Source organism: Pelophylax lessonae, assembly GCF_965119305.1.
Source record: "Pelophylax lessonae genome assembly, chromosome: 3".
Lineage (NCBI taxonomy): Eukaryota > Metazoa > Chordata > Amphibia > Anura > Ranidae > Pelophylax > Pelophylax lessonae.
In genome coordinates, this window is record NC_138770.1 from 685,467,722 (window position 1) to 685,539,810 (window position 72,089).

Consider the following 72,089-nt stretch of genomic DNA (forward strand, 5'->3'; position numbering starts at 1 on the left):
ACAACCATACAAAATATATGTCACAAATCGCATCACCCGGACATCACATGTGATGTGCACAGGAATGCGGTGCGTTTTTGGTGCAAATCACATGCGGTGTTCAGCATGCACCAGTGTGACCCCAGGCTATATTCCATCAATGACACCTCCAAACACAACCCAGGCTTAAAAAAAGCAATGGAATCAAAAACATTTAAAAAAAATGCCAGTTAGCAGCGGTTTATGGCGTTTAGCAGCGTTTATTGACGTTAGAGCATTTTTACAGCTGAAAAACGTCTCTTAAAACCCACTAGTTTTTGCCTTTTTTTATTTACAGCCAGAAAACGCCCCTGCCAAAAACTGCTGATAAAAGCCTGTGTGTGCATGGAGACATAGGAGAACATGCCGGGGAGACATAGGAGAACATGCCGGGGAGACATAGGAGAACATGCTGGGGAGACATAGGAGAACACGCCGGGGACACATAGGAGAACACGCCGGGGAGACATAGGAGAACACGACGGGGAGACATAGGAGAACATGCTGGGGAGACATAGGAGAACATGCTGGGGAGACATAGGAGAACATGCTGGGGAGACATAGGAGAACATGCTGGGGAGACATAGGAGAACATGCTGGGGAGACATAGGAGAACATGCCGGGGAGACATAGGAGAACATGCCGGGGAGACATAGGAGAACATGCCGGGGAGACATAGGAGAACATGCCGGGGAGACATAGGAGAACATGCCGGGGAGACATAGGAGAACATGCCGGGGAGACATAGGAGAACATGCTGGGGGAGACATAGGAGAACATGCTGGGGAGACATAGGAGAACATGCCGGGGAGACATAGGAGAACACGCCAGGGAGACATAGGAGAACATGCTGGGGAGACATTGGAGAACATGCTGGGGAGACATAGGAGAACATGCTGGGGAGACATAGGAGAAGATGCCGGGGAGACATAGGAGAACATGCTGGGGAGACATAGGAGAAGATGCCGGGGAGACATAGGAGAACATGCTGGGGAGACATAGGAGAAGATGCCGGGGAGACATAGGAGAACATGCTGGGGAGACATAGGAGAACATGCTGGGGAGACATAGGAGAACATGCTGGGGAGACATAGGAGGACATGCCGGGGAGACATAGGAGAACATGCTGGGGAGACATAGGAGAACATGCTGGGGAGACATAGGAGAACATGCCGGGGAGACATAGGAGAACACGCCAGGGAGACATAGGAGAACATGCCGGGGAGACATAGGAGAACATGCTGGGGAGACATAGGAGAACACGCCAGGGAGACATAGGAGAACATGCTGGGGAGACATAGGAGAACACGCCAGGGAGACATAGGAGAACATGCCGGGGAGACATAGGAGAACATGCCGGGGAGACATAGGAGAACATGCCGGGGAGACATAGGAGAACACGCCAGGGAGACATAGGAGAACATGCCGGGGAGACATAGGAGAACATACTGGAGAGACATAGGAGAACATGCTGGGGAGACATAGGAGAACATGCCGGGGAGACATAGGAGAACATGCTGGGGAGACATAGGAGAACATGCTGGGGAGACATAGGAGAACATGCCGGGGAGACATAGGAGAACACGCCGGGGAGACATAGGAGAACATGCCGGGGAGACATAGGAGAACACGCCAGGGAGACATAGGAGAACATGCCGGGGAGACATAGGAGAACATACTGGAGAGACATAGGAGAACATGCTGGGGAGACATAGGAGAACATGCCGGGGAGACATAGGAGAACATGCTGGGGAGACATAGGAGAACACGCCGGGGAGACATAGGAGAACATGCTGGGGAGACATAGGAGAACACGCCGGGGAGACATAGGAGAACATGCTGGGGAGACATAGGAGAACATGCTGGGGAGACATAGGAGAACATGCTGGGGAGACATAGGAGAACATGCTGGGGAGACATAGGAGAACATGCTGGGGAGACATAGGAGAACATGCTGGGGAGACATAGGAGAACATGCCGGGGAGACATAGGAGAACATGCTGGGGAGACATAGGAGAACATGCTGGGGAGACATAGGAGAACATGCTGGGGGAGACATAGGAGAACATGCTGGGGAGACATAGGAGAACATGCCGGGGAGACATAGGAGAACACGCCAGGGAGACATAGGAGAACATGCTGGGGAGACATTGGAGAACATGCTGGGGAGACATAGGAGAACATGCTGGGGAGACATAGGAGAACATGCCGGGGAGACATAGGAGAACATGCTGGGGAGACATAGGAGAAGATGCCGGGGAGACATAGGAGAACATGCTGGGGAGACATAGGAGAAGATGCCGGGGAGACATAGGAGAACATGCTGGGGAGACATAGGAGAACATGCTGGGGAGACATAGGAGAACATGCTGGGGAGACATAGGAGGACATGCCGGGGAGACATAGGAGAACATGCTGGGGAGACATAGGAGAACATGCTGGGGAGACATAGGAGAACATGCCGGGGAGACATAGGAGAACACGCCAGGGAGACATAGGAGAACATGCCGGGGAGACATAGGAGAACATGCTGGGGAGACATAGGAGAACACGCCAGGGAGACATAGGAGAACATGCTGGGGAGACATAGGAGAACATGCCGGGGAGACATAGGAGAACATGCCGGGGAGACATAGGAGAACATGCCGGGGAGACATAGGAGAACACGCCAGGGAGACATAGGAGAACATGCCGGGGAGACATAGGAGAACATGCCGGGGAGACATAGGAGAACATGCCGGGGAGACATAGGAGAACATGCTGGAGAGACATAGGAGAACATGCTGGGGAGACATAGGAGAACATGCCGGGGAGACATAGGAGAACATGCTGGGGAGACATAGGAGAACACGCCGGGGAGACATAGGAGAACATGCTGGGGAGACATAGGAGAACACGCCGGGGAGACATAGGAGAACATGCTGGGGAGACATAGGAGAACATGCTGGGGAGACATAGGAAAACATGCCAGGGGGACATAGGAGAACATGCTGGGGAGACATAGGAGAACATGCTGGGGAGACATAGGAGAACACGCCGGGGAGACATAGGAGAACACGCCGGGGAGACATAGGAGAACATGCTGGGGAGACATAGGAGAACATGCCGGGGAGACATAGGAGAACACGCCGGGGAGACATAGGAGAACATGCCGGGGAGACATAGGAGAACACGCCAGGGAGACATAGGAGAACATGCCGGGGAGACATAGGAGAACATACTGGAGAGACATAGGAGAACATGCTGGGGAGACATAGGAGAACATGCCGGGGAGACATAGGAGAACATGCTGGGGAGACATAGGAGAACACGCCGGGGAGACATAGGAGAACATGCTGGGGAGACATAGGAGAACACGCCGGGGAGACATAGGAGAACATGCTGGGGAGACATAGGAGAACATGCTGGGGAGACATAGGAAAACATGCCAGGGGGACATAGGAGAACATGCTGGGGAGACATAGGAGAACATGCTGGGGAGACATAGGAGAACATGCTGGGGAGACATAGGAGAACATGCTGGGGAGACATAGGAGAACACGCCAGGAAGACATAGGAGAACATGCCGGGGAGACATAGGAGAACATACTGGAGAGACATAGGAGAACATGCTGGGGAGACATAGGAGAACATGCTGGGGAGACATAGAAGAACATGCTGGGGAGACATAGGAGAACACGCCAGGGAGACATAGGAGAACATGCCGGGGAGACATAGGAGAACATACTGGAGAGACATAGGAGAACATGCCGGGGAGACATAGGAGAACATACTGGAGAGACATAGGAGAACATGCCGGGGAGACATAGGAGAACAAGCTGGGGAGACATAGGAGAACACGCCGGGGAGACATAGGAGAACATGCTGGGGAGACATAGGAGAACATGCTGGGGAGACATAGGAGAACACGCCGGGGAGACATAGGAGAACATGCTGGGGAGACATAGGAGAACATGCTGGGGAGACATAGGAGAACATGCTGGGGAGACATAGGAGAACATGCCGGGGGGACATAGGAGAACATGCTGGGGAGACATAGGAGAACATGCTGGGGAGACATAGGAGAACATGCTGGGGAGACATAGGAGAACATGCCGGGGGGAGACATAGGAGAACATGCCGGGGGAGACATAGGAGAACATGCCGGGGGAGACATAGGAGAACATGCTGGGGAGACATAGGGGAACATGCCAGGGGGAGACATAGGAGAACATGCCGGGGGGAGACATAGGAGAACATGCTGGGGAGACATAGGGGAACATGCCAGGGGGACATAGGAGAACATGCTGGGGAGACATAGGAAAACATGCTGGGGAGACATTGGAGAACATGCTGGGGAGACATAGGAGAACATGCTGGGGAGACATAGGAGAACATGCCGGGGGGAGACATAGGAGAACATGCTGGGGAGACATAGGAGAACATGCCGGGGAGACATAGGGGAACATGCTGGGGAGACATAGGAAAACATGCCAGGGGGACATAGGAGAACATGCTGGGGAGACATAGGAGAACATGCTGGGGAGACATAGGAGAACATGCTGGGGAGACATAGGAGAACATGCCGGGGGGAGACATAGGAGAACATGCTGGGGAGACATAGGAGAACACGCCGGGGAGACATAGGAGAACATGCTGGGGAGACATAGGAGAACATGCTGGGGAGACATAGGAGAACATGCCGGGGGGGAGACATAGGAGAACATGCTGGGGAGACATAGGAGAACACGCCGGGGAGACATAGGAGAACATGCTGGGGAGACATAGGAGAACACGCCGGGGAGACATAGGAGAACATGCTGGGGAGACGTAGGAGAACATGCTGGGGAGACATAGGAGAACATGCTGGGGAGACATAGGAGAACATGATGGGGAGACATAGGAGAACATGCCGGGGAGACATAGGAGAACATGCCGGGGGGAGACATAGGGGAACATGCCGGGGGGAGACATAGGGGAACATGCTGGGGAGACATAGGAAAACATGCCAGGGGGACATAGGAGAACATGCTGGGGAGACATAGGAGAACGTGCTGGGGAGACATAGGAGAACATGCCGGGGGGAGACATAGGAGAACATGCTGGGGAGACATAGGAGAACACGCCGGGGAGACATAGGAGAACACGCCGGGGAGACATAGGAGAACATGCTGGGGAGACATAGGAGAACATGCTGGGGAGACATAGGAGAACATGATGGGGAGACATAGGAGAACATGCCGGGGAGACATAGGAGAACACGCCGGGGAGACATAGGAGAACACGCCGGGGAGACATAGGAGAACATGCCGGGGAGACATAGGAGAACATGCCGGGGAGACATAGGAAAACATGCCAGGGGGACATAGGAGAACATGCTGGGGAGACATAGGAGAACATGCTGGGGAGACATAGGAGAACATGCCGGGGAGACATAGGAGAACATGCTGGGGAGACATAGGAGAACATGCCGGGGAGACATAGGAGAACATGCTGGGGAGACATAGGAGAACATGCTGGGGAGACATAGGGGAACATGCTGGGGAGACATAGGAGAACATGCCGGGGAGACATAGGAGGACATGCAGGGGAGACATAGGAGAACATGCTGGGGAGACATAGGAGAACATGCTGGGGAGACATAGGAGAACATGCCGGGGAGACATAGGAGAACATGCTGGGGAGACATAGGAGAACATGCTGGGGAGACATAGGGGAACATGCTGGGGAGACATAAGAGAACATGCTAGGGAGACATAGGAGAACATGCTGAGGAGACATAGGAGAACATGCCGGGGAGACATAGGAGAACATGCCGGGGAGACATAGGAGAACATGCCGGGGAGACATAGGAGAACATGCTGGGGAGACATAGGAGAACATGCTGGGGAGACATAGGAGAACATGCTGGGGAGACATAGAAGAACATGCTGGGGAGACATAGGAAAACATGCTGAGGAGACATAAGAGAACATGCTAGGGAGACATAGGAGAACATGCTGGGGAGACATAGGAGAACATGCTGGGGAGACATAGAAGAACATGCTGGGGAGACATAGGAGAACATGCTGAGGAGACATAGGAGAACATGCTGGGGAGACATAGGAGAACATGCTGGGGAGACATAGGAGGACATGCTGGGGAGACATAGGAGAACATGCTGGGGAGACATAGGAGAACATGCAGGGGAGACATAGGAGAATATGCTAGGAAGACATAGGAAAACATGTTGGGGAGACATAGGAGAACATGCTGGGGGGACATAGGAGAACATGCTGGGGAGACATAGGAGAACATGCTGGGGAGACATAGGAGAACATGCTGGGGAGACATAGAAGAACATGCTGGGGAGACATAGGAAAACATGCTGAGGAGACATAGGAGAACATGCTGGGGAGACATAGGAGAACATGCTGGGGAGACATAGAAGAACATGCTGGGGAGACATAGGAAAACATGCTGAGGAGACATAGGAGAACATGCTGGGGAGACATAGGAGAACATGCTGGGGAGACATAGGAGAACATGCTGGGGAGACATAGGAGAACATGCTGGGGAGACATAGGAGAACATGCTGGGGAGACATAGGAGAACATGCCGGGGAGACATAGAAGAACATGCTGGGGAGACATAGGAGAACATGCTGGGGAGACATAGGAGAACATGCTGGGGAGACATAGGAGAACATGCCGGGGAGACATAGGAGAACATGCTGGGGAGACATAGGAGAACATGCTGGGGAGACATAGGAGGACATGCTGGGGAGACATAGGAGAACATGCTGGGGAGACATAGGAGAACATGCAGGGGAGACATAGGAGAATATGCTAGGAAGACATAGGAAAACATGTTGGGGAGACATAGGAGAACATGCTGGGGGGACATAGGAGAACATGCTGGGGAGACATAGAAGAACATGCTGGGGAGACATAGGAGAACATGCTGGGGAGACATAGGAGAACATGCTGGGGAGACATAGGAGAACATGCTGGGGAGACATAGGAGAACATGCTGGGGAGACATAGGAGAACATGCTGGGGAGACATAGGAGAACATGCTGGGGAGACATAGGAGAACATGCTGGGGAGACATAGGAGAACATGCTGGGGAGACATAGGAGAACATGCTGGGGAGACATAGGAGAACATGCTGGGGAGACATAGGAGAACATGCTGGGGAGACATAGGAGAACATGCTGGGGAGACATAGGAGAACATGCTGGGGAGACATAGGAGAACATGCTGGGGAGACAAAGGAGAACATGCTGGGGGGACATAGGAGAACATGCTGGGGGGACATAGGAGAACATGATGGGGAGACATAGGAGAACATGCTGGGGAGACATAGGAGAACATGCTGGGGAGACAAAGGAGAACATGCTGGGGGGACATAGGAGAACATGCTGGGGGGACATAGGAGAACATGCCGGGGAGACATAGGAGAACATGCTGGGGAGACATAGGAGAACATGCTAGGGGGACATAGGAGAACATGTTGGGGAGACATAGGAGAACATGCTGGGGAGACATAGGAGAACATGCTGGGGAGACATAGGAGAACATGCTGGGGAGACATAGGAGAACATGTTGGGGAGACATAGGAGAACATGCTGGGGGGACATAGGAGAACATGCTGGGGGGACATAGGAGAACATGCGGGGAGACATAGGAGAACATGCTGGGGAGACATAGGAGAACATGCCGGGGAGACATAGGAGAACATGCTGGGGGGACATAGGAGAACATGCTGGGGGGACATAGGAGAACATGCGGGGAGACATAGGAGAACATGCTAGGAAGACATAGGAGAACATGTTGGGGAGACATAGGAGAACATGTTGGGGAGACATAGGAGAACATGCTGGGGAGACATAGGAGAACATGCTGGGGAGATTATTGGCTGCAGAAAAAAATGGCTGACGCCAAAAACCGCCGCTGTAAAAATGCCCCGTGTGCATGAGGCCTAACTCTGATAAAAAAAAAAAAAACATTGAAAAATGCCAAGAAAATGTAATAAAACACAGCTTTTCTGGCTGCAGAAAAAAACGTCTGACGCCAAAGACAGTCTCTGTAAAAAACGTCCCGTGTAAATGTAAGCAATTTATGGTCTTTTTTTTCTTCCTATAGTAAAATAAAAAAAATAAAAAAATTAAAATGATATCAAAATTTGGTTGCAGTGTTGCGTGCTGGAGTAACTGTCAGTCAAACTAGCACGGCATGCCCGGTAATGAAATGCTATCGGCAGGTTGTTAAAGAAGATGACATCAAAATGTTACCCAAGTTTTCCTGGGGGGGCGGTAAGAACAACAAAGCACAGTTACGCCATAGACAGGCAAAAAACATCTGAAAGACCTTTTCTTTTTTTTTTTTTCCTTTACAACTCGGTGTTTATGTACAATGTTGCGTCATTTTCCCTTTGTGCATCGCAGTGTTTTGCTGTACGGGAACATCGGCACGGCGTGTCATAGATGTCCAGGAACCTTTCATGTGCCAGTCCGCATGTCACACCAGCAGAGAGAAACAAAAAAAAGAAGTGAGATTTAATCTAGAAAACCACTTCTGTCGTGTGTGTGGGCGCAGATAAGATTGGCAGATAACGGCTAATTCTGCAGAATTGTTGGAGAACTTTAGAAAGCGGAGAACTGGTAACATTGAAACTGAGTTCACAGCGTGCGCAAAGACGCTCATCGTGCAGAATTCTTCCCTGGAAGATCGCAGAACGCTGGATTCTATTTCTTCATTAAAGTGTCGCTATTATTATTATTATTATTATTATTATTATTATTCTACTATGTAACTATTATTATTATTGTTATTATTATTATACTATGTAACTATATGTCACTATTATTATTATTGTTATTATTATTATACTATGTAACTATATGTCACTATTATTACTATTGTTATTATTATACATTATTTATACCAGGGATATGCAAACTGTGCCCCTCCAGCTGTTGCAAAACTACAAGTCCCATCATGCCTCTGCCTCTGGGTGTCATGCTTGTGGCTGTCAGAGTCTTGCTTTGCCTCATGGGACTTGTAGTTCTGCAACATCTGGAGGGCCATAGTTTGCATATCCCTGATTTATACAGTATAGCGCCAACAGTTTGCGCAGCACTTTACTAAACCCACATCATAAAATCGATGAATAAATGGTGTATTCCATGCTGGTCATACTCACTCATCACTATGAGATTCCATTACTGTATTCTGCAAAAACCCTGGTTGATCCTGCTGCTCTCTATCTCCCCCTGCTGTCCCATGTCCTCACTACAGTTGGGGATTTTGCAGCTGTGGTGGCAGCTCTGCACATGTTCAGTTATCAGTGAGATTCCATGCTGAGAATCTCCTCCCTATCTTATCTGACCAGCCCGTGTGACTATAGAGTAGTGATTGACCGATATCGTTTTTTTATTGCCGATACCGATATTGTGGTCAATATCACAATTGGTGGTCAAAATGTTTTATTTATTTATTTTTATTTTTTGACAGGTACTGTTGTAGAGGTAAACCCCTCCTCTGCACTTAAAAGCATTAAAAACGCCAAGTTTAGCTGTTTTGAATGCTGTCATTTTTTTTTAATTTGCGGCCAAGTACCCGGAAGTGAGGTCATGACATCACTTCCGGGTTTTTACATGGAGACCCGATCAGAGCCGAATGCGGCTTTGATCGGCTCTTCACTTCGGCGGCCGATGGGACGGGAGACCTGGGCGAGCTGCGGAAGACAGCGGGGGGGGGGGGGGGACATCCCCTCCTGCTCCTTGTAGTGACAGCCGAGCGGCTTCTCAGCCCCATCGGTTGTCATTACAATACAGCCGACCGTCGGCTATGGACACCGGTACCGGGGTGATGCCTCTAGCTGCAGCCATCAGTCCGGTACAGCACTTTCCCAAAATATCGGCAACCTCTTTGCTGATAATCGGTCGATCCCTACTATAGAGTCACACATGTGGGCATATACACTGTTTTAAAGTACAGCCCACTCCCTCCCTCCTCCTCCTCCTCCTCCTCCTCCTCCTCCACGCCTACTCACCAGCAATGGGGGCGAGATTTTATATGTAGATTGATGGAGGCTTCACCTCCCTCTTATTCTATGACACAGGCTGAAGGGGCGGGACACAGCCTGTGACTGGCAGAAAACCACCCACATCATGGTATTTCCACTAAATGATAAAGATTTGATTTCAAATATATATGTGTATGACAATATATCTTGTTGACTGCCAGCAGTACATATACTACAGCAGGTCCGCTCTGTCCCAACTACATAACTGAACGTCGCGACCACGAGTGGGGTCGCCTCCGGCTGCGCGTGCACCCATTTGCCATGGGGGGAAGCTGACCTGCTGGTCCAGTGGCCGTGATTGCCGCCGGGCACCCGCAGAGACAGGACGGCGATCTGCTGTTGTAAACACGACAGACTGCTGTTCTGTCAGCAATGAACACAGGGATCCTCCTATTTAGGAACACAGGTCTCTGTGTTCATTCCATAAGCCCATCTCCCACACAGTTAGAAATCACCCCCTAGGGACACATTTAACCCTTTGATTGCCCCTGGGTTAACCCCTTCCCTGCCAGTGTCATTAGTACAGTGACAGTGCATATTTTTAGCACTGATTACTGTAGTAATGTCACTGGTCCCCCCAAAAGTGTAAAAAACGTCAGTTAGGTGTCTAATGTGTCCGCCGCAATGTCGCAGTCCCAATAAAAATTGCTGATCACCGCCATTAATAGTAAAAATAAATAAATATAAATTACATCAATCTTTCCCCTAGTTTGTAGCGGTTGATAACTTTTGCGCAAACCAATCAAAACACGCTTATTGGGATTTTTGTTTTACCAAAAATATGTAGCAGAATACAAATTGGCCTAAACTGATGAAAAAATTAGATTTTTAATTTTTTTTTTTTTTTTTAGGGAATGTTATATAGCACAAAGTGAAAAATATATATATATATATATATATATATATATATTTTTTTTTTCAGAATTGTTGCTCTTTTTTGTTTATAGCGCAAAAAATAAACAACGCACAGGTGATCAAATACCACCAAAAGAAAGCTCTGTTTGCGGGGGAAAAAGGACATCCATTTTATTTAGGTACAGCGCCGCACGACCGCGCAATTGTCCATTAAAATAACGCAGTGCCGGATTGCAAAAAAGGACTTGGTCATTAAGGGGGAAAACCTTCTGGTCCAGAAGGGGTTAAAACAGTTTATTGATATGAATTCTGTATTTTTCCAAAGGCTTCTTTTTTTTTTTTTTAACATGTGACCAGTAGCAGAGGACTAGACGCTCCTCCTGCTTATGTTTCCCTGCAGAGAGGCTGGGAGAGAGCCGGGTCATGTGACAGCTGGATATCCATTTGGAAAAATGTACTTAGAGGTTTTTTTTTTTAATTAAAATAATTACAGCGCCGTCATCCACATCCAGAAATAGAAGGGAGAATGTTCATTACACAGCGTGTGTTTAGTATCACTTTAGACTTCAATATACAAAGTACATACAAAATAGAAACATTGTTATCAGCAACTTTAACCCCTTCCTGCTTTCAGCTCTTCAAGACATCTTAAAACTGGAGGCATTTAAAGGGCTGTCACTGTGATCATGTGATCAGGAGCCCATCTTACTGGCTCCCAATTTTTATTATATGAATAGAAGCTGTCTGTAAAAAAGAGTTGCGATTGAGCGCGCTCGCAACACAAAGCAGATGTAACATCCCATCAGATGCAGTTACTGTATGGCAGCGCCATTGTATTCAGGCAAACTGCAGTAAATAAAGCCATCTCACAGCCTTTGCCAGGATTTGACGTGAAAGAAGACCTTAAGTCACTGCGCTGTGCAATAATGATACCTGTCCAATTTTTTTCCAGTGGATTCCAATGCAGCACAGCGCGCTAGAGTGAACTGAAACAAGGGGGCGCTATGCTCATTGCCTTGTCATTGCATTGGGACTGTGCCGGGCAACTCTGCCCAATGGTGCCCAGCAGGCCTGGTGTAATCAAACCCTAAAGCTTCTGGAGCTCTGATTGTCCGGAGTTGGGCTTTAATTTTTTTTTTTTTTTTTTTCAGGACTTGACATTTCCTTTGCAGAATCTGTTACAAATATCATTATTATTATTATTATTTGTTTAGTAGATCTCTGCTCTCATGTAAATCTAGCGCACCCCTGATGAGAAGAGATCTGTCACACACTGCTGCAGCCTCTCTCTGCTCAGAGGTCCTCTGCATATTTTATTTCAAAAATTATACATTGTAATATAATTGTAATGATGATGATAATAATAATAATAATAAAAACAATAAAAGTTCAAATAATGATGATAATAATAATAATTATTTTTAATATTAGTCTAGCACTCCCCTAATGAGAAAAGATGTCACACACACTGCTGCAGCCTCTCTCTGCTCAGAGGTCCTCTGCATATTTTATTTCAAATATTATACATTGTAATATAATTGTAATGATGATAATAATAATAATAAAAGTTAAGATAATGATGATAATAATAATAATTATTTTAAATATTAGTCTAGCACACCCCCTGATGAGAAGAGATCTGTCACACACACTGCTGCAGCCTCTCTCTGCTCAGAACCCCTCTGCAGATTTTGTTACTTATAAAATGCAGAATATTGTTATATTATGATTATTATTAGTACAGTAGATCTCTATTCTCCTGTAGGTCTGGCACACCCCCATCTCTCACACATTGCTGCAGCCTCTCTCTGCTCAGACCCCCTCTGCAGATTTTATTACATACTGTATGTTATTATTATAATTATTGTCATTAAATGTTCAGTAGATCTCATGTAGGTATAGCACACCCCAGATGATACTGTCATACACAGTGCCGCAGCCTCTCTTTCTCTGCCTGGATTTCCTCTGCGATATTACATATATTATATAGTGTGATATTATTATTATTATTATAAGTCTGTTACACCCAGGGCTTTTTTTCAGGAAGAACGCGGAGAAACGCATTTCCTCTACCTCCAGGACTGAATGTATGTAATGGCCAGGGGCGCTGGGGTGTGCTGCAGGGTCTGTTGATGCTGGCTGTTGAGGAATCTATTGTCAATGGAGGGGATCTATTTTTTCAGGGGGGGGGGGTGTCTGTTGTTGCTGGGGAGGTCTGTTGTTGCTGGCAGGGGATCTATTGTTGTTGGGGGTGGGTTTTATGTTGCTAGGGGTCATGGAGGGAATCTACTGTTCAGGGAGGGGTCTATTGTTTCCGGCTGCTGGAAGATTTGTTGTTGCTGCTGGGGGTCTATTGTTGCTGATAGAGGGGTGGTATTTTCTTGTAGGTGGTCCATTGTTGCTGTGGAGGATCTATTGTTGCTGGGGGGTCTATCAATGATGACTGCAAGGAGATCTGCTGTTGCTGCAGGTCATCTATTGTTGCTGGGGAGGTAGGTATTTTGTTTTAGGTGGTCCATTGTTGGGGGGGGGGGATCTATTGTTGTTGGCTGCAGGGATCTATTTTACTGCTTTTCTTGTGATTATTAACAAGTTCTATACAAAATGAGTAAGAACCACAAATGTTACTGTATTCTCTGAAAAGGGTGGTCTTGGGAGGTGGGTAGGGGGTGGAACCAAGGAACAGTTAAGGGGTGACAAGGGGTGACTTGGAAAGGGGGAGATCTGGCACCTATTGTCTGAGGAAAAAAGCTCTGGTTACACCCCAGATGATAACAGATCTGTCACATACACCGCTGCAGCCTCTCTCTCTGCCTGGAGCCCCTCTACAGATCTCATTACATATATTGTATAGAATATTATTATTATTATTATTATTATTATTATTATTATTATTATTATTATTATGTTTAGTAGCTCTAATGCAAGTTTGGCACACCCCTGATAATACTGTCATGCACACTACTCAGAGCCTGTCTGCAGATTTAGTTACATATATTTTACAGAATATTATTATTATTATTATTATTAATAATATTTATTATTATTATTATTATTATGTTTAGTAGCTCTAATTCAAGTTTGGCACACCCCTGATAATACTGTCATGCACACTACACTACTCAGAGCCTGTCTGCAGATTTAGTTACATATATTTTACAGAATATTATTATTATTATTAATATTAATATAATTATTATTATTATTAGTCCAGCACACCCCCATCATAACAGATCTGTCACACACAGTGATCCACCCTCTCTCTCTCTCTTTCTCTGCTCATTTCATTACATATATTATACAGATTATTGTTATATCATTATTAAAGCGGTAGTAAACTCCGCTTTGTAACTTGTACCCACTGGGAAGCCAATAATAAGGCTTAATTTTAGGCACGGTGAATATCTCCTAAACATGCACCGTTTAGGAAATATTCAGATGTGTAGCAGCCGGTGACATCATCAGTGCATGCGCACTGTGCTGTGATTGGACGGCACACTCGAGTATTCTGTTCATTAAGAGTGCTGTGCCATGACCGTGACTCCGGGTGCAAGCGCAGAGGTGACGTCATTGCGGCTTGGCCATTCAAATGGGCACAGCCCGCAAACCCAGAAGGAAGAGCGGGTGAAGATGGAAGTCCTGTTGGTGGTGACAGCACACCACTGGGTGTATACTGGCACAATTTGACATGGACCTGCAAGGGGACCTGTTTGTTTTTTGTACCGCTTTAATTAGGAAATAGATGGAGAAGAAATGGAAACAGTGACAGATTTTATCTTCCTAGACTCCAAGATAGACTCCAAGATCACGGCAGACGGTGACTGTAGGCCATGAAATTAAGAGAGACGCTTCTTGGGAGGAAAGCAATGGCAAACCTAGACAACACTATAAAAAGCAGAAACCTCACCCGACTGACAAAGTGCCATATAGTCAAAGCTATGCTATTCCCAGCAGTATCCTATGGCTGGGAAAGTTGGACCATATAGAAGGCTAAATGGCAAAGAATTGATGCTTTTGAACTATGGTGTTGGTGGGATAGGATGGGATAGGATGGATTAGGATTTGATTTGAAGAGATAGGATGGGATGGGATTTGAAGGGATAGGATGGGATATGACAGGATAGGGTGGAATGTGATGGGATGTGATATGATGGAATAGAATAGGATAGGATAGGATATGATGGAATAAGATAAAATAGAATGGGATAAGATGGGATAGGATAGGATTGGATGTGGTGGGATAGGATGGTATGGGATGGGATATGATGGGATAAGATAGGATATGATGGAATACGATGGAATAGAATGGGATAGGATGGGATAAGATTGGATAGGATGGTATAGGATGGGATATGATTGGATAGGACAGGATATGATAGGATAGGATGGCATATGATAAGATATGATGTTATAGGATGGGCTTTGATAGGAAAGGATCAGATAGGATGGCAAATGATGGGATAGAATGGGATAGAATGGGATATGATGGGATATGATGGAATAGATTGGGATAGGAAGGGATAGAATGGAATATGATGGGATAGAATGGGATATGATGGGATAGGATGGGATATGATGTGATGGGATTGCATAGGGTGGGATAGGATGGGATATGAGGGGATACAATAGGATATGATAGGATAGGATGGGATATGATGGGATAGGATGATATGATATGATAAGATATTATGGCATATGGTGGTATAGGATGGGATATGATAGGATAGGATGGGATGGGATATGATGGGATAGGATGGGATATGATAAATTAGAATGGGATATGATAGGATAGGATGGGATATGATGTGATGGGATGGGATATGATGTGATAGGATGTGATATGATGTGATAGGATGGGATATGATAAATTAGAATGGGATATGATAGGATAGAATGGGATAGGATGGGATATGATGGGATAGAATGTGATAGGATAGGATGGGATAGGATGGGATATGATAGGATAGGATAGGATGTGATAGGATAGGATGGGATAGGATGGGATATGATATGATAGGATGGGATATGATGGGATTGGATGGGATAGGATAGGATATGATGGGATTGGATGGGATAGGATGGGATAGGATAGGATATGATGGGATTGGATGGGATAGGATGGGATATAATAGGATATGAAGGGATAGGATAGAATAGAATGGGATATGATGGGATGGGATAGGATGGGATATGATAGGATGTTATACGATGGTATAGAATGGGATATGATGGGATATGATAGGGTAGAATAAGATATGATGGGATAGGATGGGATATGATGAGATAGAATGTGATAGGATAGGATGGGATATGATAGGATAGGATGGGATATGATAGGATAGGATAGGATAGGATAGGATAGGATAGGATAGGATGGGATATGATGGGATATGAAGGAATTTGATGGGATAGGATGGGATATGATAGGATAGGATAGGATGGGATATGATGGGATATGAAGGAATTTGATGGGATAGGATGGGATATGATAGGATAGGATAGGATGGGATATGATGGGATATGAAGGAATTTGATGGGATAGGATGGGATATGATAGGATAGGATATGATGGGATGGGATATGAAGGGATAGAATGGGATAGGATGGGATATGATAGGATAGGACAGGATATGATAGGATAGGATATGATGGGATGGGATATGAAGGGATTGGATGGGATAGGATGGGATATGATAGGATAGGATATGATGGGATGGGATATGAAGGGATTGGATGGGATAGGATGGGATATGATAGGATAGGATGGAATATGATAGGATAGGATATGATAGGATGGGATATGAAGGGATTGGATGGGATAGGATGGGATATGATAGGATAGGATGGAATATGATAGGATAGGATAGGATAGGATGGGATATGATAGGATAGGATGGGATATGAAGAGATTGGATGGGATGGGATATGATAGGATAGGATGGGATAGGATGGGATATGAAGGGATTGGATAGGATAGGATGGGATATGAAGGGATTGGATGGGATATGATGGGATAGGATGGTATATGATTGGATAGAATGGAATAGGATGGGATACAATGGGATAGGATGGGATATGATGGGATAGGATATGATTGGACAGAATGGAATAGGATAAGATAGGATGAGCCATGATGGGATAGGAAGGGATATGATAGGATAGAATAAGATACGATGTGGTATGATGGGATAGGATAGTTTGGGATAAGATGGGATGGGATATGTTGGGATAGGATAGGATAGGTGTTGATGGGATATAATGGGATATGATAGAATAGGATATAATGGGATATGATAGAATAGAATGTGATATAATAGGATAGGATGGGGTGGGATAGGATAGGATGGGATATGATGGGATATGATGTGATATGATGGGATTGGATAGGATGGGATAAGATGGGATGGGATATGTTGGGATAGGATAGGTGTTGATGGGATATAATGGGATATGATAGAATAGAATGTGATAGAATAGGATAGGATGGGGTGAGATATGATGGGATATAATGGGATAGGTTAGGATAGGATGGGAGTTGATAGGATATGATGGGATATAATGGGATATGATGGGATAGGATATAATGGGATATGATGGGATATTATGGGATATGATAGGATAGGATATAATGGGATAGGATAGGATATAATGTGATAGAATAGGATAGGATGGGGTGGGATATGATAGAATAGAATGTGATAGAATAGGATAGGATGGGATATGTTGAAATAGAATAGGGTAGAATGGGGTGGGATATTATGGGATATAATGGGATAGGATAGGATATAATGTGATAGAATAGGATAGGATGGGGTGGGATATTATGGGATATAATGGGATAGGATATAATGTGATAGGATAGGATGGGGTGGGATATGTTGGAATAGAATAGGATGGGGTGGGATATTATGGGATATAATGGGATAGGATAGGATATAATGTGATAGAATAGGATAGGATGGGGTGGGATATGTTGGAATAGAATAGGATAGAATGGGGTGGGATATGTTGGAATAGGATAGGATGGGGTGGAATATTATGGGATATAATGTGATAGAATAGGATAGGATGGGGTGGGATATGTTGGAATAGAATAGGATAGGATGGGATATGTTGGAATAGAATAGGATAGGATGGGGTGGGATATGTTGGAATAGAATAGGATAGGGTGGGATATTATGGGATGGGATAGGATAGGATATAATGTGATAGAATAGGATAGGATGGGGTGGGATATGTTGGAATAGAATAGGATAGGGTGGGATATTATGGGATATAATGGGATAGGATAGGAAATAATGTGATAGAATAGGATAGGATGGGGTGGGATATGTTGGAATAGAATAGGATAGGGTGGGATATTATGGGATATAATGGGATAGGATAGGATATACTGTGATAGAATAGGATAGGATGGGGTGGGATATTATGGGATATAATGGGATAGGATAGGATATAATGTGATAGAATAGGATAGGATGGGGTGGGATATTATGGGATATAATGGGATAGGATAGGATATAATGTGATAGAATAGGATAGGATAGGATATAATGTGAAAGAATAGGATAGGATGGGGTGGGATATGTTGGAATAGAATAGGATAGGATGGGGTGGGATATGTTGGAATAGAATAGGATAGGATGGGGTGGGATATGTTGGAATAGAATAGGATAGGATGGGGTGGGATATGTTGGAATAGAATAGGATGGGATGGGGTGGGATATTATGGGATAGGATAGGATAGGATGGGGTGGGATATGTTGGAATAGGATAGGATGGGGTGGGATATTATGGGATAGGATAGGATATAATGTGATAGAATAGGATAGGATGGGGTGGGATATGTTGGGATAGAATAGGATAGGACGGGGTGGGATATGTTGGAATAGAATAGGATAGGATGGGGTGGGATATATTGGAATAGGATAGGATATAATGTGATAGAATAGGATAGGATGGGTGGGATATTATGGGATATAATGGGATAGGATAGGATATAATGTGTGAAGAATAGGATAGGACGGGGTGATATAGCAATGTGTCGCGCACACAGCCTCAGCTTCTCTCTCTGCCCGGCGCCCCTCTACAGCCGCCCCATCCTCGGAGGGAATCCCGGCCCGCTGACGTCACCAGAACCAAGGAAACCCGCACACGTCATTGGACGCAGATGCCCATATAGGGAGACATGCGTCAACGGGCGAGACCACCTTCCAGGATGGAGGAGGGGTGCAGGTGATGTCCCCGTACAGCCCGGATCCGAACTCCCGCGGAGCCCAGAGAGCCCCTCCGAGCCGAACCCATCGCACCGCACACCGCACCGACACCCGGCATCAGCGGGGCCGGATCTGGGGGCCGAACCCTCCCATTGCCAGTGCGGGGGGAGGAGAGATGATGACGTCAGGAGCTGGGAGCTGAATAGAAAATCAGAGAGAGATCGATGTCATAGCATTCCACTGACTCATCGACCGAGAGAAGGAGCGAGAGATCTACAGAGCCAGAGGGGGGACCGAGCCACACCGAGAGCCATAGGGGGGACTGACTCATCACACTGGAGGTGAGCGCACCCATCCTATCCTCATCTCCACTATAATCTGATACATTGTATCCTCATCTCCACTATAATCTGATACATTGTATCCTCATCTCCACTATAATCTGATACATTGTATCCTCATCTCCACTATAATCTGATACATTGTATCCTCATCTCCACTATAATCTGATACATTGTATCCTCATCTCCACTATAATCTGATACATTGTATCCTCATCTCCACTATAATCTGATACATTGTATCCTCATCTCCACTATAATCTGATACATTGTAACATTATATCCTCATCTCCACTATAATCTGATACATTGTTACATTGTACCCTCATCTCCACTATACATTGTTACATTATATCCTCATCTCCACTATACATTGTTACATTATATCCTCATCTCCACTATACATTGTTACATTATATCCTCCTCTCCTCTATACATTATTACATAGTTACATTGTATCCCCATCCCCGGGATCTCTCATCTCCTGCACGGTGTTACATTGTATCTTCCCCGACTTTCCTGAGCTCCGATGAATAGTTAAACTATATTCCAACCCCATCCCCGGGACCCCTCATTTGATCTATACATTGTTACATTGTATCCTCATTCCCGGGACCGCCTCGTCTCCTGCAAGGTGTTACATTGTATCTTCCCCGACTTTCCTGAGCTCAGATTAATATTTAAACTATATTCCAACCCCATCCCCCGGGATTCCTCATCTCCTCTATACATTGTTACATTGTATCCTCATCCCCGGGATTCCTCATCTTCCCTGACTTGTTACATTGTATATCATCCTCACCCCCCTGCCGGCATCCCCGATCTCCTCTGAGTTGTTACATTGTATTCATCCCCGGGACTCCTCTGCACACCGGTGGTGACATTGTATCCTCATCCCCGGGATGTTACATTGTATGGATGTGTGACTTGTGACATTGTATCCTGAGTGGGGGCGGGACTGGTGACATTTGTATCCTCATCCCCGGGATTCCTCAGCTGACTTGTTACATTGTATTCCAGCCTCATCCCCGATCTCCTGTGACTGGTTACATTGTATCTCAGCCTCCTCCCCGGGATCCCCGATCTTCTTACATTCTGCGCCCCGAAATCTGCTGAGCTTCTGCACCGTCCTGGAGCGCCGAACCCCCGAACTCCGCCGCCTGGTCAAATTATCCTCATCCTCCGGACTCCATAATACATTCCACCAGACGGCCGGCACCGACACCCCGGACCCCCGGACTCCATAGTACATCTGTCCGGGCACATTCCACCAGACGGCCGGCACCGACATCCGGACCCCCGGACTCCATAGTACATCTGTCCGGGCACATTCCACCAGACGGCCGGCACCGACATCCGGACCCCCGGACTCCATAGTACATCTGTCCGGGCACATTCCACCAGACGGCCGGCACCGACACCCCGGACCCCCGGACTCCATAGTACATCTGTCCGGGCACATTCCACCAGACGGCCGGCACCGACATCCGGACCCCCGGACTCCATAGTACATCTGTCCGGGCACATTCCACCAGACGGCCGGCACCGACACCCCGGACCCCCGGACTACATTGTATCTTCATGCCCGGGATTCCTCCTAGCAGCTGATTGGTCACATTGGAGAGCAGCCACATCCTCATCCTCTGGACTCCTCTGGACACATTTTATCAGAGGATCTTCCATCACCCGGATCCCCGGACTGATTTCTGATTTGTTCCATTGTACCAGCCGGGAGCTGCGCTGCCTTCTCCCGACAACTGTGTCGGGACTGCCTTCAGTTCCCCGGTCTAATCCTTCAGCCCTCCTGTCGGTCACCGTAGTCTCAGTTTAGTCCTTGTAGTTCCCGGTCTGTCCCTCCTGTACCCTCCCGGCGGTGCCCGGCTGTGTTGGCACTGAGGATCGTCCCCTCCCCCGCGGATCATGTACCAGGACTACCCAGGGAGTTTCGACAGCTCCTCCCGCGGTAGCAGCAGCTCTCCTGCCGGCCCCCCAGAGGGATTCCCCGGAAACCCCTTAACTACCTCCGTGCAGCAGGTGAGGACTGGGGAGGGGGTTGGTGTCTGTGCTGTGTGTGGTAAGATCGGTGTGTGATGTGTTGGGGGGGGGGAGGGGGGGTCGTTAGGTTGATGTGGAATGCTCCTCTAAGAAGGTTCAAGCTGTAGAGGATCAGATGAAGAGGACCTCTCCTGTTTGAGGGGTAGTCAGTTGGCTTTATTTGTCCATCATCCTTTAACTTTGGGGTGATCGGTCCATTTTTTGTGGTTGGTAAGTAGGTAGGTCCTCTGGTGACCCCATAGAGTGGTGGTGTCCTTCAGGTTAAATGAACCCATAAGTGGTCAGTGAGATCTGATCATAGAATGGTACTTGTGTGGTTTTGTTGGCCTCATAGCCAGCCCCCATGTGCTAGGGCAGCCCTAAGTGTAGGATAGATTAGACCCCTTGTTGTAGGGCACCCCTCAGTGTTGGATAGATTAGACCCCTTATTGTAGGGCAGCCCTCAGTGTAGGATAGACCAGACCTCTTGTGGTAGGGCACCCCTCAGTATTGGATAGACCAGACCCCTTGTTGTAGGGCACCCCTCATTGTAGGATAGACCAGACCTCTTGTGGTAGGGCACCCCTCAGTGTAGAATAGATTAGGCCCCTTGTTGTAGGGCACCCCTCATTGTAGGGTAGACCAGACCTCTTGTGGTAGGGCACCCCTCAGTATTGGATAGACCAGACCCCTTGTTGTAGGGCACCCCTCATTGTAGGATAGACCAGACCTCTTGTGGTAGGGCACCCCTCATTGTAGGATAGACCAGACCTCTTGTGGTAGGGCACCCTCAGTGTAGGATAGACCAGACCTTTTGTGGTAGGGCACCCCTCAGTGTTGGATAGATTAGACCCCTTGTTGTAGGGCACCCCTCAATGTAGGATAGACCAGACCCCTTGTTGTAGGGACCTCTCATTGTAGGATAGACCAGACCTTTTGTGGAAGGGCACCCCTCAGTGTACGAAAGACCAGACCCCTTGTTGTAGGGCACCCCTCAGTGTTGGATAGATTAGACCCCTTGTTGCAGGGTACCCCATTGTAGGATAGACCAGACCTCTTGTGGTAGGGCACCCCTCAGTGTAGGATAGACCAGACCTCTTGTGGTAGGGCACCCCTCAGTGTTGGATAGATTAGACCCCTTGTTGTAGGGACTTCTCATTGTAGGATAGACCAGACCTTTTGTGGAAGGGCACCCCTCAGTGTACGAAAGACCAGACCCCTTGTTGTAGGGCGCCCCTCAGTACAGGATAGACCAGACCTCTTGTTGTAGGGCACCCCTCAGTGTAGGGTTAATCGGACCTCTTGTGGTAGGCACCCCTCAAAATAGGATAGATCAAACCTTTTGTGGTATCACTCCTCAAAAGAGGATAGACCAGATCTCTTGTTGTTGGGCACCCCTCAGTGTAGGATAGACCAGACCTCTTGTTGTAGGGCACCCTTCAGTGTAGGATAGACCAGACCTCTTGTTGTAGGGCACCCTTCAGTGTAGGATAGACCAGACCTCTTGTTGTAGGGCACCCTTCAGTGTAGGATAGACCAGACCTCTTGTTGCAGGGCACCCCTCAGTGTAGGATAGACCAGTGCTCTTGTTGTAGGGCACCCTTCAGTGTAGGATAGACCAGATCTATTGTGGTAGGGAAGCCCTCAGTACACAGTAGACCTGTCTGTATGTGGTTTGTGGACTTTTGGTGTAATGGGACCTATCTTCAGACCCCTCAGTGTAGCTCAGCAATTCGCAACCAGGGTTCCTCCAGAGGTTGTTAGGGGCTCCATTAACTGTGGCAGACAGACCTCCCATTTGCTGGTGCCTCCATAGTTCTGGGGACATTGTCACTTGGCAGGACCATCTACATGAACGCAATGATCTTTTTAACTGCCTGTAACGGGGCACTCTTTGTATTGACCAACGAAGTAAGGGGGGATTTTCCCCACTGACCACCCATTAATTGTTTTTTGCAATTGTTTCCTGAGACCTGAGCTGAAAAGGTTGAGAAGGAATGTCCCAGCCATACCCTTGCCAGGGTCCATTTTACGCTAGACCAGTCCTTTAGTATGAAGAGCAGTTCTGTATATAGGACTTGCTTCAGTACACAGATTGGTCTGTAGGACTGCAGCCTTCGGTCCTAAGCCTGACCTCCATGATGTTTGATATAATTCCAGCCCTCTACTCTATCCATGAGGTTTTAGTATAGACCTGACCAGTCCTCTTCTTGGCTGTGCACCCTCCTTGTCCTACACATGACCAGTCCTAAATGTACTTGGTCTCTCCTTTTTACTGCTTAAAAATAACTTTGAAAGAATGGGAGTTCTGCATAGAACAGAAACATGTCCTGACCTGTATCTGGATAGTATCCACCTAGTTTGGAAGTGGACAGATGTGTATGACATGACCCTCCAATCAATGTGTGGGAATGGAATGATGATTTCTCCCCCCCCCCCCCCACCCATTTATTTGAAGCAGGAGATTGCAGTAACTAAAGGACCTCCATGTACTCTACCCTTAGAGGCTCGGCTGCACTCTACACTTAGAGGACCGCCATGCATGCTACTCTTAGAGAACTGCCATACATGCTACTCTTAGAGAACTGCCATACATGCTACTCTTAGAGATCTGCCATACATGCCACTCTTAGAGAACTGCCATACATGCCACTCTTAGAGAACTGCCATACATGCTACTCTTAGAGATCTGCCATACATGCTACTCTTAGAGAACTGCCATACATACCACTCTTAGAGGACTGCCATACATGCTACTCTTCAAGAACTTCCATACATGCTACTCTTAGAGGTCTGCCATACATGCCACTCTTAGAGGACTGCCATACATGCTACTCTTCAAGAACTTCCATACATGCTACTCTTAGAGGTCTGCCATACATGCTACTCTTAGAGGACTGCCATACATGCTACTCTTAGAGGACTGCCATACATGCTACTCTTAGAGGACTGCCATACATGCTACTCTTAGAGATCTGCCATACATGCTACTCTTAGAGAACTGCCATACCTGCTACTCTTAGAGAACTGCCATACATGCTGCTCTTAGAGAACTGCCATACATGCTACATTTAGAGGACTGCCATACATGCTACTCTTAGAGCACCGCCATGCATACTACTCTTAGAGAACTGCCATACATGCTGCTTTTAGAGAACTGCCATGCATGCTGCTTTTAGAGGACTGCCATGCATGCTGCTTTTAGAGGACCGCCATACATGCTACTCTTCGAGATCTGCCATACATGCTACTTTTAGAGGACTGCCATACATGCTACTCTTAGAGGACTGCCATACATGCTGCTTTTAGAGGACTGCTATGTATGCCACTCTTAGAGAACCCCCATGCATGCTACTCTTAGAGGACCACTGTGTGTGTTACACTTAGAGGTCCACCATGCATGCTACTGTTAGAGGACCGCCATGCACGCTACCCTTAGAGGACCACCGTGTGTGTTACACTTCGAGGACTGCCATACACGCTAATCTTAGAGGACTGCCATGTATGCTACTCTTAGAGGGCCACCGTGTGTGCTACACTTGGAGGACCACCATATGTGCTACACTTTGAGGACATTCCAGACACATCATCTTCTGTACCATTTTTGAATTTGGTTCTTTGGCTGCTGAATCCCATGAATCAGGTCTCAAGCAGTCAGAAAGTGTCATTGGCTGAGCTGGGGGTATGAATCACCCATCTAATGTTCTGCACAGCGGAGCACATGGTGTGTGTAACTCTATGTGCACCAGAGGCCAGCAACACGGCTACTTCCTTTGTACCACCAATATGTTTTATTCTTTTTACGCTTCTTGGAGAAAGCTTCACTTTTCACGTGTGTGTATGTGGGGGGGGGGGGGGGGGGGGGGTTGTAGCTCTATGGTGACCAGGAACCCGCCAGGATATGAAACTTCTCTCTGGTTATAAATAGCTGTAGCGTGCCCATCTCTTCATGTGCTTTATCTGGTTTTTGTGTTCGGGAAAGCCGCTTGCTGCATGGTGCTTCATAACCACAAGTTGTCTTTTTCGGAGAATCGAGGAGACTTTTCTAGATCTTCCTGTCCACAGGCTGTGCAGTGTCAATGTAACACTCATCTGTGCAGCACTGAGGTTTTATGTAAGAACTGTGCACCACCCTGAAGTAGGTTTCAGGGTACCATACACCACCCTGCAGTAGGTTTCGGGGTACCATACACCACCCTGCAGTAGGTTTCGGGGTACCGTGCACCACCCTGCAGTAGGTTTCGGGGTACCGTGCACCACCCTGCAGTAGGTTTCGGGGTACCATGCACCGCCCTGCAGAGGGTTTTCGGGCTACCATGCACCACCCTGCAGTAGGTTTCAGGGTACCATGCACCACCCTGCAGTAGGTTTCGGGGTACCATACACCACCCTGCAGTAGGTTTCGGGGTACCATGCACCACCCTGCAGTAGGTTTCGGGGTACCGTGCACCACCCTGCAGTAGGTTTCGGGGTACCATGCACCACCCTGCAGTAGGTTTCGGGGTACCATGCACCACCCTGCAGTAGGTTTCGGGGTACCATGCACCACCCTGCAGTAGGTTTCGGGGTACCGTGCACCACCCTGCAGTAGGTTTCGGGGTACCATGCACCACCCTGCAGTAGGTTTCAGGGTGCGGGGACAGACATGGAGGTGCCTTAGGAAAAATCCAGGTCACGTGTTTTTCTTGTCCTCTGTGAGATTACCAACCCTCTGCACTTTGTTTTATTGATTAGAGTACAAACATTAAAGTTCATTGTACTACCACACCCTGCCCCTTCCCCCCTCCTCGTCCTACAGCCGGGTGAGATCTGATGCAAGGTGCCCAACCTGTGGCCCTTTGGCACATTGTGTGGCCCACAGGGCCCCTTCAGGCCGTAGTCTGTATTTTCATCACCTGGGTACTTACTCAAGCAATCGGAGGAAAAAAAAACCCATCCCTTTACTTTTTATGTGTTTTTTTTTTTTTGTTTGTTTTTTGATCTTCAGTTTTTTGAGAGAAATTTTAAATACAGCCACATGCGACTATAAAGGGGATTTGTGGGGAGCAGAAATGTGAAAGCATTCACTTATATAGAAACTGTAATAGCAGTCATCTCTAGCAGTCTGATGTAATATGTATGATTGTATCTTGCAGCATGTCTGCAGTCTCTGACTGTTTTCTGTACCATGTCTGCAGTCTCTGACCCTCTCCTGTAGTGTGTCTGCTGTCCCTGACCATCTCCTATAAACTGTCTGCAGTTTCTGACCCTCTCTCGCAGCATCGCTGCAGTCTCTGGCAATCTCCTGTAATAGTGTGTCTGCAGTCTCTGACTGTTTTCTGTGACATGTCTGCAGTCTGAGTCTGACCCCCTCCTGTAGACTGTCTGCAGTTTCTGATCCTCTCTCGCAGAATTGCTGCAGTCTCTTAACATCTCCTGTACTTTGTCTGCAGTCTCTGACTGTCTCCAGTAGACTGTCTTCAGTTTCTGACCCTCTCTCGCAGAATTGCTGCAGTCTCTGACCATCTTCTGTAGACTGCAGTCTTTGACTCTCTCCTGTAGACTGCCTGCAGTCTCTGACCATCTCCTGTAGACTGCAGTCTCTGACCCTCTCCTGCAGCATGTCGGCAGTCTCTGGCCCTCTGTTGTGGCATGTCTACAGTCTCTGACCCTCTCCTGTAGTATGTCTGCAGTCTCTGACCCTCTCCTGTAATATGTCTGCAGTCTCTGACCCTCTCCTGTAATATGTCTGCAGTCTCTGACCCTCTCCTGTAATATGTCTGCAGTCTCTGACCCGCTCCTGTAATATGTCTGCAGTCTCTGACCCTCTCCTGTATTATGTCTGCAGTCTCTGACCCTCTCCTGCAGTATGTCTGCAGTCTCTGACCCTCTCCTGTAGTGTGTCTGCAGTCTCTGACCCTCTCCTGTACCATGTCTGCAGTCTCTGACCGTCTCCTGTACTATGTCTGCAGTCTCTGACCATCTCCTGTACTATGTCTGCAGTCTCTGACCCTCTCCTGTAGTATGTCAGCCTTTTGGTGATGTCGGGGGCCACACTTAAGCCCTCCACCCCCCCCCCCCCTTTACAGTAAAAGTTGTTTTAGAGGGTACAGACATAAACACTCCACACTGCATTGAAAGGTGTTCTTTATCATTATTATTCTAGTATTTTATTTATAGGAATATTGGGGTACACAATCTGCACAGGTGGCCAGCATTGGAATGGATGGACCCCGATAAGATCCAGCAGTCCATTGTTTTGGGGTCCGCAGACTGTTGAATTTTTTGTTCAGTAAGCGTCTGTTGAAAACATTTTTAGTTCCTGAAACACATGGAAAGCGGAGAGTTTTGGGGCCCAGAAAAGTTAAAGAAAGAACTGTGAGCGTGGCGGTGGATTGGAGGTCGGGATGAGTGACAGGAGTGGAGTCAGTATGGAGGATTAGGAGCTCTTTGCACCCGGAGCCTCACACCTGGATTAAGGCCGGGCATTTTCCTTTGTCTCTGCAAACACTGCTGAGATTACAAGGATGGGGTGGAACTGTTTAGAGGGCATTGGGCTCACCAAAGTTCTACTCCACCCCGTCAGTCCCACTCTCATCCATTGTTAACCCCGTCTGTTCCTTCCCTGCAAACTCCAACCTTTCATTGGTACAATGTAACTGCTCTGATCTCAATCCTGTTCCTGCACCTCCTGCATATCCTCTGCCCTCCTTCTATTAGTAACATAGTTGCCCTCCTTCTATTAAATGTTTCCTTTATTTACAAAACAAAATCTTTCTCTTCTGGGTTTGTTGGGAAGACGAGATCGGTGAATATTTTTTACAGTTTGGAACTTACACAGGTTAAACTGGATGGACTGTTGTCTTTATTCAACCTTAACTACTATGTAATGATGTAACTATATATGTAACGATGTAACTATATATGTAACTATGTAACGATGTAACTATATATGTAACTATGGAAGAAAGAACAATGTTCACTTCTGAAATTCTGCGAGAGATGAGCGGCAAGCTTTATATTTAGGGAAGTAATGAACTGGTTTTCAATGTGTTTCCTCTTTTATGATGTGGTGTAGCTTACTTCTGGCCACATACAGTACTACAGAGGCGGCACAGGGCCTGCAAGGCTGGGTATGGTGTCACAGAGAGATATAGGAACATCATGTATACTGGTGTCAGAGAATTGTATAGAGCTCTGATAGTTGGCACAACAGTTTACATGGCAATAGAGGAATTCATAAATAAGGTGACACTGGGCATGGTGTCAGAGAGAGATATCGGAAAACCGTGCATCTGTATATTGGTGTCATAGAGGGGTACAGAGCACTGCCAACTGGCACAGTAGTTAACATGGCAATGGAGAAACTCATAAAGGTGGCACTGGGCCTGCAAGGCTGTGTATGGTGTCACAGAGAGATATAGGAACATCATAGGCTGTATACTGGTGTCAGAGAATTGTATAGAGCTCTGCTAGTTGGCACAATAGTTTACATGGCAATGGAGAAATTCATAAATAAGGTGACACAGGGCCTGCAAAGCTGGGCATGGTGTCACAGAGAGATATAGGGAAACAGTGCATCTGTATATTGATGTCATAGAGGGGTACAGAGCTCTGCCAACCGGCACAATAGTTTACATGGCAATGGTGAGATTTATAAAGCTGGCACCGTGCCTGCGAGGCTGGGTATGGTGTCACAGAGAGATATAGGGACACCCTGCACCATAGGCTGTATATTGATGTCATAGAGGGGTACAGAGCTCTGCCAACTGGCACAATAGTTTACCTGGCAGTGGTGAGATTTATAAAGGTGGCACAGGGCCTGCAGGGCTGGATATGGTGTTACAGAGAGATAATGGGTAAAACAATGCACCATAGGCTGTATATCAGTGTCAGAGAGGGGTACAGAGCTCTGCTAACTGGCACAATAGTTTACATGGCAATGGTGAGATTTATAAAGGTGGCACAGGGCCTGCAGGGCTGGATATGGTGTCACAGAGAGATATATAGAGCCATCCTGCACCATAGGCTGTATATTGGTGTCACAGATGAGTAGAGAATAGTTGACATGGGAAGGGAGAAATGTATAAAGGGGACACAGGCCTGCATCTAGGGGGTCGGGTCACAAAGAATTATAGTGACACAATGCACTATAGGTGGTATATTGAGTGAGGGGGGGGGGGGTATAGAATTGCTAACTGACAGAATAGTTTATATGGCAATAAGATGGAAAGAGGAGGCAAGGCTGGGTAGGTCAATACAGGGTCGCAAAGCACCAAAGGCTGTATATTGGTGGGGGGGGGGGATATCATTCCTAGCTGGTAGAATAGTTTCGTTTATGTGGCAATATAGAGAATGGGGCAGCAGTTGGTACCAACAGTTGCCCTGGAAATTTCTGCATTTCATGGACTATCACAAGGAAATATTTGGTTGCTTCGGGTACTATTGGTTATATATAGAGTTAGAGAAGGCTGCAGGGTGGCACAAGGCATCACATACCATAGAGAAGGCTGCAGGGTGGCACAAGGCACCACAGACCATAGAGAAGGCTGCAGGGTGGCACAAGGCACCACAGACCATAGAGAAGGCTGCAGGGTGGCACAAGGCACCACAGACCATAAAGAAGACTACAGGGTGGCACAAGGCACCACAGATCATAGAGAAGGCTGCAGGGTGGCACAAGGCACCACAGACCATAGAGAAGGCTACAGGGTGGCACAAGGCACCACAGACCATAGAGAAGGTTGCAGGGTGGCACAAGGCACCACAGACCATAGAGAAGGCTGCAGGGTGGCACAAGGCACCACAGTTTATAGAGAAGGCTGCAGGATGGCACAAGGCACCACAGACCATAGAGAAGGCTGCAGGATGGCACAAGGCACCACAGTTTATAGAGAAGGCTGCAGGATGGCACAAGGCACCACAGACCATAGAGAAGGCTGAAGGGTGGCACAGGGCCCCACAGACCATAGAGAAGGCTGAAGGGTGGCACAGGGCCCCACAGACCATACATATATGTCTTCTATGAATGGTATACAGGGGTGCAATCAGTGATAGGTGCAAACCTTAGGAAAGGCACATTGGACTTGACAGGTTTTCTTGTGATATAAAACCCATGGGGTACATCTGGTGCCTATAGGGTGGACAGGGCACTTAGGGGATGGAGCTAGAATACCTCTAGAATACCTCTAGAATGCCTCTAGAATAGCTGGTGCAAAGAGGGTTAGAATCAAATTACATTATTAAGTTACTGTCCACACCCAGGGGAGAGGGAATGCTGCCCAGGAATGAGATTACCGATACAAACACTTGGTTCTGCCAACTGATCCAATTATTGTAAGAAAGGGCAGTGGCCAGGATAGAACACATGCTGCCTTACACAAGGTGGCACATGTGCTCCTCACAAAGCTCTCTACTGGCCCCTACTGGATACCAGTATGCAATGCAGCACAACGATAAAGCCAAAAGCCTTATAATAGGGGAGATTTACTAAAACTAGTGCAGCTGTGGCATGGTAGCCAATCAGCTTCCAACTTCAGCTTGTTCAATTATGCTTTGACAATAAGCCCCCGTTCATATCATTGCGATTTGACATGCGATTTGACAGGTCAATTTGCAGCCTATTGCCGGCAATGAGAAAGTCCCAATCAGTGCGACGCTGACTTTGTGGCGCCACACTGATTTCCAAAAGTAGTTCCTGCACTACTTTTTGCTACTTCAGGGGCGATTTCAGTAGACTTTGCCGCACTGCACCAATTTCCAAAAGTAGTTCCTGCACTTTTGGCGACTTCAGGGGTGATTTCAATACACATCTATGCATGAACCCGCACAGATGTCTCTCAAATCGCCCCCCGAAGTTGAACTGAAATGCCGGTTTGAAATCACTCGCACGATTTTAAACCCGAATTCAGTGTGAACCTAGGCTTAGGGCCGGTTCACATTGGTGCGATGCGGAAAATCCGGCGAATCCAGTGTGGGTTTCCGCTTCGCACCCGAATCACTGGTGGTTCACATTGCCCGCTGTGGGTATCCAATACAAAGTCAATGACACCCCCAGATCGGTTCGCAGATCGCAGTGTGAACTGTGATTTTGGACAGGAATCGGATCGCACGGGTGTTCACTGATTCTGGTGCGGACAAAAAAAAAAGGGTCCTGCGCGAGTTTGGTCCGAATGCGATGCAAATTCAGCCATACAGTTTGTATTGCTGAATTTGCATCGCACAGACATCGCATGTGATCTGCGCAGAAATGCGGTGTGAATCAAATGCAATGTCTGGGATCGCATTAGTGTGAACTGGCTCTAAAACCCGGAAGCTGATTGGTTTCTATGCAGAGCTGTGCCAGATTTCGCACGCTCCAGTCTTAGTAAATCTCCCCTCTCGGTGTAGAATGTTCAGCTAAAGCACATCGGAAATGATGCGGATAATTTATTATGAAGAGGAATTGCACAAGAAATCATTTAAATAGCAATCATTTTTTTTAAATTATAGACCTAATCTTACATTTTACCATTGGCTCTGTTTTACCCTCCCTGGCGGTATTCCTGAGTGTGTCTCGGGGGTTAATTTTCAGTACCAAAAGCGGTAACCCCCGAGCCACACTCGGGATTATCCTGTAGTGAAAAACTTACCTTGTCCCTGCGATCCCCCGATGCCGGTGTTCTATCAACAGATCTACCCATCAGATTGTGCATCCGGAAATGACGGCCGAGAACTTACTGCGCATTCGCAATGCGTTCAAACATGGCCGCTATATACGTTCCTAATGTAACAGAACATGAAGCAGCGGCGGACATCTTCTTACACCCGAGCAACTCTTGAATTTCAGACTGATTTTAGCAGTAAACTCACCTTATATACTGAAAAAATCTATTTCATTATATAATCAGTTTGTTGCGGAGCAGTGCGGGGTGTACCAAGATGGCCGTCGCCACCTTCTGCTTGCCGGTTTCTCGCTATATTTATTATATTACAACAATAATAGAAATGTAATACTGGTATTCAGTATATAAGGTGAGTTTACTGGTAAAATAAATCTAAAATTCAAGACTTGCATGGGTGTAAGAAGATGTCCCCCGCTGTGTGTTCTGTCACATTTTAGGAAAGCTATTGGAACGCATAGCGGCCATGTTGGAACGCATGGCGCATGCGCAGTAAGTTTTTCCCTCCGAGCGTCACTTCCAGGTGCAGAATCTGATGGGTAGCGCTATTCTGATAGAACACCGGCATCTGTCTTCCGCGTTCCCTTCCCTGAAAACGCCGCAACGCAGGGGGGGCGGAGCTAGGTGGGAAATTAAAAAAAAGTACAGAAAACATGACATGATACATTGTAATCTGTTAGGATTATATTAATGTATCAAATCATTTCACCTCCAGCTTTGTCCTTCGTGCTTCGTCCAGTGCCCTGCCTGCACTTTTACTGTTTTATTCCTTTTATTTGTATTAGACCCCGTTCACACTGGGGCGACCTGTCAGGCGACATAGAGTAGCTGTGGACCCGTTCTAATAGGAGCGACACAAGTCGCTCCGACTTAGAAAAAGGGTCCGGAGCTTCTTTGGGGCGACATGGAGCGACCTGCATAGACTTCAATGATATGAAGTCTGTGCCAGCCGCTCCGAGGTCGCGGTGCGAGCTGCGCACCGCGACCTGTGAGGTCGCTCCGGCAAGTAGCGTCGCCCCAGTGTGAACGGGGTCTAAATAATTTATTATTAATTTATTAACCACTTGCCGACCACCCACCACAGCTTTGCCCCCGCAGGCTGGCTCGGCTGCGCGAATCGATGTAGGGGTATGTCTGTTCGCAATGGCGTTCCTAGGGAAGAGTGCGCGCCGCTGGCAGCACGCTCTCACCCCTACTAGGCAGCGGGGATGCCGATCCACAGAACCATCGGCCGCGATTGCCGCTGCTCACCCACACCCCCGCAATCTCTCCCGCGATCGCTCCCCGCTGAGAGAGAAGGACGGTCGGATGTTGTAAACACAGCTGACCGTTCTTCTCTCTGGAATGATCACAGAGTGCCTGTGATCCTTCTATTTAGGAACACATGTCTCTATGATCATTTCACAAGTCCGCCCCCATACAGTTAGCAAACACCCCCTAAGCTCACAAATAACCCTTTGATCAACCCTAGGATAACCCCTTCCCTGCCAGTATCATTAGTACAGTGACAGTGCATATTTTTAGCACTGATTACTGTAGTAATGTCACTGGTCCCCCCAAAAGTGTCAAAAATGTCAGGGGTCCGATCTGTCCGCCGCAGTGTCGCAGTCCCGCTAAAAATCGCAGATCACCGCCATTACTAGTAAAAAATAAATAAATAAATAAATAAAAATGACAAAAATCATTCCCCTAGTTTTTTTTTTTTTTTTTACCTAAAATATGTAGCAGAATACAAATTGGTCTAAAACGATAAAAAAAAAATGTGATCTTAAATTTTTCTCGCGGGGGGGGGGGGGGGTGTTATATAGCAGAACGTGAAAAAAATATTGTTTTTTTGTTTTTTCAGAATTGTCGCTCTTTTTTTTGTTTATAGCGGAAAAAATAAAAATCGCACAGGTGATCAAATTTGTGGGGAAAAAAGGACATCAATTTTATTTGGGTACAGCGCTGTCCATTAAAATAATGCAGTGCCGAATCGCAAAAATTGGCCTGGTTGTTAAGGGGGCGTGCGACCGACGTCAGCTCGCGCAGGAGAGGCTGCCGGCCTCAGTAAATGCGCGGCGGACGGTCTTAAATCGGTTAAGGAACACGTCAAAGACGCCAAAAGTAGGAATTGTATTCCAATGGGAATTAGGCCAACAAGTACGCGGTGCTCTCCGTCCTCCATCAGATCCCGCTGTCTGCGCCAATTATTCCTCTCTATCAGTTCCCATTGTGGAATGTGGGTGGAGCAACCAATAAAAATGCAGCGATGACCTTCTTAGATAACACATAAAATTGCACTTGATTTTATTTATTTTTTTGAGTAATTACTATTTTATTATGCGGTTCTTTTGAAGCTGTTGGGTCTTGTTCTGCTGAAGGAATCCTTGGCATTTCACAGGCGAAATGTTCCATTTATTTCTCTTTTGCACCCTATTTGATGTCCCCGCCCATCTTGTAACACCCGTTACTGCACTGCAATGGATGTGCGTTCAAATGCAATAATTACCTTGAGTGCAGGGCCGGGACAAAGAGGTGGACAGAAGGATCAGTGGCCCTGGGTGCAGCGTGTATTGTAGGGATTGGGGGCGCTGCAAGTTCCTTCTACTTTTGGGCAGACAGTAGTGACAGCCGCATCACTACTTCTGTCAGCCCAGCGCTGACAGCGGCAAGGAGAGCAGGAGAGAGCCAGGAGGAGGTGCAGGCTGTGCTCTCCCTCCCTCCTCCTCCTCATATGCTCACACATAATGAAGAAGGGGGGGCACATTTTTGCACTTTTGCCCTGTGCACCGGATGACCTTATCTCGGCATGTCATGCCTGCACCACACTCATACATACGTGCGTTGATTTGCCGTGGGCACTGGATGACCTTATCTCGGCATGTCATGCCTGCACCACACTCATACATACGTGCGTTGATTTGCCGTGGGCACTGGATGACCTTATCTCGGCATGTCATGCCTGCACCACACTCATACATACGTGCGTTGATTTGCCGTGGGCACTGGAGGATCTTGTCTCGGCACGTCATGCCTGCACCACACTCATACATATGTGCGTTGATTTGCCGTGTGCTAAAATAAATCTTTCAGGATCTGCTTTCCTGTTTTGGGTAAAACAACCATCAAATGACATTTTTTTTGCATTCTGTGTCCCATGTGAAGATTTTCCTTCACTTCCTGTTTGGAAACCCCCAGCAGGAAATGAGAGAAAATCTATCCAGAGTAAAGAAAAGCCAATTGGTCTGTCCCACTTATGTACGTTTTTTTTCTGTGTTTTATTGAACTGCATTAGGTTTATTATTCAGTAGTATGCTGACATCTAGTGGAGGTTTTGGGGCACTACAATGGGATTTAGGTTTCTCCTACCAGTCCTCTCCTGTTTAGTGCTAGTTAGTTCAGTTCTAGATAGATCCTATTGTGTCTTCCTTGTGCCTTCTGTCAGTTTTAAACTGGCTACGCATTATACAATTTTCTTTGTTGTGTTCAATTTCCTTTAGATTCAACTATGTAGTGCGAGGGCCGGCCTGATTGCATACAATTTTAAAGTGTTTAGGTGTGACCCCCTATTATATGGTTTTGTTAAATCGTAAGGAAAATTGTGCAAGAAAATTGTATAATGTGTAGCCAGCCTTACTGCTTGACAGAGACAGGACTTGGGTAAGTCAGTGGGGTTGATTTAGGCCCCTTTCACACTTGTGCGACTTGTCCTGCGATTTGGGACTGCAAAGTCACATGACAAGTCGTACTCCATGATTTCCAATGAGTACCGTTCATATCTGTGCGACTCCAAGTCTGAACTACGCCAAAGTACTCCCTGCACTACTTTGGGCGGTTAACCACTTGCCGACCGCCGCCCGACTATATACGGCGGCGGTCAGCCCCTCCCAGGCAAAGTGACGTACCGGTACATCACGAGCCTGGGAGCCAATAGGTGGGCGACGGCGCGCCGCCGGAGGCGCGCTCCCGCCCCTGCTTGTTCCCTAAGAAGCCCGCGCGTGTGAGCGGCGGACCCGATGTCCACCGGTCACTCGCGATCGTCGGGTGGAGAGGGAGAAAGGCAGGCGGCTGATGTAAACAAAGCCGCCTGTCATTCTCCCCTGTGTAAAAGCACAGATCATACGGTCCTGCTATGTAGGATCGTAGATCTGTGTTGTTACACACACAGCCACATCCAATGACAGTTAGAAGCACGCACCTAGGGACACACTTAACCCCTCCCTCTCCAATAAAGTTAACCCCTTCCCTCCCAGTGTCATTTTTACAGTAACAGTGCATATTTATAGCACTGATTACTGCAGTAATGTCACTGGTAACCCCAAAAGTGTCAAAAATGTCAGTCAAGGGTCCGATCTGTCCGCCGCAATGTCGCAGTCCAGCAAAAAAAATCGCAGATCGCCGCCATTACTCGTTAAAAAAAAAAACAATAAAAATGACAGAAATCTTTCCCTTAGTTAGTAAACCCAATAACTTTTGCGCAAACCAATCAAAATACGCTTATTGTGATTTTTTTTTTTTTTTTTTACTAAAAATATGTAGCAGAAAACAAATTTGCCTAAGATGTTAAAAAATTTTGATTTTTACATTTTTTGGGGGGAATTTCATATAAAAAAATGTGAAAATATTGTTATTTTTGCAAAATTGTCGCTCTTTTTTTGTTTATAGCGCATGATCAAAAAATCGCACAGGTGATCAAATACCACCAAAAGAAAGCTCTGTTTGTGGGAAAAAAAGTACGTCAATTTAATTTGGGTACAGCGTCGCACGACCGCGCAGTTGTCCGTTAAAGTCACGCAGTGCCGAATCGCAAAATAGGCCCTGGTCAGGAAGGGGGTAAAATCTTCCGGGGCTTAAGTGGTTAATGAACATTTATAGACCGGAGTTGTCAGCCTCTTGTTTCTGATCCTGATGGAGATGTTGAAGCCACATACAGAATTCAGGCATAGGTCAGGAAGAGTAACAAGACGATTGCAGGGTCATCTTTTCCATCATCAGATAACATGAGCGGCACTGAAAGAATCAACGAACCCCCCAAATGTAAATCTGTTTGTGGTGCAAACATTGACACTGATTACATTTTTAAGTAGAGTTTCCCCTTTAATAGGGGTTGTCAGCCTTTAGAATCCTCACCGGTACCTGGAGGGGGGGAGGGGGGGAAGCTGGTGTCACCACATGGTCCATTCCAGCAGTCTGAGCATGCACAATATTTCCTGTTTGTTCGGTTGATTACCCAATAGCGCCTCAGGCTGCTGAGCCATCCGTCTGTATCTCAGCTGCCGTCCTGCATCTGTCCCTCCCGAGGGGAGACATTCCTTAAAGTCCAACTCAACTCTCTCGTTTTTTCCTCTCAGAGTAAGAAATGCAATTTTTTTTCTGTGCACAACGGCGTTCTAAAATGTGTCTTTATCATGGGTAATGCAGCTGTGAAGCCAGATTTCTTCTTCACCCCTCTAGAGAAGGCTTGGGAGGGTATGAGGGGGGCTATTATCTCCTTTCCCTAAGCTCCTGCACATGGAGTCATGCACTGTCACTCTAAAAGGCTTTGGGGGGCGGAGCTAGGCCTGGCTATTCACTGATAGGCTATCAATGGTGCCAGCAGCTACAGCAGCATCAATGGTGACAACCATAGGCGTGCGCAGGGGGTGCTGATTCCCCCTACTGCCCGAACTTTACCCCCCCTGAGCTGGCCCCATAGTGCTGCTGGCTTCCCTCCTCTCCCCCGGCTGCTGCGGGGGATGTTTCAGGATGGAGAGTGGGGGAAGGGGCTTGTAAATATGTAATTTACCAGCCCCTTTCTTTTCTAAATGAACACAGTGAATGCACTAGTTTACTGTGTTCATTCATAACTGAAGCATAGTAAACTGTGCTTGCTCCCTGGGCCGAAAGTTGCCAGTCTGCCCTGGTTCTGGCCTCACCAGTTGAGATGGGAACAGAGATTATTTTTATTACGGGGAACCCTGGTGTGATTTAGCACCTTGGGATGGGGGCATTAAACCACAACAGTGTGAATGGGCCCCCAAGGGTTCGTTTTCATTTTAAAGTGGAGCGCACTTTATATTACATCCAATGATTTCCAGAGCTTCTTCTAAACACATATCCAGTAGGCTGAGGGTCAGGACTAGGACAAAGGGGAGGGGGGGGGCAGGAGTGCAGCTGCCCTGGGCGCAATGGATTACTGTATAGATGGCAGTGCCTTCCTTCTGTTACAAGGCTGGGCAGTTTGGTATATGTGCCCTGGGCACTGGGTGACCTTGTGCCAGCACTGCTGGGGGTAGCTTTTATTTAGAACCCCCTCACGCCTGTGTTGCAATCTCTTGCCAGGAACAGGTTGGATTTGGAGTGAAAGACGTGCTTGCCGGAGCGTATTAGCACTGATATTCCATCATCCTTCTGGAATTCAAATCTGTTTCCTCCGGGTTAGACTATTGCTTAATGGCTAAAAATGTAAAGCCGCTCTGCAGGGTGTAAAGGGTTAAACCTATATGGACTCCATTATTAAAAGGTGATTTCCATCCCCCTTCTTTTTTTTTTCTTCTTTTCTTCTTATGACAGAATGGCTAGCCAACCAGATTTCCCTGCCAGCAGCCGGAGCCTTGTGACATTCCTTAAACTTCAAAGAGACTTTCCCAGAAATGACAACCGCCCCCCTTCCCCCCCCCCCTTTCCATGCCAGGCAGACGGCATTGCAGGGCTGCCCCCTGCAGGTCAGCCAGAGCTCCTTCCTGGGATTGTGGGAATCTGGGAAAGCAGAGAGCCTGATTCCAGTAAGGGCTGGGTGTGTGGGAGTCCGCCAGAATGGGAACTTATTGAATTTCAGCTTTTTTGGCATGGCCTCCCCCCACTTTGGTGAGATAATAAAATAAACAGGAATGTTTGCAGATAACTGACTCATTGGATCTGGGTTGCATCAGCGGGGAAAAGCGGGAAGGCGTTTGAACCTTTTGTGCCTGTAAAAGTTTTCTTGTTTAAAAGGATTTCATCAGTTCCACAAAACCTGTTGTGAAATGAAGTGATCCGACTTCCTAATGACTTCTTGTAACATTTTCACAAGTCTTGTCTTTAATGTCCAATAAGATACATAGAAAGTTTTACAGGACAGATGGACAATGATACAATGTTTATATTTGTGGAACTTTTATTTCCTATATTTACAAACACTAATACATTGTTTATATTTGTGTAACATTTATTTCCTGTATTTAAGCACTTAAAGAGGAAATAAACCCTCCTCTGTAACTTGTACCTATAGGTGATCCTATGATAAGACTTACCTATAGGTACTGTAAATATCTCCTAAACATGTACGGTTTAGGAGATATTTACCTTACATGCAGCCAGTGACGTCACTGGTGCATGCACTCTGAAGGAACGGCCGATCGTGCCGTTCCTTCAGAGTCCCGTGCCGTGACTGTCGGCTCTCGCGCGCGCGTGCGCGGGAGTGACGTCACCGCGGCTCCGGCCAATCACATGGCCGGATGCCACGATCCCGGAAGACGGGCGACTGGACATGTCGCCCGTCATAGAGGTGAGTGAGCGGCACGGCGGGGGCTCGTTCTAAGGTAAGTATTGCATAATGAGCTAGTATGCGATGCATACTAGCTCATTATGGCTTTCTCTTGCAGGGTGGAAAAAAAAAATGCACGGGTTTACAACCTCTTTAAGCCCCGGAGGATTTGGCTGCTCAAAGACCAGGGCCTATTTTGCGATTCTGCACTGCATGACTTTAACGGACAATTGCGCAGTCGTGCGACGTTATACCCAAATGAAATTGACGTTCTTTTTTCCCCACAAACAGAGATTTCTTTTGGTGGTATTTGATCACCTGTGCGATTTTTACTTTTTGCGCTATAATCAAAAAAAGAGCGACAATTTTGAAAAAAATAACAATATTTTTCACATTTTTTTTTATGAAATTCCCCCCAAAAAATGTAAAAATCAAAATTTTTTAACATTTTAGGCCAATTTGTTTTATGCTACATATGTTTGGTAAAAAAAATCGCAATAAGTTGCGACATTGCGGCGTGCAGATCGGACCCTTGACTGACATTTTTGACACTTTTAAACAAAAAAAGAGCGACAATTCGGAAAAAAAAACCAATAATTTTTCACATTCTGATATATAACATTCCCAATAAAAAAAAATTGGAAATCAAATATTTTCATCATTTTAGGCCAATTTGTTTTCTGCTGCATATTTTTGGTAAAAAAAAATTCCAATAAGCGTATTTTGATTGGTTTGTGCAAAAGTTATCGCGTCTACAAACTACGGGAAAGATTTATATCATTTTTATTTATTTATTTATTAGTAATGGTGGTGATCTGCGATTTTTAGTGGGACTGCGACATTGCGGCGAACAGATCGGACCCCTAACTGACATTTTTGACACTTTTGGGGAGACCAGTGACATTACTACAGTAATCAGTGCTATACATATGCACTGTTACTGTAAAAATGACACTGGCAGGGAAGGGGTTAACTTTATTGGTGATCAGTGGGTTAAATGTATCCCTAGGGGCGTGATGCTAACTGTAAAGGGGCGTGGCTTGTGATGTAACCACAGAGACATATGATCCTACATAGCAGGATCGTATGATCTCTGCAGTTACACCAGGGAGAATGACAGACGGCTTTGTTTACATCATCCGCCTGCCTTTCTCCCTCTCCAGCGGGAGATCGCGAGTGACCGGCGGACATCGGAGCCGCCAGTCACTCGCGCGGGGATGTCAGAGAACGAGCAGGGGTGGAAGCGCTCCTCCTCCGGCGGCGCGCGCTCGCCCCCTAGAGGCTCGTGGGCGAGCGACGTAGCTCTTTGTCGTTTTGCCTGTAGGGGGCTGACTGCCGCAGTAAATAGTCGTGCGGCGGTCGGCAAGTGGTTAATACAATGTTTATATTTGTGTAACATTTATTTCCTGTATTTAAAAAAATACTAATATACTTCAAAACACCAAAACAAAAAATTGGTGCAAAACCCCTATCTCCTGTGCTCTGAGAGGTTATCTTCTAACCACATCCAGCCACACTCATGCGGCTACCGAAGACTTTCTACTGGATGCTTCTGGATGCTTCAGCCTTGCAGCCCCTTTTCAAGACCAGGGTGGTCTGAGACCACTAAAATCAAAAAACAAACACAAGGGTACACCGGCCTAGTGCATTATCCTCTATAAAGGTTTTATTGGATAAAAGGTATAAAAATACTCACAAACAGAGTCTTGGTAAAAGCATATCAAATGGCCAGGGCTCTGAGGAAGAATCGAAGCCTCAAAACGCGTAAGCCTAGCTTCAGAGGATGCTATACCTTGGGGTTCTGATGTGGATGGCACTGTATCCATTTGATATGCTTTTACCAAGGCTCTGTTTGTGAGTACTTTTATACCTTTTATCCAATAAAACCTTTATAGAGGATAATGCACTAGGCCGTTGCGCCCTTGTGCTTGTTTTTTTATTTTATACTTGAAAATACGTCGAACCGTTGGCATTAGCCCCATCCCCCAAGGTAACAGGAAATAATAATATTAGGGATGGGGGAACCAATTAATCTGAAGGGTGATTTTCTTTTTTTTTATGAATATCACCAGTTCCACCCTCTGGTGAGCCAGTAAATGGGGTACTTTAACAGTTTCAACATTTAGAGGGATCCTCACAATTCACCATGGAGTCCAACACTCCCCTATTAGGGTCTTAATATATCGCAGGGGGCGGGATCCCCAGTGCACTCTGTCAATCAGTGAAGGCAAAGTCCCCTGTGGATCATTGGCCTTGTTGAGAAAATGCGTATTTTGGATCTTCAGACCAACATGGGGCCCCACGAGAATATTTTACTGGCTTATTAGGCAGAGATGTCATGGGGGGGATCCCCTGTGCACTTTGTCAATAAATAAAAGCAGAACTGTTAACTGTGGCCCATTGCTTTTTCACTTGTGAATCAGTAAAGGGGTGCCTAGGACCCCTTACCTGTTACAGGTACTACCATTTACCCAGCGCTTTACATATAGATTGTACATTCACATCAGTCATCTTCAGACTGACATTCACATGGAGACCCCACCAGTCTTGTATTCACCACCAGCCCCTTATGCCATTCTGGGGTACTATGCTAATTAGTGCAGTGATGTCATAAGGGGAGGTATGATATACACTATATATACACCATATGCATGTGTGTGTGTGTGTGTGTGTGTGTGTGTGTATATATATATATATATATATATATATATATATATATATATATATATATATATATACATGTTGTATTATATAAGCCTATATATGTATGTGTGTGTGTGTGTGTATATATATATATATATAAATGTTGTATTATATAAGCCTATATATGTATGTATGTGTGTGTGTGTGTATATATATCTATATCTATATAGATATATATATAATTTATCTTTGTATTATATAAGCTTTTGTGTATGTGTGTGTGTGCATATATATATATATATATAAAATTATAATTTATTTTTGTATTATATAAGCTTTTGTATATGTGTGTGTCTGTGTGTATGTGTGTATATATATATATATATATATATATATATATATATATATATATATATATATATATATATATATATATATAATCAATTCTTGTATTATATAAGCTTTTGTATATGTATGTGTGTATATATGTATGTATGTATGTGTGTGTGTGTGTGTGTGTGTGTGTGTATATATATATATATATATAATTTTTTTTTATATATAATATAATTTTTTTTAGCTTATATTTAATATGTTATTGTTTTATTTATTTATTTTTTATGTCTTTTGTCCATGGTATTTATACTTTAGAAATGAATTTGAAAGCTTCTTTACTGTCTCTCTAGAAGTTTGGTTTTGGAAGGGTTAAGTGCGGCAGCCTTTGGGAGTGACGGTGACCACACCTGGGCTTTAAGTAAATGGAGCAGTATAAAAAAAAAAGAAAAAGAGGAAGGAGGGGTGGAGGAAGTTCGTTTTACAGTGGGAGGCGATTATGCAATAGAGATTTCCTGCCCTTCCCTCCTCAGATGCCTGTCTGCGGGGAGAAGGAAGATTCCATAGAGGACGGTGAGCCTGTCCTAATATTTTCACCTCCTGATAATTATAACAAATGCCATAGGTGGTCCTTCCTCCACTTCAGTTTTCTGTCACTTGTCTGTCCTATAGGTACAAGTAACCTCACAAGGTATCTAAGGACTACAAATCCCAGTGCTCCAGGCATACTGGGGTTAGTAGCTCCTTGATAGCTGGTGGGCCACACATTATTCAGGCTTGCTGTCTAGAAATTATGTGGAGTGTTTTTGTAAATAATAAATAATATGTATTATTATTATTACTGCTATTATTTATAATATATGTCCGTGATACTTTTTTCTTTGCACACATCCAAATTTTCAAATTTTCAGGACATGCTTTTGGGGTTTGCCCCTTTATTCAAGGTCCAAGCAGAAGAAGGGGGTACACCCTGAAGGCTTGTCCCAAAAATTTGGATGTTAGTGCAAAAAAAAAAAAAGAAAAAAGTTGTATCTCGGACAGTACACTATTTTTTTTGTAACAAATAAAATATGGTTACATCCACCTCTAATATATGTGTAGATATTTCTATTTTATATAATTATGACCCAATCAGATCTTTCATCAGAGGGAATAAACCTCTCTGCAAATAGACTAGAATGATTATTGAATGATTGCAGCAGTTCCAGTGATCATTCTCACCTGGACTGTAAGTCTGACGTCAGACGACTACTCTAGTGACAAAAGTTCCAGCCTCAGGAAAATTGTCAAGGGGCTGTCAATCCCTATAGAGCCCCCCCCCCCCCCCTCCCTTTAGGAATGCTGATGGTGTGCTGCAATGGACATCAGATTTGATGGACCTCCGGTGACCCAAGTCCTTGGTTTGGGAAGGAAAGTGAGTCAGATGAAGCACCTGTTGCTCCTCCAGTTTGCTGAGTGCTCTTCCTGGCAAAAAGTATTGGAGCATTCCACCCCCCCCCCCCCTTTTTTTCTCAGAGCTGTTTTGTCTGAGCAGAAGGTTTTTGTGTGGAATAGAGGTGGAGTAGAGTAGATTGTCACTCTGCTGGCTTTATAAGATGGCCTCCATTTGTGGAGGAACTAAAAGTCACAGCCTAGTGACCAGCTCAGGCAGATCTGCAATAATAGAAATAGGGGGGGGGGCTACAATGGTGAGGACTACAGGTTCACCCAATGACTAAGATCTTATTTTCTGTTTTCTTTATCTTTTGTTCCATTTGTCTCTCTCTCTCTGTCTCCTCTCTCTGTCTCCTCTCTCTCTGTCTCCTCTCACTGTCTCCTCTCACTGTCATTGTCTCCCTCTTGCTGTCTCCTCTCACTGTCTCCTCTCACTGTCGCTTCTCGCTGTCATTGTCTCCCTCTCGCTGTCACCCTTTCCCTCTTGCTGTCTCTGCCTGTCTCCCTCTCCCTCTCGCTGTCTTCTTCTCCCTCTTGCTGTCTCTGCCTGTCTCCCTCTCGCTGTCTCTGCCTGTCTCCCTCTCCCTCTCGCTGTCTCCCTCTCGCTGTCTCTGCCTGTCTCCCTCTCGCTGTCTCCTTCTCCCTCTCGCTGTCTCCCTCTCGCTGTCTCCTTCTCCCTCTCGCTGTCTCCCTCTCGCTGTCTCCCTCTCGCTGTCTTCCTCTCGCTGTCTCCCTCTCCCTCTCGCTGTCTCCTTCTCCCTCTCGCTGTCTCCCTCTCGCTGTCTCCCTCTCCCTCTCGCTGTCTTCCTCAAGCTGTCTCCCTCTCCCTCTCACTGTCTCCTTCTCCCTCTCGCTGTCTCCCTCTCCCTCTCGCTGTCTTCCTCTAGCTGTCTCCCTCTCACTGTCTCCTTCTCCCTCTCGCTGTCTTCCTCTCGCTGTCTCCCTCTCGCTGTCTCCTTCTCCCTCTCGCTGTCTTCCTCTCGCTGTCTCTGCCTGTCTCCCTCTCGCTGTCTCCCTCTCCCTCTCGCTGTCTCCCTCTCCCTCTCGCTGTCTCCTTCTCCCTCTCGCTGTCTTCCTCTCGCTGTCTCCCTCTCGCTGTCTCCTTCTCCCTCTCGCTGTCTTCCTCTCGCTGTCTCCCTCTCGCTGTCTCCCTCTCCCTCTCGCTGTCTCCCTCTTGCTGTCTCCCTCTCCCTCTCGCTGTCTCCCTCTCGCTGTCTCCCTCTCCCTCTCGCTGTCTTCCTCTCGCGGTCTCCCTCTCGCTGTCTTCCTCTCGCTGTCTCTGCCTGTCTCCCTCTCGCTGTCTTCCTCTCGCTGTCTCCCTCTCGCTGTCTCCCTCTCCGTCTCGCTGTCTCCCTCTCGCTGTCTCCCTCTCGCTGTCTTCCTCTCGCTGTCTCTGCCTGTCTCCCTCTCACTGTCTCCCTCTCGCTGTCTCCCTCTCGCTGTCTCCCTCTCGCTGTCTCCCTCTCCCTCTCGCTGTCTCCCTCTCGCTGTCTCCCTCTCGCTGTCTCCCTGTCCCTGTCTTCCTCTTCCTCTCGCTGTCTTCCTCTTCCTCTCCCTCTCGCTGTCTTCGTCTTCCTCTTCCTCTCCCTCTCGCTGTCTCCCTCTCCCTGTCTTCCTCTCCCTCTCGCTGTCTCCCTCTCCCTTCTTTACACTTCAGTTGGGGGAGCAGTAAACGTGCAGCGGAGCTGCATTTTTACCACCCCCAAACCAATCCCCTTCAAACCACTTCCTGTCCAGCGACATACCAGTACATCACTAGATTGGAAGGGTGATATCATTTTTTAGCCCCAGCGATTCTGCACAAAGTAAATGTAATCCTAGTGGCTAAAAAGCCCCTGGATTACTTATACAGGCAGTGGAAGGGGGTCCCACTCCTGCCTTTAACATGTGACTAGTAGCATTCGGGACACAGAGAGAGGGACGGATGTCATTCCTCCCACTGTGTGACGTCAGAAACCGGAAGCAACAAGGATTTTGCTTCCAGTTTTGGTCTGACTTAAACAAGTCATTACCGGCTTGAAAAAGCATCAGATCTAACCCATCTTGGTTTAATCGGATGCTTTGGAGGCCAGAGGACAGATATGGGGTCTTAAAGACCCCACATCTCTCTATAAAGAGGACCTGTTATGGCCCCCATGCTATCACAAAGGATGTTATGCATCCCTTGTAAAAGCAAAGAAAAGAGAGAGAGAAAAAAAGAAAGCTACAGTGCGAATCTTTTACATTTTTAATAAAATAAAATGAAAAATAAATTTAAACTGCTCCCGCTCTTTTGTGCTTATGTGCAATTGTGAACGCACACGTTGGCCCCAAACGCATGTGTAAACAGCAAAAAACCTGCATTTTGTTTCCACCTTGTAAAAGCAAAAAAAGAAAGGGGGGAAAAAAAAAAGATACAGTGTGAATTTTTTACATTTTTAATAAAATAAAATGTAAAAAAAATGTACACTGCCCCCGCTCTTTTGTGCTTATGCGCAATTGTGAATGCACACGTTGGCCCCGCACACATGTGTAGACAGCAACAAGCATGCAAAAAAAGAATGAAAAAAATAACATTAAAGATACAGTGTGAATTTTTTAAATTTTTAATAAAATAAAATTAAAAATAAATTTAAACTGCCCCCACTCTTTTGTGCTTATGCACATGTGTGAATGCACACGTTGGCCCCGCACGCTTGTGTAAACAGCAACAAACCTTTTGTTCCCAGATGGGGTCAGAGGTGGGGTCAAGGTGTGGTTGCAGGGGCCCCGTCAGGTAAGCTGTATGGGGCCCCATAATTTCTAACAGCAGCCCTGCCTACAATGTCAAGAACAATCCGTTGTGTGCCAGAATTGCTTTTCAGCTGATGAGGCTCAGTTGCTGCGTTGCGAAGGCTGGTGATGTCGTCGGCAGCCATTGCTCCTATTGTATATTCTGGCGGGTCCAATCCTTAGATTCGCCTTAATGTTCAGCCAGGTGCTGAGGAGGAAACTGTGAGATCACCTCTATATTTAGACAGAGGGCAGAACTTTGGGTCACCAGGCTATAATAGGCTGGATGGCTTTGTTTGGGTACAGGCAAGTTTCACATGTTTGCCACTTGTTCACCCAGAATGATGAGTTCGGTTATGGGCAAAATTCGGTACAATGAATGGCAGGCTTCTTTTATCTCTCCAGAGTTCCAGTGGTGAGATTCCTCCACCAGATGTTCTTTTGGGGTTCATTCCTGTCCTAGTTACACAAATACTTATATTGTGCCCGTGTTTGATCTGCAGTTTTTTCCCTTTGCGATTTTCTGACTTTTTCCACTCTCTCCCCACAGAAATACCGGAACGAAATGCCAGGTTCCAGCAGTGCCTTTATCCCAACCATTAACGCCATCACCACTAGCCAGGACTTGCAGTGGATGGTGCAGCCGACAGTCATCACCTCCATGTCCAACCCATACGGGCGACCGCACCCTTATGGACACCATATGCCAAACCTGACATCAGTGGGCGGGCACGCCACCCTCCAGCGACCGGGTGTCATCAAGACCATCGGCACCACCGTGGGCAGGAGGAGGAGGGATGAGCAGGTAAGACAGGTACATTGTGAATTATATGTAGGGTATCAGGCAGCTTACTTTCCCCTATCCACTTAATTTTGCTTTTATAAGTTTTTTCTCTAGGCCAAACCCAAACCTTTTTTCTCCATTCGGTTTTAGGTAGAGTATAGAAAGGTTAGAAACTCTGTTGGGTATTTATTGCTCCACATAAGAAGAACAGAGGCCTTCTGCAACCACCAGTTGCTGAAACTTTACATTCATGAGTCCTCCTGTGCCGTTTCCCTCCAATACTATTTTAAAACGGGTGAATTTGGAGGACCCGCGGTGCCTTGGCTTTTGTTTGTGGAGTTTGGACCCAGGAATTGATTTGGTCATAGATCCTTATTATATAGGGATCCTGACCCAAGGAAGATGCTGGTGGCACTCTTGGGCTTCTGGAGCTGCCAAACTAAGGAAAATATGTTCCTTTCTTCTAGAGTAGCTACAGGAACAAGGAACGTGGCAATGTGTGCTATGGTGGATAATGACCAATGCTGCTGGTGAGGGCCCTTTTGGGCAACTGGAGCAGCCTAGTGGAGAGTATTATGTTCCTTTCTTCTAAAGTACCAACAAGAACGAGGAACTTGGCACTGTGTGCTGCCGTTTGACAATGTTTGCCACCAAAGATTTACCCCTTATTTTTGTCCCAGTTGTCTACTGCCAGATAAGTGATGGAAAATCAAAAATGTTATGGTTGTTTCTTAGAAGAAGTGTCCCATTGGGGAGATTTCTCTTTACTTGCAGTCCTGGGCACACAATTCTTACCAAAGTCAAGATAATCCCCCTCTTATATCGTTGTAGATCCTTATTATATGGGGATCCTGACCCAAGGAAGATGCTGGTGGCCCTCTTGGGCTTCTGGAGCTGCCAAACTGAGGAAAATATGTTCCTTTCTTCTAGAGTAGCTACAAGAACAAGGAACTTGGCAATGTGCTCTATGGTGGATAATGACCAATGCTGCTGATGAGGGCCCTTTTGGGCAACTGGAGCAGCCTAGTGCAGAGTATTATGTTCCTTTCTTCTAAAGTACCAACAAGAACGAGGAACTTGGCACTGTGTGCTGCGGTTTGACAATGTTTGCAACCAAAGATTTACCCCTTATTTTTGTCCCCGTTGTCTACTGCCAGACAAGTGATGGAAAATCAAAAATGTTATGGTTTTCTCTTAGAAGAAGTGTCCCATTAGGGAGATTTCTCTTGCAGTCCTGGGCACACAATACATACCAAAGTTACATAGTTACATAGTTTGTGAGGTCGAAAAAAGACTTCAGTCCATCCAATTCAACCTATGATGTGTGTGTGTGTTTGTTGTTAACCGTACATTGTATACCCCTGTATGTTGTACATTGTATACCCCTGTATGTTGTACATTGTATACCCCTGTATGTTGTACATTGTATACCCCCTGTATGTTGTACATTGTATACCCCTGTATGTTGTACATTGTATACCCCTGTATGTTGTACATTGTATACCCCTGTATATTTTACATTGTATACTCCCTGTATGTTGTACATTGTATACCCCTGTATGTTGTACATTGTATACCCCTGTATGTTGTACATTGTATACCCCTGTATGTTGTACATTGTATACCCCTGTATGTTGTGGTCTTTAAGGTGCCCATCTAATAGTTTTTTTAAACTATCGATGCTCCCTGCTGATATGACTGCTTGTGGAAGAGATAATCCCCCTCTTATATCGTTGTCACCTGAACCCATGTCCCCATTAGGAGAATACTTGTACCTCCTATGATATTGGATTCCCAAAATCTGATACTCTGCGGGTAATGGGTGGAAGCTGCACAGCTGCTCTTATAGGCATTCCTAAACCTTGATTAAGTCTTCTCCTACAACCTGGAATTTAGGCCTAGTGCTGGCAGCCCAGAGTCTAACTTGTATCTAGTAATGTGTGGCGTGCTTCCTTATGACGTCGGCACTGGCAGGATTACAACTGATAAGGAGAGTTGTGAAACTGTTCTGTTCTAACCGCAGAAAGCGTCTGTGCTCCCCGAGGTCTGCTGAGCGCACTCCATGGCCTTACACAATTCCAGAAAACCAGCAGAGCCAACAACTCTGTGGCCTTTTTTTTTTTTGTTTTTTTTGTTCTGACCACAAAAGACAACGCGTTCATTTATTTTTTTTCCATTTTTTTTTCTTTTTCTGCAGCTGTCACCAGAGGAAGAGGAAAAGCGAAGGGTCCGGAGAGAAAGGAATAAACTGGCAGCCGCAAAGTGTCGCAACAGGAGGCGAGAGTTAACGGACAAACTTCAGGCGGTATGTCGGCACTATCTGTTTCCTTTTTGCGTTGCCGATGGAGGTGATGAAATTGGTCACAAAGGTTTCCAGTTTCATCACATCTTCTCCAGAATACTGAAGAGAGGAGCCGAGGCCAAATCGCAGCTGGCCTTTATATTGAGGGAAAAAAAGTGATAGGCAGCCAATCTGACCAGCTTTGAGTTTCCAATAAAGTGACCGTGCGTACGCTCGCTATGTGCTTTGTACGCCAGCATTGTTCTAATTCAATAAACCCAATGGGGAAGGCCAATACTTTCTTGCCTTTAAAATGTGTTCCCACCTTTAAGCAGTTGCATTTGAAGACCCCCCCCCCTCACACACACACACTTTAAAAGAGAAGTATATTTTTTTTGTTTAGAGGATCATACTTACCTAGGTGGATGCGGCATCTGTCCCCCACTTACTCTAAGACTAAGAAACGAGCAATCAAACACTGCCAATCGCTCAGTTCTTACAGTTCCATGAGAAGAGAGCCTTCTCCTGCTTTCTGCCCCCCCCCCCCCCTTGCTCACTGGAGATCTGGGCTGTGGAGGGGGCATGAGCAACTTTTTTTAAGCCAAAAACCTTGACCCTAACCTATAGATCAGTGATGGCGAACCTTGGCACCTCAGATGTTTTGGAACTATATTTCCCACAATGCTCAACTACACTGCAGATTGCATGAGCATCATGGGAAATGTAGTGCGAAAACATCTGGGGTGCAAAGGTTCGCCAGCACTGCTATAGATCAAACCTTGATCCAGCTATTTTATCTTTATTTAAGATATTCAGAGAAAAATTGTGAGGTGGAAGAAAGGAGAAATATCCACCTATAACTGGATAGGGAAGCATATAATCCAATAAGTAATTACTATATGCATATGCAACAAATGATAGTAGAATGGGCTTCTCCAGATCCCAGCGCCATCTTAAGAGCATTATAGGCCCCCCGGGCAATGCAGTGTACTGGGGCCCCTCCTACACAATCACCCACGAGAATAAATATGCAAATTATTGATAAGGTGATATTTATTGGTACAGCAGTGCCAGGCTAATGACAGCTTCTAATTTCGGCAGCTTGGTCCGGTGAACACACACAGGGATGGGAGTCAGACTCGAATGTCCTCTGTGTGCCTGTTCCCATGGAGGCGGACAGGCATTCCTGCAGTTGTTGGCTCCCTCTCCACGGCCCAAGTGGCCTGACAGCAGTGCAGGGCCGACAGGCTCTTGCCACCTGCTAAGTTCGGCAGTGGGATGCACACGGGAATCGGGACAAATGTTTGGCTGGGGCTGGGGCTGGGTCACGTGCCTATTCGGTAAGATGGCCCTGCCAGATCCAGATAGCATCAACACATTTCATAATGGAGTTGCTTCATCAGGGCTGTGGTTATATCAATTGAAGCTAAATATACTAATTATTTTATTTGTATAGTAATTACTTATTGGATTATTTGCTTTCCTATCCAGTTATGGGTACTGTCTGTATGCTTTTATAAGGATTAGGGGTTATATCCCAATCATTTTAATGGATGTTTTGTTTTTATAATGACTACAATAAACTGTTCATTTTTCATTTGAGTCCTGTGTTGTGCTGATAAAGTCCGCCATCTGTAGGTGGTTGTTTAGGAGGGATATCCCCTTTATCTTCCACCTGACAATTTTTTCTCTTTGTGATTTTTTCGGATGTGGCACTCTGAAAGTTTCCAACGCTTTACTATTTTAATTCTTTGGTTTTTTTTAACACACTTTTTTTGTTGATATACTTATCCTGTAGCGAGGAGAAAGATACAATGTATTACAACATTTTTTTTTTTGTTATACAATGTATCTTTTCTCTATTTAAGAGGAGAAGGAACACAAGGGCTGGTTGTATAGTTACTGATCACTGTGATAGCCAATCACAGGCTATTATAGTCTTCCTGATTCCTGATCATGAGACCCAGAGATGTTGGCGACAGCTTGGTCTGTGCGCTGGAAGCACACTCCCAGCACAGACACAGGTATGCACATATGCAAGGAAGAAGACCAACTTCAGTGAGGGCGCATATGGGCGTACGCTTATCATCAAGGGGTTGAAGGATACGAAAGCCAAAACAATTAACTTTTTCTTTGCTCACTTTTTCGTAGTTAATTAAACAGTTGGAACTGTTTTGCTATATCTATTTTAAGTGGAAGAATACCAGTTTATCCTTCCAGAAATCCTGCAAGCTTTTAATTTCATGGGCTCCCTGCAATGTTATCAGCCTTGCCTATTTCTCCAAAGAAAACTTCTCCCCTACATTATGGAGAAGAGCAAAGGGAAGGGGTTTCTGCAGTCCTACCTTAGTGTAACGACAGGGGCAGACAGGCAACTTTCAGCCCAGGGGGCAAGTACAAACCAGAGGCCCATGGTTCAGCGACTCGGCCTTGTTCCCACTCTTTCCCTTTTCCTGTCCTCCTCCTGAACCTCATTCAAGGCTGAAGCTCCGCTCTGGGTACTCTCTACTCACTGGCTGAATCCCGGTTCCCTGCCTGGCCAGCAGGGGGCAGTTGGGAGGAGCTGGGACAGCTTGGTTGGGGCTGGCCAGGGGGTGGAAAGTCTTCAGTGGGGCAATAAACCAGCCTATGTTTTGTTCTGTAATTAACTTGAAGAGAAATGTTTTCAGACTTTGGAATTCTCCTCCGAAGGAGGTTAAGATGGCCAATTATATAATGCAGTATAAATGTGATCATGACTCCGTCCTTTTGAAAGTTCCTAATTTGACCTAAACTCTTTTCTCCTTCTAGGAAACAGAAAAACTGGAACAAGAGAAGTCTGGTCTGCAGAAAGAAATTGCCGAACTGCAGAAGGAAAAAGACAAACTGGAGTTTATGCTCGTCGCCCACTCGCCCATGTGTAAGATTCATCCAGAAGAGAGGACGAGCGCCATCCACAACTCCCACCCAGTCCGCTCATTGATGGGCAACAGGGTAGTCATCAAACAGGAACCGGTCGAAGAAGATATCGGTGTGTCCTTAGTCACCACCAATGACAAGTCTCAGAGGTCCGTGATTAAGCCAATCAACATCGGAGCAAACTTCTTCAACGAGGAGCCTCTCAACACGCCGGTGGTCATGTCTACTACGCCTCCAAGCACTCCTAACACTGCCAATCTCGTATTCACCTACCCAAGTGTACTGGATCAGGAATCTTCGACCTCTCCTTCCGAGTCCTGCTCTAAAGCTCACCGTCGAAGCAGTAGCAGCGGTGACCAATCTTCTGATTCCTTGAACTCTCCAACTTTATTGGCCTTGTAACGAAGACTTCGGTTCTTTCTTGCATATCAGTAGATGTCTTGAGGGTAGACAGCTGGTGGCTGGAGCTTCCCAACCATGGACAATTAAAAATAAAGAAAATGTATTGCAACTGGATCGCCCATAGTTCAGATGCTTCAGTGTAGCTTGGACATGCTTGGGTTCCAAATGAAGGCCAGACTTTTCATCCTTCACAATATTGGACTCCCATGTGGACCCAGGTGGGGTTAAATTATTTCCAGCAGCTTGTTGACCCAAGCCATTTCACTTACTCTTTACTGGTCGAAGATTACCGTCTCTCTTCTTTTTTTTTTTTTTTTTTGTTCTTTTTGTTCTGGGCACTTTAAGGGAATATCTATTTTGAGGATTTACTCTTCACTGGATGAAGGTACAAATGATGTATTTTATTATTAATTTGTTAAAACTAGGTCTAAGACTTTGCCATGCTGTAAACTTAAACAAAAAATAAAAAAATAAAAAGCCATGGAAAATTTTGGTTGCACCCAATCACTACTGGAGAAAATTCCACGCCAGCAAAGCTCATGCCGCGCCAAAGACTGTTCCCGAACACGGCCTTCTGGTAAACTCAGAAGATTTTTAAGAGGAGGAGGATTGGAGATTGGAAACAGTTGGTTAAAAATAAAATAAAACAATAAAAACTTGGCAATATTACATGCCCTTGTGCCTTTTGGATAAAAAGAGAATTTCTAATGAACAGTTGACAATCTGTTTTTGGAATCCTGAAGTATTGTCTTTGTTTTTAAAGGTCTTAGTTTAGCACATTTTCGGGAGGGGTATGTGCACCCCACTCCTACTGCCTGTTGGGGACCGTACTCAACTTTCTCAGTTCATTACAAAACTTTTTGCAGTGTGAAAATTGAAAAAAAGGGAGAGCTGGCATCTTAATTGCAAAGAAGCGGTGATCATTACGGGTTGTGTAGCCAGTTAGGGTCCTTCATCCATGTTTTATACCTTCTCTTTGTACTTGATGTCTCCTAATGGCAAAGTGTTGATTAGCGGAGTATTGGAGACACGTTTGATGTCTCCATAGTTGGTACATATCTCTTTACAGAAACAACTGAGGGATACTAAGAGCAAGTCGTAAGGTTTTTTTTTGAGGGCAGTTGTACATTCCTTGGGAAAATGCCTAAATTATATTTCTCAGAAGATGCTGGGTTTACATTTAGACTTTTATAATATTATCCTTTTTCAAAATTTAATACGTTGGTGTACAACCAATGGGAGCTGTTAAAATGGCACAGATCCGGCTGACTGAAGGTCATCAAAATGGACATAGCCTTAAAAATAGTATGGATGGGTGTGTGGATCCCTCTTTTTTTTTTTTTTTTTATTATTATTTTTTTTTTTTAAATAAGGGAATGTTGGGAAAAGTGTTTGTATTGAATTGTTGTTCTGTATTACCTGACACTGAATAATTGCCATTGTGTACCACGCTTCTGCATTAGTGTTGGCCGTGTTTTCTTGGGAGGAAAGAAAGGCGTACTTTTTTTTGTACTATATCCCTGCTGCTAACAAATACTTTTTTTAAAAAAATTTTTTAAAGTGTCTTGGATGTGACTCATTGGCCAAATGGTCGGCATTGAAACACAACCCAAGGACAGACCTAAGTCATGCTAATGAGTCGCTCATTCCTGTGGTCACAGATCCTTCTATAGAAAGCACTTTGAGTACATGATAAGGCTTCACTCTATCTGGATGTCAGTCTAGTACAATCGGTATGACCCCCCCCCCCCCCCCATAAGAATGGTTTTGTCTCATTCTTTTCACAAAGGAGGCAATTTTCTATAACACTTTTTGAATGTCAGTTTTGCACTGTGATAACTTATTAGTGATGCACTTGTCATTGTTCTTTCATTTGAAAGGCCCCCCCAAAAAAAAAAAATTAAAAAAGAAAAAAAAAATCTATATATTTTTTTCAAAATTCTTGACGGTTTCCTGGTCTACTTTTGTAAGATTTTGTCGCTACTGAATCCTGTTTTGTAAATTTGTTTTATTTGCTGTCCAAGGCACAATTTCCGCATTAAAATTTCTGAAGTACCGAAAAGGGCGCCGCGACGCCAATTTGTAGGAAAAAGCCACAATTTTATTATTATTTATACAAAATACAAGTCTGTGTTGTGTAGGGGTGTCATGCCAGGAAGAGCTCACATAGTATGATATACAAGCAATGGCACACATTGTAATGAGCTGGGTTATGTACCAACAAATTTATTGTCCGTATCGATTTGTAGGACCGTGAGAACATCATTTTTAAATAAAGTCTTAATGAGATTTTGTAATTCTATATGTCAAAGCACAATGATTTTCTCGGTGTATTTCGCATTGTATGTGAAATCTCTTGTACCCTGAAGAAATGATATCGGTAGCGAATGATGGGAGAAAACTATTTAGGTGTGAATTGTTTTAATTTGGGTTTACTAGCCTTTTTTTTTTTTTAAGCAGAACTAAAGGTATAGATTTTTTTTTTTTTTAATGCACACACTCTGAAATTGCTTGGTAAATAGTGCGTGTTCATTACTTGTTAAAAAAAAAAAAATGAAATAGTGCTTGTATGTATGCATACTTGCTTTACTTTGGGGTATGTTTATAAAAAAAAAAACAAAATTGCAGAGCTATTCAAAAGTGCATGTATATTTTGTTCTGTGCAAATGGGGGCAAAATCAAATTGTATTGAGCTATTTTCTCTCCAGGTTGAATACTCATTCATAAAAAGAGTGGTTTGGGAAAATACCCCATTGTGGCCACTAGATGGAGCTGAGGATCATAGTAAATATGGAGTATTTAAAGTGGAATTTCAGCCTAAACCTTCTCCTATCCTATTTTAATGGGAAAGGAATGGTGCTGGAAAGACAATAGTGTCCAGATAATGAAAAACCATAAGAAACAATGTCCAAAGACCATGTGTAACAGGTCATAATAGTTCGTTTATAAAACGTCCAAAAAATGTATGAGAAATCTCTGCAACAATAGCAGGAGCTCCCCATAGAGCAGGGATATGCAAACTGTGGCCCTCCAGCTGTTGCATAACTACAAGTCCCATCATGCCTCTGCCTCTGGGTGTCATGCTTGTGGCTGTCAGAATCTTGTTATGCCTCATGGGACTTGTAGTTCTGCAACATCTGGAGGGCCACAGTTTGCATATCCCTGCCACAGAGTGAAGCAGACTAAAAGCAGAGTAAAAATAAGAAGGAACACAAGGGGGCGCTGGACTAAGTGTAGCAATGATAAGTAATGGGTCTTATTAAAGGCCAATTGGCATCTTACATAAAAAGGAGATATAACCTGATATCTGTGTATCAAGAGCTGTGGAGTCTGCTGGGCTAACCAGCTACCATGGCCGTTGATAGATATGCTTTCATATCTCTTTTAATGCAAGTTGCCAATTGGCTTTTAATAAACCTATTACTATTCATTTCTACACTTAGTCTGGCGCCCCCCTTGTGTTCCTTTTTACCCCCATTCTAAGACTATTCTAACTACGCTGTACAAAATAAGATCTCTATACTTGCCTATTCTAAAGCTGCTCTGGTCCGGTCACATGTTCGGGTCCCAGCACTTGCTTTAGTGTAAAGGAAAGGCAGCAACAAGTAGTGAAGTCAGACTCGACTGTCCTGTGTGTGCCTGTTCCCATGGAGACGGACAGGCATTCCTGCAGCTGTGGGCTCCTTATCCATGGCCCAAGTGGCCTGACAGCAGCGCAGGGCCGACAGGCGCTTGCCACCTGCTAAGTTCGGCGGTGGGATGCTCACAGGAATTGGGACTAATGCTTGGCTGGGCAAGTGGGGCCCCTGGGCAACTGCCCAGTGTGCCCATTCAGTAAGATGGCCCTGGGTATACGTATAACGTAAAATATGCATGATACAAAAGGTTACAGATTTGCAAGTATGTATACATTATTTATAACTTGTAATTCAGAGTGTTGACATTAAAAAAATGATACTTTTTAGTTCTTCTGTAAGGTGTCTTCAGTTACCCTGTATTGCCAACACAACAACTAATGTATGTATGTTGTATTATTATTTGTGGGGTGAGTGAGGTGTGCATGCGTCGTTCTATCATGAGTGTGCAGGCTGGTCCTGGGCTACAATGGAAGAATCTTAATTTTATTGTTGATAGTAAAACTCTGGGCCCTGCGTTGCATTGGCTGGAATAATCTGTGAGCACAGCAGTCCCTGTCATTGGCTCATTTCCTATTCAACTTCAAGACTGCTGATACATGTGCTGGGGCTGGAAACACTACATTCTGCAAGAACAGCCTATGGCGAACACAAACAGGCCGCCTTGTTTAATATTTCATCACGACAAATACCCTGTTTGATGTGCGTTCATTAGGGCTCCACCCACTTTTGTAATGTGACTTTAAGGGACTCTCCAATGTTTTTTTTTTGCTTTGCTCAACTAGAGCTTCAAGACTTGACGGTTTAGTAGTATTAGGAACACTCCCAGCTCATCTGTCCTCTCCCGTAATTCCTTCACCGCCTCCCACAGTCCTTTGTCAGCCTCTAAGTTGTGAACATCCCTTTGTAAAAGGTTTAGCTTGGGATGTGGCCTTCTGGCTCATAGGATGGAGGTGACATAAATGTGGGTGTGACCACACCTTTAAAAGAGCCATCAGTCTGACAGTTGGGCGGAGAAGGAGTAGACCCAACTTTTCTAATTGGCTCATAAATGGTGGAGGGATAATAATGTGTAGGGCAATATACATTGTGCATTCCTGTGTGTTGATGTGGAGGAAGGCTAATTCCATTGTTGTCATCCTTTCAATTATGTACAACAATAATTACAGGACTCAGTGGCGGCTGGTGCTCGGTAATTCAGGGGGGGGGGAGGGGGGGCGTTAAACCAATGCATCCCCCATCCTTCTCTTCTCTTCTCTTCCCTTCCCCTGATGGACGGAAGGAAGGCAGGCAGGTAAAACAACACACCATATCCTCCCCCTTCTCTCCCATTCCCTTCCCTTCCCCTGATGGACAGAAGGACGGCAGGCAGGCAAAACAACACACCATATCCTCCCCCTTCCCTTCCCTTCTCTTCTCTTCCCTTCCCTTCTCTCCCCTTCCCTTCCCTTCCCCTAATGGACAGAAGGATGGCAGGCAGGCAAAACAACACACCATATCCCCCCCCCCTTTCCCTTCTATTCCCTTCTCTTCTCTTCCCTTCCCCTGATAGACGGAAGGACGGCAGGCAGGCAAAACAACACACCATATCCTCCCCCTTCCCTTCCCTTCTCTCCCCTTCCCTTCCCTTCCCCTGATGGACGGAAGGATGGCCGGCAGGCAGGCACAATAACACACTATATCCCCCCCCCCTCCAAATGGCCTGCCTCCTTACCTTCTCCTTCCTCCTGTCCGAGTCAGGGAGTTCTGGATGGCTGAGCCGCTGTGCTTCTCCTCCAGCCATGTGTCTCCTCCCTCTTCCTGGCCAGTGGCCAGTAAGATCACTTCTCCTTTTGGCCAATCGGGAAAGGGGGTCTCACAACCCTCTTCCTGATTGGCTGGGAGGAGAATCAGTATGACAATAGCGAATAATTATTCACTATTGCTATACAACTGGGTGGGCTCAGGGCGCACTGCTCTGCTCCCCAAGCCCACCCTTTTTTGAAGCCTATTAGATCCTCTGGCTCTAATCATGGGCTTAAAAAAAAAAAAATCCCCTATTGGAATTCATGCGTCTGGCGCCATGCATGTAGATTAGGGGGCCGGGCACATGGATAGGGGGGCGGCACCCCTGCACCCCTAATGGACGGGCCACCATTGACAGGACTGCTCAAAGATTTCTTCTTCAAGCCCCAAAGAGGCTAAAAAAAAGCACATTGCTTGGACAATATTAAAGTGGAACTGCACTGCATCTGAGCACCAAAACCAAAAATACCATTTTAATTCATTTGTATTATTCAAAGCAATCTCCTCCATCCATCCATCCATGTCTCATTTTACTGAGAAATCATTTTGAAAAACACCCCCTAGCATTCCTGGTCGTGGCCATCTTGAGTAAGGGCAGATGATTCATGTATCATTTACTTCCTGGAAACCATCTGCTTATAGCTCAGGCATATGCTGAGCTGAGATCCCTCCCTCTTCTCCTGAAGACTCATGGGATGCATGACATCATTTGCCTAGGCATGGAAACCAGAAGTGACTGAAGAAATGTAAAAAAAAAGAAGTTTAAACCAAGTAAATATGATATACTTTCCTATATATTTACTAATGCTTGCAGCATAAGGGTTAAAAATAGTCCATGCTGATTGAGAGAGTGGTGTTCCACTTTAGGAAGCTGATTAAATGTGGCAACAAAACTTCGTTTTTAATCAGATTGTTACTTTGTACAAATTGATAGAAACTGATACTAAATGTGAGCTGTTCGGTTTATAAACGGCTCGCCAATGAATAAGATAATCAGCCAACAGGAAATCTGCCCCAGTCTGTCCAACAAGACCAGTTATCTTCCCCACTGGGTACCTCCATCGTGCCTCCCACATGGCAAAGAGAAGATCCAACTATAATATAGCATTGAATAAAGCAATAGACTTTATATGTGGTGATGAAGAACGCACAACAACACAGTGTATGTACAATGTATCAAACTTTTATTAGACGTCCATCTAGTGAAAAGCTTACTTGCTATGGTGCCATGTACTTTTTGATACAATTTTTGTATAAACTATAGTTGGGTATTCCTTATTTCTCCATCTAAAGCTGTGGCATCTTCAATGCTGTATTTTCGTTTGGGGATGGCAGCATTTGGAGAAGTCTTGAATTTTCACATTTTGCTCCGTCCTTCCTTCCATAGTCATAGAAAAGTCAAGGCCAGGCTGTCAGTCATATCTCCGACACCTCTGCCCTTCCTGTTGTCACCACGTGTCACCACTGTCTGCATACATCAAAGAACAGGGGGAGGGGTTAGAGAAGGAAAATGAGTGCTTAGCTGTTGACTTTTGACAAAAAGTCAAGATTTGAATATGTGTAACAGCCCTTGTTTGTGTTCCTAGGCTTCTTATTGTGCATTGGGAACCGCTAATGAAGCCATATTATGAAAGCAGCAATAAATTTACATGCTTGGGAAATGGAAAAAGTATCTTTAATGACCAAACGGTTAAAAAAAAAAAAAAAAACAGGTACCACAGAATCCAGATTTAGACTTTAGGGGGGTAAACGGACAAGAAAAAGCATAAGGTGTGGTCAATGCTTGATCTGTACTCTGGAACTTTGTGTTGTTTGAATGCAATGTGATCCTAAGAGTACGATACAATCTCAGTTCTATACACAACTTTATATAAGCATCTTGAGTAGACCTCAAGATATTTTTGTGTCCATTGAGTAGACATCAAGATATTTTAGAGTCCATTGAGTAGACCTCAATATATTTTAGAGTCCATTGAGTAGACATCAAGATATTTTTGTGTCCATTGAGTAGACATCAATATATTTTACAGTCCATTGAGTAGACATCAAGATATTTTAGTGTCCATTGAGTAGACCTTAATATATTTTAGTGTCCATTGAGTAGACATCAAGATATTTTAGTGTCCATTGAGTAGACATCAAGATATTTTAGTGTCCATTGAGTAGACCTCAAGATATTTTAGTGTCCATTGAGTAGACCTCAAGATATTTCAGTGTCCATTGAGTAGACATCAAGATATTTTAGTGTCCATTGAGTAGACATCAAGATCAAGATATTTTAGTGTCCAACCGCCCAGCTAACAGGATAAAGCCATAATCTTGTGAAACACAATTGTGAGCAGGCATCGATCAATTCAGTGCAGGAAGCTTGTCCTTTATATTGGAGAATAGCCAACTTTTGGTGCAAGAAAAGGAAGCTTCCTTGTCCTTCACTGTAGAGCAGGGGTCTCCAAGCTTTCTAAACAAGGGGCAAGGTTACTGTCCTTCGGACTTTTGGGGGGCCGGACTATGGCCACTGGGAGTAGAAAAGGTCCTGACATCACTGGGTAAAAAAACAATGGGGTTTATTTACTAAAGGCCAATCTACTGTGTACTACTACTGCACTGCAAGTACACTTGGAAGTACAGTAGATCTGAGAAGAAGCTCTGAAATGAGGGGAAGCTCTGCTGATTTCTATCTTCCAATCATGTGCAAGCAAAAATGCTGTTTTTATTTTCCTTGCATGTTCCCCTTCGATCTACAGCGACTGCACTTCCAAGTTCACCTGCAGTGCACATGTAGTGTAAAGTGGATTTGCCTTTAGTAAATAAACCCTAATGCCTCATCGTTGGGGTCAATGGGGGAGTTGTGCCCCATCCTTGATGTCTGAGAGGAATTGTGCTCCTTCAATGGTGTCAGTGGGGGGGGTTATGCCCCATTGTTGGTATCAGTGGTATAAATAATGCCCCATGGGCTAGAAAAGCAAGGAAAGGAATGCAGTTTGGAGACCACTGATGTAGAGCATGGCCAACGTTTGATACAAATCTCAAACCAACGTCTTGAAGTAGATATAAGTCGGTATTTGCATAGGGCTTGGTACCTCCTTCTACTGGCATCACAAATGGAAGTAACTGGCCTGGAGATTGGCTCTTTGGATACTAAGACTTGCATTGGGAAGCGTGGATTGATTTTTGGTTTGCCCCATACCCAGAAGTTGGGTAAGGTCCAGCACTTCTCGGTAACTGTAGAATTTAAAGGAAAAGCAAAGGACTATTTATCAGGGGGCAAGACTTTTTAGAAGCACCATGTTTCTCAAGATCCAGGTTGGACAGTTGGGATGTTTTGGCCAGGAATCAGTGGTTTGTCAGTAACCTCAATGGGGGAAATAACACTTCTTGTGGTTTAATGGTGACCTGGTGTCACCAAGAACAGGCTTTCAAGAACCAAGATAATTTCATGACAAATATATTTCTGAGGGATCAATAAAGTGCTAAACCCCCTAAAGCAAGCCTTACAAATGACTTCACAATAGTTTGAAAATAATAGATCTATCTGTGAATTTTTATCAATCTCTGAAAATTAGAAGAGATTCTCTGAAACGTTTTACATTCTTTTTTTTTTTCTGCCAAACTTTCTATACATAGAATTATCAGACATTGTCCTTTAAACCTGCATATAAGGCTCTTACAAATCCTTCATTAATGACACTGATTATTGAGAACAAGCAACAATGGCTACAAATGCAATTTAAAAACCTCAAAAATGGGGTAAAAAATGGGAAAAAAAATAGGCAAATCGGCATCGTTCTCTAGCTGCCAGCTTGGCGCGTCTCCATTACCCACCCTTCCATCTTATTGTTTGGTATATTTTTGGGAGCCTTGTATTTGTGATGTCTTATTTATTGGAAATGTTTACATGTGTTTGTAGTATTCATTTTTTTGGGGGGGGGGGGGGTGGAAAGTGGGGATCATCTTTTTGAACTGATTAGCATTATATAATCAATTTTTCCTTCAGATTTTTGAGGCGTCTTTTGTTTAAGATGTCTCCGCACTAATATCATGGTTTTAGGTGAAATCATGTAGATATTGAGGTCTTGTCCATGTTTCTTTCTAGGGAGAATATTTTATTTTCCATTGTTGGTGCCCCAAACTTGGTATTTCTATGTTTTTAAGGTTATCTCCACTATTTTCTAACTTTCGAAACTACAGTCTCTGCAAGTAGTCCCAACCCCCCCCCCCCCCCCCAAAAAAGGAAGCTTTGGGTTTTATGGAGTTTTGGCCATTGGTTGCAGATACATTGGGTTGCCTGACCTCACCATGTGTGTGCTGAATGGCAACGCATCTCTTTATATGTTGGGAAAGTGCCCAATCTCCCAACACGCGAAGATCTGAACTAAGCGTCAAGCTGGCCAGATTTTCGTATGAACTTGTCCTCTGTACATTCAATAATGCCAACAGAATCCCGAGGAAGGTACTTGAATAGAATTTCCTAATCAAAAACCACATTTACTGGTCGAAATTAATTAGAATAAATGTTTCTGTCCCTGATCCTTCAAGATTTCTCATCAATATGGTCCAAAAAATATTAAATACACTCCACTAATGATTAGAAAATTGAACAAACGTTCCAAAATCAAACATTTTCTAATAAAATTTTACTGGTCTATGGCCAGGCTTAGTTGTGTTTCTGGTGGGCATCTTGGATATCTTCCATGATTATTTCCTAAAGGATTAATTCACAAACCTACACAGAAGAAGTCCTCTCATTTGAGGTTTTAATAAATAACGAAAATTCTGATGCACAAATCAATAAAGGATCATGGTTTTAATGCCAACCGCCCCCAGAAATTGCTTTGATATGTTGCCAACTCTTGCAGATAACAGAAATTACTAATTCGGATCAACCACAAGTAATATAAAAATAGAAAATGACAGACAAATGATAAAGAATCTGTCCGGGCCGTGTCCACCTTTCACCACTACTGTGGGGTATAGTATGTGGTGCAGTCCGCGTGACCGTAATAAGCATATAGTATAGAGGAACTGGGTGGACCTGGTTCTTCTTTACTATATGTTGCCAACTCTGTATTGGGAGCGCATTCCTTCCAGACAACTAGCACAACCTCAGATAGCTCAACTGTGAGTCATGATGGTGTCACCCATAATTAAACATTCTAATCAGGCTGAGCACTTCAATTGGAATGGTACTGTTGTCTAATCCGGTGGTGGATTAGTTGAATAAAGTGGGTGGGTCGGGAAGCAGTTGAGATTGGGGGGGGTGATGGTCAAAGTTATTCAATAGTGGAAAAAGAAAAGAAAGGTAAAAGAATTCAATATTCAATAGTGGAAATATCCTTTAAATTTGCATATTGAACATTTGTCCTTTTGACTGCAGTAAATCTTTCTGAACAATGGACTCGGAAATCTCAGGTGCTTCATATTTTTTAGACTGATAGTCGAAGTATCAAACAAATAATTACATTTTTTTTAAATGTTCCCATTCACCAATCCAACACTTGTCCATTTGGACAGACTGACAACTTAAGGCTTTCTAGCCACTGTGGAAGCTTCAGTCTCAGTCCCACCCATGCATACCAGGTAAACCCACCCCTTGCCATTAAATCACACCCCTTTTCCCTCCTTTTTCCTATGGCATTGTCACTTTGGACAGACTGACAACTTAAGGCTTCTTAGCCACTGTGGAAGCTTCAGTCTCAGTCCCACCCATGCATACCAGGTAAACCCACCCCTGACCATTAAATCCCATCTCTTTTCCCTATGGCATTGTCACTGTGGACAGACTGACAACTTAAGGCTTTCTAGCCACGGTGGAATTCTTCAGTCTCAGTCCCACCCATGCATACTAAGAAAACCCACCCCTGACCATTAAACCCCACCCCATTTCCTTCTTTTTCCCTATGGCATTGTGCGTAGGGGATGTGGAACAACCAATCCTTACTATACCCCCATGGTAAAAGGAAATATAATACAGAAGGGCACAGGGCTAGACCAAAATACACTAAAACCTTCATTGGAAGAACCAAGTGCGGCGTCTACCTCCCCCTCCCCTGCTCTACAGTAATTGTTTCGCTGCTTAAGTGCGCTTTAAGATTTTGCTGGCAAACTCTCATGCATTATTCAGTTTTGGATGGGAATAATGAATTGGGATGTGGTTGTGGATACTTTTGTTTCATTTTTTTTTGTGTAAAACCTGCCACATTCGTCAATAGGGTGTAACATACCTACTGCAGGTCAGTGTGCGCACAGCGGTGCGCAAGGTGGTCACCATGAATTCCCAGCTCTCTTGGGTTTCTGTAAATATATTTTTCCATTAGAGAGTTCAAGTAAAAAGAACACCCATAGTGCACCTTTCCGGGAATACATTGGGGGGGTACAAAAGGTGATTGTCGGATCATTTTGCACTTCCTTTTGGTTGACTGGAATAAGGCGGAGATGAGGGTGTTGCACCAAAAGCCAATTCACAACCTGTTGTATCTTTAAATCAATGGACTGTGTGGGTAATTCACTGCTTTGGTCTTAGTAAATGTTTTTTTTTTCTCTCTTTTATTTATCTGATGTTAGAAATAAAAACTGTTGTATTTTGGAAAACAAAGTCTCACTGGTTTTATTTTAATTTTTTAAATTTAAATTATTTTATAAAGTTGTTGCAAACCAAAGCCAGGTGGCATATAGTGTGCCAAAGCACCACGGGTTGCATTTAAAAAAAAAAAAATGCAATATCTGTCTTGGGAAACTGCATCTGCTCTGTGTGAATGGGGGCAAAATTAAATGTTATTGGCTATTTTTCTCTAGGTCCAATATTAACCACTTCAGCTCCGGAAGGATTTTCCCCCTTAACCACTTGCCGACTGCCTAACGCCGATCTACGTCGGCAGTCAGCCCCTCACAGGCAAAGTGACGTAGGGCTACGTCACTAGCTTGTGAGGGTCTAGGGAGCAAGCGCGCGCCCTCGGAGGCGCGCTCCCGCTCCGGCGTGGTCACGGATTCCCCCGGGCGTGAGACCGGCGGACCCGATGTCCGCCGGTCACTCTGCGATCGGCGGGGGAGAGGGAGAAAGTCAGGCGGCTTGTGTAAACAAGCTGCCTGCCATTCTCCCCTGTGTATGAAGGATGATCATACGGTTCTACTATGTAGAACCGTTGATCACTCTGCATACATCTGAAGCCACAGCCAATCACAGTAGAAAGCACGCCCCTAGGGACACACATAGCCCCTCCCTTTCAAATAAAGTTAACCCCTTCACTACCAGTGTATTTTTACAGTAACAGTGCATATTTATAGCACTGATTACTGTAGTAATGTCACTGGTAACCCCAAAAGTGTCAAAAATGTCAGTCAAGGGTCCGATCTGTCCACCGGAATGTCGCAGTACCGCAAAAAAATTGCAGATCGCCGCCATTACGCGTTAAAAAAAATAACAACAAAAATGACAAAAATCTTTCCCTTTGTTAGTAAACGCGATAACTTTTGCGCAAACCAATCAAAATACGCTTTTTGCGATTTTTTTTACCAAACATAGGTAGCATAAAACAAATTGGCCGAAAATGTTAAAAAATTTTGATTTTTACTTTTTTTTTGGGGGGGGAATTTCATATAAAAAAATGTAAAAAATATTGTTATTTTTGCAAAATTGACGCTCTTTTTTTGTTTAAAGCGCGTGATCAAAAAATCGCACAGGTGATCAAATACCATCAAAAGAAAGCTCTGTTTGTGGGAAAAAAAGGACGCCAAATTCGTTTAGATACAGCGTCGTACGACCGCGCAATTGTCCGTTAAAGTTACGCAGTGCCGAATCGCAAAATACCCCCTGGTCGTTTAGCAGCCAAATCCTCCGGGGCTTAAGTGGTTAATGACCAGGCCATTTTTTGCGATTCGGCACTGCGTTACTTTAACGAAAAATAGCACAATCGTGCGACGCTGTACCTAAATACAATTGATGTCCTTTTTTTCCCACAAATAGAGCTTTCTTTTGGTGGTATTTGATCACCTCTGCGATTTTTATTTTTTGCGCTATAAACAAAAAAAGAGCAACAATTCTGAAAAAAAACGCCATATTTTTTACTTTTTGCTATAAAATATCGCCAATACAAAATTTTTAAAAATCAAATTTTTTGTATCTGTTTAGGCTAATTTGTATTCTGCTACACATTTTTGGTTAAATAAAACCCCAAAAAAAGCATATTTTAATTGGTTTGCGCAAAAGTTATAGCGTTTACAAACTACGGGATAGATTTTTGGAATTTTTATTTATTTTTTTGTTTTTATTAGTAGAGGCGGCGATCTGCGATTTTTAGCGGGACTGCAGCATTGCGGTGGACAGATTGGACCCCTAATTGACATTATTGACACTTTTTGGGGACCAGTGACATTACTACAGTAATCAGTGCTAAATAATATGCACTGTCACTGTACTAATGACACTGGCAGAGAAGGGGTTAACACTGGGGGCGATCAAAGGGGTTAATGTGTACCTAAATATTCTTACTAACTGTGGGGGGGAAGGGTTCTGTGACAGGCACAGAGAGTTCGGGGTTGTAGCTTAGCTGAAACTTCTGATCTCTCCCTGCCTGTGTGACAGAAGACTCGCCTGCTTTGTTTACATAAGCAGATGGGTCTTCTGTCAGTTTATCTGACGATTGCGGGAGGGCGACGGCAATTGCCGCCGTTCCTCCCGTGGCCCGCCTCCAACCAGGGCCGGACTGGCCTACCGGGATACCGGGAAATTTCCCGGTAGGCCGTCGGCCCTGGGGCCGCTTTAAGATGTGGCCGGCCCGCTTTCACTATATCCTTTCTTATGCGGCCAGCCGCTGTGAGCAGCTTGACATCATATCCGGCCGGTGGGTGGCGGCTGCACTGCGCGGCGGCAGATCTCCTCACTTCACAGTTCACACTGACTGACAGCATGACAGCGGCATCCAATCCATCCCTTTCTGTTCCCTCCCACACAGACACCAGCCAGCATCGCAAGCAGGCATCACTGGACACTGAATGAGCTGCCCTATTGTAGACAGCCAGGTAAGAGTAAAGGGGCTGGGGGAAGGGGAGAATCAGCATTGTATTAGGGCCCCTACATACAATGCTGAGCTGCCCCCCCTCCCCCTAATACATCGCTGTTCCCCCCCAGCCCCCTCCCCCTAATACAATGCTGTTCTGCCCCCACTAATACACTGCTGTTCCCCCTCCCCCTAATACAATGCTGATCCCCCCCCCACAATTTAGGGGGAGGGGGGGAACAGCATTGTATTGGGGAGGAGGGGGCCAATCAGCATTGTATTAGGGGGAGGGGGGATCAGCATTGTATTAGGGTCAGGGGGCCAGAGGGGGGGGAATCAGCATTGTAAATGGGGGAGGGGGGAACAGCATTGTATTAGGGGGGTTACGGTCAGAATTTTATTAGGGGGGGGGGGTGGGGATCAGCATTGTATAAGGGGAGGGGGCCGGGGGGAGGGGAACAGTATTATAGTAGGGAGAGGGGGGATCATCATTGTATAAGGGGGAGGGGGCTTGGGGGGATAGCACTGTATTCGGGGAGGGGGGTCATCATTGTATTGGGGGAGGGGGGTTAGCATTAGGGGGAGGGGGGATCAGCCCCTAATACAATGCTGATCCCCCCTCCCCCTAATACAATGCTGATCCCCCTCCCCTAATTTAAAAATTAGGGTCAGAGAGTGAGGACAGGATACATTGTTGGTGGGGGAGATGCTGCATGAGGGTCAGAGAGTGAGGACAGGATACATTGTTGGCGGGGGAGATGCATGAGGGTCAGAGAGTGAGGACAGGATACATTGTTGGCGGGGGAGATGCTGCATGAGGGCCAGAGAGTGAGGACAGGATACATGGTTGGCTGGGAGATGATGCATGAGGGTAAGAGAGTGAGGACAGGATACATTGTTGACTGGGGAGATGCTGCATGAGGGTCAGAGAGTGAGGACAGGATACATTGTTGGCGGGGGAGATGCATGAGGGTCAGAGAGTGAGGACAGGATACATTGTTGGCGGGGGAGATGCTGCATGAGGGTCAGAGAGTGAGGACAGGATACATGGTTGGCTGGGAGATGATGCATGAGGGTCAGAGAGTGAGGACAGGATACATTGTTGACTGGGGAGATGCTGCATGAGGGTCAGAGAGTGAGGACAGGATACATTGTTGGTTGGGGAGATGCTGCATGAGGGTCAGAGAGTGAGGACAGTATACATTGTTGGCTGGGGAGATGCTGGATGAGGGTCAGAGAGTGAGGACAGGATACATTGTTGGCGGGGGAGATGCTGCATGAGGGTCGGAGAGTGAGGACAGGATACATTGTTGGCTGGGGGAGATGCTCCATGAGGGTCAGAGAGTGAGGACAGGATACATGGTTGGCTGGGAGATGATGCATGAGGGTCAGAGAGTGAGGACAGGATACATTGTTGGCAGGGGAGATGCTGGATGAGGGTCAGAGAGTGAGGACAGGATACATTGTTGGCAGGGGAGATGCTGCATGAGGGTCAGAGAGTGAGGACAGGATACATTGTTGGCGGGGGAGATGCTGCAAGAGGGTCAGAGAGTGAGGACAGGATACATTGTTGGCAGGGGAGATGCTGGATGAGGGTCGGAGAGTGAGGACAGGATACATTGTTGGCGGGGGAGATGCTGCATGAGGGTCAGAGAATGAGGACAGGATACATTGTTGGTTGAGGAGATGCTGCATGAGGGTCAGAGAGTGAGGACAGGATACATTGTTGGCTGGGGAGATGCTGGATGAGGGTCAGAGAGTGAGGACAGGATACATTGTTGGCTGGGGAGATGCTGGATGAGGGTCGGAGAGTGAGGACAGGATACATTGTTGGCTGGGGAGATGCTGAATTAGGGTCAGAGAGTGAGGACAGGATACATTGTTGGCTGGGGAGATGCTGGATGAGGGTCAGAGAGTGAGGACAGGATACATTGTTGGCGGGGGAGATGCTGCAGAAGACAATGTGAAACGGGGAAGATGTTACATGAGGCTGGTGGAGATCAATGCTATTCCCCTAATCAATGTTCCCACTACAGACTGCTGGGGGGCCGCACTTCATACACCAAGGGGCCACAGGTTGGGCCCCAGCAGTCTAGAAGCCCCTACACTACAGAGTGTATCCCGGCATCCTCACACCCAGAGCCCTCGCTCCCCCTCCGCGGGGTATACAGAGTGTATCCCGTATACAGAGGGTGCGGCCGCGCGCTCCCAGGCAGGATTTGTATTGCAGACTCACAGATGAGGTAACAGCTGGACTACAGTGAACTCCCTCACCCCGGAGGATCGGCTGTCGGGGAGGGGGGGGGGGGCGCAGGGTTTATCTAAATTACAACACAGGATGTCGGTAAGACCGACCTTCCAGGAAAGGGAGACGGCGAGTGAGCCGGGGGAACATCAATAGACGAGGGAACAATAATTATTGTAATAATCCCATGACTCATTGTGATTGTACAATCAGCGCTGACAGATCTGTATTGTTCACCAGACTTCATTTACATCAACCAGAGGCAACATGCAGCTAGTCCACTCTGGAGAACTACAAGTACCAGGAGACCAAGTCATGCCTGGAGGATTGCAGATAAAACTGCTTATTAGATAATAATAATATAATAGTTTATAATGACAGGGGTGAACAAAACAGAGCACAGCAGGGACTCAGGGGCGTAACTACAGGGGTTGCAATTGCAAACGGGCCCCATGCTCCTGGGGCCTGTGTGGCTCCCCTGTACACCTGGATAGGAGGGGGCGGGGCCAGCATGTAGAGAAATCACTGTCCTCCTTTTTCATCCTGTAGCTGGAGGAGAAAAATGAAGGAGGGCCCCAGGATCAGTGGGAAGACCCCCAGGCTTGAAGGGAAGGGCCCCGGTCAGGGGTTCGGGGGGCCCTTCATGGTTTCTTGCACCGGGGCCCTGAAGGTTCTAGGGACCGCAGAGATGATAACCACTTCCCGCACCGCCCGCCGCAGCTTTACGCCGCTACTTTGACGTTAAATACCGGGGGTTATGGAAGCAGAGAGCAGCCATAACCCCGGTATTTTTTTACAGGGTGGGCGGTCCTTTTTCACATAAAAGTGGTCCCAACTGCGGGATCACTTTTATGGGTGCCCCCCCCCCCTCTCCCGCCGCTTCCCGGTTGATTGTCCCGCTTACCGGAGCCATCAGTAGCGGAGAAAACGATCTGGTCCGATGGAGTCCCAGGCAGGAAGTTGAGAGAGGACAAGCTGCCCACCACTCCACTCTATGGTCTTGGAGGACCGGAGCGACATCATACGTCACTTCCTCCCAACGGCCTTAAGGGACAATTTTTTTACATGATAAAAAAATGACTTTTTTTTTCTTTTTTAGTGTATATTCAGGGAGTCAGCTGACCTCATTCCGTAAATTCAGGTAGTCAGCTGACCTCATTCCGTATATTCAGGGAGTCAGCTGACCTCATTCCGTATATTCAGGGAGTCAGCTGACCTCATTCCGTATATTCAGGGAGTCAGCTGACCTCATTCCGTATATTCAGGGAGTCAGCTGACCTCATTCCGTATATTCAGGTAGTCAGCTGACCTCATTCCGTAAATTCAGGTAGTCAGCTGACCTCATTCCGTATATTCAGGGAGTCAGCTGACCTCATTCCGTATATTCAGGGAGTCAGCTGACCTCATTCCGTATATTCAGGGAGTCAGCTGACCTCATTCCGTATATTCAGGGAGTCAGCTGACCTCATTCCGAATAATCAGGGAGTCAGCTGACCTCATTCCGTATATTCAGGGAGTCAGCTGACCTCATTCCGTATATTCAGGGAGTCAGCTGACCTCATTCCGTATATTCAGGGAGTCAGCTGACCTCATTCCGTATATTCAGGGAGTCAGCTGACCTCATTCCGTATATTCAGGGAGTCAGCTGACCTCATTCCGTATATTCAGGGAATCAGCTGACCTCATTCCGTATATTCAGGGAGTCAGCTGACCTCATTCCGTATATTCAGGGAGTCAGCTGACCTCATTCCGTATATTCAGGGAGTCAGCTGACCTCATTCCGTATATTCAGGTAGTCAGCTGACCTCATTCAGTATATTCAGGTAGTCAGGTGACCTCATTCCGTATATTCAGGGAGTCAGCTGACCTCATTCTGTATATTCAGGTAGTCAGCTGACCTCATTCTGTATATTCAGGGAGTCAGCTGACCTCATTCCGTATATTCAGGGAGTCAGCTGACCTCATTCCGTATATTCAGGTAGTCAGCTGACCTCATTCAGTATATTCAGGTAGTCAGCTGACCTCATTCAGTATATTCAGGTAGTCAGGTGACCTCATTCCGTATATTCAGGGAGTCAGCTGACCTCATTCTGTATATTCAGGGAGTCAGCTGACCTCATTCCGTATATTCAGGTAGTCAGCTGACCTCATTCCGTATATTCAGGTAGTCAGCTGACCTCATTCAGTATATTCAGGTAGTCAGGTGACCTCATTCCGTATATTCAGGGAGTCAGCTGACCTCATTCTGTATATTCAGGGAGTCAG

General features: G+C 45.7%; 1 protein-coding gene and 1 long non-coding RNA gene across 5 annotated transcripts; both read left to right on the top strand.

Annotated features, from left to right (window-relative positions):
- The first annotated feature begins 19,177 nt into the window (after window positions 1-19,177).
- On the top strand, window positions 19,178-53,623 carry FOSL2 (FOS like 2, AP-1 transcription factor subunit). Of its 3 annotated transcripts, none has more exons than XM_082249506.1 (4): window positions 19,178-19,480; window positions 47,352-47,615; window positions 49,783-49,890; window positions 52,657-53,623. In XM_082249506.1, the coding sequence occupies exons 2-4, from the start codon at window positions 47,367-47,369 to the stop codon at window positions 53,164-53,166; spliced, it is 867 nt and encodes a 288-aa protein (XP_082105632.1). In that variant the 5' UTR covers window positions 19,178-19,480; window positions 47,352-47,366; the 3' UTR covers window positions 53,167-53,623. The 3 variants fall into 3 exon arrangements, with proteins under 3 accessions (XP_082105632.1, XP_082105630.1, XP_082105631.1); XM_082249504.1 differs by lacking the exon at window positions 19,178-19,480 and adding an exon at window positions 21,317-21,514; XM_082249505.1 differs by lacking the exon at window positions 19,178-19,480 and adding an exon at window positions 21,317-21,514 and having other exon boundaries at window positions 47,352-47,606.
- A 10,204-nt stretch (window positions 53,624-63,827) lies between these two features.
- Window positions 63,828-64,549, top strand: LOC309549019. 2 transcript variants are annotated; one of them, XR_014225005.1, is made up of 3 exons: window positions 63,828-63,849; window positions 63,886-64,302; window positions 64,434-64,549. It is a non-coding gene; the product is annotated as an uncharacterized lncRNA (long non-coding RNA). The 2 variants fall into 2 exon arrangements; XR_014225006.1 differs by lacking the exon at window positions 64,434-64,549 and having other exon boundaries at window positions 63,886-64,318.
- Window positions 64,550-72,089: the final 7,540 nt, after the last annotated feature.

Coding starts and splice junctions, on each gene's coding strand:
- FOSL2 (XM_082249504.1), top strand. CDS start 21,401: ATGTACCAGGACTACCCAGGGAGTTTCGACAGCTCCTCCCGCGGTAGC. Junction 21,515..47,351: donor TAACTACCTCCGTGCAGCAG/GTGAGGACTGGG, acceptor CTCTCCCCACAG/AAATACCGGAACGAAATGCC. Junction 49,891..52,656: donor TAACGGACAAACTTCAGGCG/GTATGTCGGCAC, acceptor TTCTCCTTCTAG/GAAACAGAAAAACTGGAACA.